Raw genomic sequence first — 71,422 nt, 5'->3', positions numbered from 1 at the left:
TCAATCTCCATCACATTAATCTGCAATTTCTTATGGGACAAGCTATACTCTGGTGTATAAGGAGTATCACAGAAATAGCATAATCCTTTTGCTCTTCTTTCATTCATATAAGCAGGAGTTAAACTTCTGTTAATCCTGGGTTTTTGTCTCAACAAATCCATTGGTGCCTCAGCTAGTAGTGTAGGTTTGACCTAAACACTCTGTTTAGGGAAACTAGGAGCCTTATTGCTCTTGAGTGAAAATTGTAACAAGGATCTAGAATTCTGAGAAGCTTCATACAACTTTGCTAATGAAAATGCCTTCATTACTGACTGAGGTTGAAACATGTGCACCATCATTTGAACCTCCTGCTTCAATCCCCCAAGAAACAACTGAGTGTGTACTCTTCCGACAATTCCAACCTGGTGATAATCGCATCAAACTCTTCATGAAATTCAGCCACAGATTATTTTTGTCTCAAATTCATAAGCTCAACCATAGGGTCATCTCACACCTCCCCAAACCTGTCAATTAACAATTTCACATACGCACCCCACATTGGCAAAGAACTTGACCACAAAGACTTAACAAAAGCATGGTGCCATTGCAAAGCTCTTCCTTCGAAGTGCACTACTGCTAATTTGACCTTAACATCCTCAAGGATGCCATCAATCAAGAAATACGTTTCACACTGATAAACCCATTGTTTGACATTATCCCCATTAAAACGAGGGAAATCAATTCGGGATAAGTGTGTGCCATAAGAATAATAGGAGTTAGGTCGTTTCTCACATGAAGTGCCAATTCTAGATCGAGCCGAATCTTCTGACCCATCCAATGTATTTTTCATTAATTCTTCCATTGTGACCTTCAATGATTCATTCAAAGATTTCTGAATAGAACCAGGTAATTCCATCATCTTTGATTCAATCTTTGTGGACATTCTTGTTTCCAACCGTTCCTCCACCTCCCTCAACGAAGCTTGACTTCTTGTTGAATCTGCCATTACTGCGTGTAGCCAAGGAAGGACCCAATCTGATACCAATTGATAAGGATGAAAAAGAATTCTAGGAATTGTAAACGATTCGAAGAATTAGAGAGCAAAAATCAGGGGATTTCTATAGAAATGGAGGATCCCGAGTGTATATTATTCAAGAGAAGAAGAAGATACAAGAGAGAGTAATTGGGTTTTTTCTGAAAAATTAGTTAAACCCAAAACAGTTAAAACTTGCTATTTATAACTAACAATTTTAACTGTTATAACTACCACTCCCTTCATATATTTCCTATCACTATCACATATTTTGAGTGTGATATCCTATTAAATGTAAAATCACCTTTCAAAATAATTTCCCACAAACTAGATTCTATGGAAAACAGTAATCCAACACTGCCACAGCCTTCATTGAACAATGATCACATATCTCAAAAAATTTATGTCTCAAGTCAATTATATTATATCAAATAATACAAAATAATTTATTTTTTATTTTTATGATTTTTTTTAATTAATTGGCACTTTTTTATTGAACTAGTACACAATTGAACACAAAATATTAGAACAGACGATCTGACGTCAAGTTTCAACTGCATAAATTTTCTTTTTGGTTTCTCATCAACATCCACGCTCGTATATCCCACTATTTGTGTCAGACAAATTAAAACTCCAGTCATCAACCTCAATTATATAGTTCCTTCCAATGTTTTGCAAAATTGTCCTTAGATTACTAGTAAACAAGTTTTATATGTGAAGTTATGAAAATAACAAAACAATTCAAAATAACATGAATGATTAGGCATGAGAAGCTAACATCACTAAACATCTCCGAGATGCATAAATGCTGTAACTCTAATACCAGAAAGGGGTATGCAAGAAATTCACACTTAAAAGGGGTATGCAAGAAATTCACACTTAAAAGTTGCAAGTGGTAGAATATGATAATATATCCCAATTGTGACATCCACCTTGGGAGTTTGTTGTACTTGTTCAAAAAATCATGAACAGACAAAATTTTCTTGTATTAAAATAAACTCAAGATCGACAAGCTCTGCATTGTAGCTACAGCAAGACTCTGCAACATGTTAAAAGTCCTTCAGATTTGACTTGAGTCCCTCCCAAAAATAAAACGTCTTGTCCAGTCTGTTATTACTAATGCCCTTGTGCGCCAACTCACTTGCTTGCTGTTCAACCCATTAAATAAAGCCTTAACAACATGGTGATCATAATGGATTATAATCATGCATCTCTAAACACCTTAATTAAACGTTTATTCAATAAGCATTTTTTAAATAAGCTAAAAACTTTTTTCCATAGGCTTTTCTACCGAGCTTATCATAAACTCACAAGCTAGTTCTATAAATTATATTCATAAATTTAATTTCTCAATATGTTCTTGTAAGTCCAAATAAGCTTTGTACAAGTTCTTCTAAAGGCTCTATCAAGTCTGGCTGTTTTAAGAATTCTTCTAAAGGCTCTATCAAGTCTGGCTGTTTTAAGAATACAACTAAGAAAGTGAACAAATAGAGATTTGATTTCTCAAATCCTGTTTCGCATCAATGAAAGGATGACATGTCACAATTAAAAAAAAATTAAACATTTATGATTTTTCTATTTTTGCTTTATTGTCAATAGTGCGGGACAAGATATGAGACAACAGATTTTTATTTAATAGGAACACCATACCTTGCATAGACAGAATACCACAGCCATTGACTGCTCTGTCCAATTGAAACCCAATCCCCAGGAAGCTGTGCAGCTGTTTGTTCTCCTCCCAAAGGAGCAAACTGACCTAGATGCCTGTACCTGGAGGAACAGCCAACGATGTAATAATGAGGTATATCTTGACCAACTAATGAAAAACTTAGAGCCATTCATCACTATATCAAGTATCATGTATTAATGATTAAAAGCAAAAAACTAGTAAGGTAACATGGTCATGTACCTAAAGGGTTTGAACCTATGGCGCCCTTCTCCCCTGAACCTGAGAGGACCCTCTGGATTTTTTTCACAGTCTTCCATCCGGTTAAAACACTTGGCCAGGTAGGTGCCTTGTTGAGATGCAACCTGATAAGTAGTTTTAAAGTTATATCACAGAGGAGACATCAGGTAGGTACCATTAAAGAGAATTCAGCAGGCAAATAATACAACATGACAGTACCTGCGCGGTAGCAGGAAGAAATTTCATCTGAGAATCCACTTTAGAAAGTAAGGTTTTGAGTTCTTCAATGTTTAGTTCAATAGATTCTTTTTGAACATCTCCCTTGGATTCCTTCAACAGATCAGCAATGTTGCGCATTTGATTACTCTTAAGATATAGTCCCACCTGTGGGTATCTATCACAGATATCTTCCAACGCAGCTTGGAATTCTTTGATCGTAAGTGTTCCTGAGTTGTCTGTGTCAGCCATCTTAAAGATTGCAGAAATATCTTCCTATAATGTCAAATCCCAATTTCCAAATTAATAGGAAGAAAGGTAACATATAAAAATCAAATAAGTGTCATGCTTCATCCATGTCGCAAGCGGTCAATACATGTATCTTTACAATACTTTCAAGGCAAAATACTGGCGAGCACAAAGTTATTAAGCAATATGTGCATTCTGCCGAAAATGTCTAATGATGGAGATTTCATCAGAAGAAGATAAATGTATTATTCTAATGAAAGACAACAAAGAAACTGCAAATATAAAGAGACTATTAAGTCTATCCATAAAAATGGAATAGCCTAAGTGTCACACTCAATACTCATACACATGTGTAAGAACATGCATGCTACTATGAAATTAAGAATGTTCAGTATTTTATTAAATGAAGAATGGAGAAATAGTATTAGGTACCATGACTTTTCGCTGGTTTATCGTAGCACAATCACCAAGGGCATAAACATTGTCCGTTCCCTCTACTCTCAACCATTCATCAGTAGCAACTGCACGCCTGTTAATCTGTTCAGAATAGTGAATGCCAAATGAATCATATATAAATGTAAAATTTCTTGGCTGAATAACGAATGCAAACAAAGAAACATGATATGGAATTGTGAATTGAGACAAAAATAATTTCAATTTTCCCAAAACACACCTGGCCAATTTGTGTCATGAAATCTTTAATAAATGGACGAGTGCCAATGCCAGTTGACCAGACAGCCATTCCATATGGAATTGTAGCAATTTCTCCTCCATTTTTCAGTGATTTAGTAGAAATTTCTTTCTCAGATACCTTCACAACCATGGATCCTGTTTTCACATCAATACCATCCCTTCTGAACTTGTCTTCAGCAAAAGCAGTGATTCTTTTGTCAAACCTGAAAATTGAACATGAGAGGCACATTAATCTTGAGTTCTTTACAATAAGGTATAGATGGTGCCTATCAAAAAAAGGTATAGATGGTTAGATTAGGCATTTAGGCTTTTACTTCACCACCAATCCTCTTCAATAACTGCCTCATTAGTAAGTCCTCGTAGTTGTCTTTTGCATTTCAGCTTTCTACTCTATTTTCCATGTGCAGGTGAGATTGAGAGAAACGTTAATATGCATTTCACTTTAGAGGAGCCCTACCTTTGCTTAAAAGCATCTAACCTTCAAGTTTTAATAATTGTTAGCTTGACACCCTAGAGCTTACTTTGTACTGGTTGTTATTTTCTTGGTGTCTAATATTTGCATAATAGATTAATTATAGTTCCTTCTCTTGATTAGTGATGAAATATATCATTAAGGTTTTCACGTTACTAAAAAAGGAGAAGTTCATAGTAAAGCTCTAAGCATCAAAACCATAATCTCACACATGAAATCCATGTATGAATCAATTGCTTCCGAATGCCTACTCATAAACACAAATAGTAGACACTAAAGCATCATTGATTAATTTTCTAATAAGAACAAAGGTATAACGGGACGTTCACACTCACATGCTCAAGATATGATCTCCAGCCTCCAGAAGCGTAATTTTAACTAAATCTTTTATACCAGGATATAACTTGACCAGATCCTCGTTAACAAAGTCATGAAGTGAGGCTGCAAACTCCACTCCAGTTGGACCACCTCCAACAATAGCGAAATGAAGAACCCTCTTCCTCTCTTCTTCACTTAAACCAGGCAAACTTGCTTTCTCAAAGCAGTCAATAACTGTTCTTCTAATCTTCTGCGCATCTTCAACTTCCTGCACGGTGCATATGGATGTCCATGAGATAACTAAAAGCCAAAAAAAACACATGCATAAACAGAATCCAGTCACATCTAAGTCCTCATTAGATTTTTTTTAATGTTGTGCTGTAAACCATAAATGTATGCTAAAATGATGCACACAATGATAAAGAATTTACCTTCAGGAAATGACAATTCTCCACCACCCCAGGAGTATTGAATGTGTTGACATTTGCTCCAACAGCTATGATAAGGTAGTCATAGTCCACAACAAATTCCTTTTCGTTCTCGCTTATATTAGTCCGGCAGTAAACTTTCCTGTTCGCTGCGTCAATCTTGAGACATTCAGCTTCAGTGAATTGAAAGTCCCCCTTTTTCTGCAAAGACAAAACAAATAAAGGGGTTAGTTATATGTACTAAACTTTTATACTGACAATCTAATTACCAGAATATATACCTCTTAACAGTAATGGTCAGCACACCAATGTATCCTACTGTTTCTAGCAACGTACAATCTCACAAGTGAGGAGTGTCATTACTTGAAATGTGTTTGGACAACATACCTTTTCAATTGGATATGGCTTCGACTATTCCTCAAGCCCGCCAATCAGTTATAACCAAACTCTTTTTTTGGCAATGAAATAAACTATTTCTTGAAGGATTATCTTGGTACAACAATGAAGTCAAAACTGTCTCCCCTTCCTTAAGGGTAACTTCTATTATATCGGTACTGAGTTTTTATTTTAAAGAGTTGTTGCTTAATTTTTATCAAGCATATAAAATTGTATAGACAGGGCTAATAATGGAAATGAAAACATATAGCCCAAAATTTAACCATTAGTGAATGGTTTTCTAAAACTGGATTAACAAAATCATATGATGGCACAGTAAGGAATTAGTAAAAACTTGCTTGTTTTGATGATTACCTTCCTAAAAATATTGCGAACCGGTTCAACAATGCTGCGGGCCTCGATTGTGCCACAAGTAACGCTGGGAAGCAAAGGAGTGAATGTAAAGTAGTTGCGAGGTGACACCACGTGAACATCATATTTTGGGTTGTTTAGATTCTTCAAGAAACTTGTTCCAGCCCAGCCAGTTCCAAGTACCACCACCTTCTTCTTCTCTGTCACCAATGCTGCTTCAGATGCAGCAACAGCATCACCATATGCCAAAAGCCCGCCACCACTGCATCAACCAAAGTCCTCATCTCTTCATTTATACACATCACCACACATATGACAAGGATTTTTGCATATAAATAACCAATTCACATATCAATTTTACATCAGAAATGGCATGCAAATAACCAATGTCCTGTATAGTACGGATAAGTCTCACTCTTTACTCTCTTCTGTTTGATAGTCTTTTCATTTATATTTACTTTTGTAGTTTTATATCTGCATACAAATGTAAATATTAATATTTTATTATGTAATGAGTCGAGTAGGAGCATCTCTGTTACTTGAGAGAGAAGTATTATTTTTCTACTTAGTTTACGGATAAAATGTCAATACAAGTATAAATAGGAAGATATAATCATCATCTTATCTTATTTTTTTGCCTTATTTTGTACAATATGTTCTCTCTATTACTATAGAAGAGTCAGGCTCTCATGAGTGATGCTGCCTTTTGAAAGATTATTTTTCTTTTATAATTTTATATATTATATCATACTCATATCTTAGGTTGAAATTGGCACTAAAATACGCATATAAATCATGCTTAGGAGGAGGAAGGGATCCCAATCTATTCATATAAATTTGTCAAACCAGACAAATAATTATCTCTTACCTATAATTAAATGCTATTTTCTTGGCTCATAACAATTAAAAAAAAGATGGGTTCAAACATCAAGTAACAATGAAAAAATATTAAGTATTTAAATTATAACTAGGAAAATAAGTTATGAAGTAACATTTGTTAAAAAATCATTAGTTGTAATTAAGATGAGTCAGTTCATTATATTGGGTTACAAAATAAGTGATTTAATTACTATTGATAATTTATACGACTTTTAATATTGATGATGAATATGAGCTTAATGAGTGAATAATTAAACAGTTTGACCTATAGGGGGTAATGAGAACTGTTAACACATAAAAAATAGTTATGTTCTTCAACATACCAAATTACATATAGTTTTAGCTCTCCTCATCATAAAGAAAAAGAAGTCCCAAAAGGAATTAAAGATTTAGTTAAGGAAAATCATCGTACCAAAACTCTCTCTTAGAAGGTATGTCAAATAAGTAGATATGAGAACATGGATTCAGATATAACTTTATATCATTGTTTTATATTATGTGTGAGATTCAAGATCTAAGATTCAAGATACTAAGATTGATATTTCACTGATCATCAAGAATTATTTAACAACATTTACTTCCAACAATATCAATATATCATAATCATTTCTTAGCTTGAAATTTTTAGAGTTTCTGTGTCTCCGTACTTGGGTCTTATAGATGCTTCCTGAGCGCCCTCAATGATTTTAACTCTGATAAAATGATCTTACAAAAAGATAAGGTCTAAGCCTGAAAATATAACTTCACAAAAACATTTTTGTATTCTTTTCTATAAAAGAATCATCTTTCTTTAGAAAAAGGGGTAAAGAAGCGGCGAGGTAATTCGTTGCCCATTTAACAATCGATTATGCGTTGAATCGGTGATGAGCATAGACACCCACATACATACGTACGTATATATATATATATATATATGTGTATTATGCGGTAATCGGCATAAACGGTAAATACTCTCTTGCATATGAGTCGAAATTTAAAGTTGTGTAAATAACTTCCAAAATTATTAAATGGTGTATCTATGAGTAATAAATTTATGGACTAAAAGAGAAATATAAAAATAGTAAAAAAATAAGAATATACAATAACAATTAAGCTTAGTATAATATCGTGTTGGTTTATTAAGCTTCGTTAGATCTCAGAATTACCAAAAAATATAGGATTTAATTTCTTCTTGTAAAGAATACTTATTGGGAATGACAACCACGAATCTCGAAATAAATTGGTTTCTTATTAAAAGTTGAAAGAATGCCTTAATACCAAAAAAAAATTAAGCTTAGTATGGTTCTGACATTAACAAGTTTTAATTACATGAAAGTACTTCATAATATTATATTGTGAATGATATGTTTCCTTCCTCTCAAAACCTATTTTTTAAATATCATTTTACTAGAGTTAGAATCATTCAGGACAGTTAGGAAGAATATGGTTGAAAACATTTATAAATAAATATTGTATGAAACGTTTTTGAAATAAACCAAAAAACTAAGACAGAGAATGAAATGGAAGAAATTGGAAATGAGAGAGTAACATTTAAAATTTGGTGCATGAGAAGCAAATCTGTTACGTGTTATATAAGAAATCAAGTCTACGATTCTTAATAGATATTTGAAGTTTCTTAGATCTGCTCCATGAAGAATAAAAAAACAGAGCATGGTTTGATTCAGAAGACCAAATTAGCAAATGAAATCAGAGAATAATCATCAAAATTACGTAACAAAATTGAATGAAAATTAAATGGAAACTCGAATTTTAATGACAACATGTGGATCTACCATATGAGTAGAAATTCAGCATAAATGAAAATCATAAAACAAGCACGAAGAACAAAAGGAAATGAAAATTGAAGTTGGTGGCGCTGCGGTACCTTACGGTTACGGTGGTGCATAGCAGAAGAAGCTTGAAGTGAGAGTCATGGTTACGAAAAGCTGTAGAAACTCGTTGGAAGAAAGTGAAAGTGCGCATTTTTGTACGCCGCGATTATAGGAGGTAAGATCTGTGTCCAAATTTTCAGGAAAAGAGAGAGAGGAGAGAGAGTATAGGTGTATGACTACGAGGGTCTCAAATCTTCTCACACAAATGCAAAATAAATAGAGATGTGTGACAAGAAGATATTTTGTCGTCATTGGTGTCTTGAATGGAATACACATTTTATTTTATTGAGTGAGAAAATTATAAAATTGTAAAGTAATTTAATGTTATTTTATTAAGTAAGGTCTATTAAAGTACTATTTTTATTATTTTTTATTTTTAAAATTTTTCTTTTATTTATATGTTAACATATGGTTCATTTGTGACAGAAAATAAATCACTATTCAGTACACATAATATCCATCCTATATTTCTACGCAACATGGGGATGAATGATGCCTTCATGTTACTTTATATTTAGATATTTTTATTTATCATTCAATAATTTCAATAGTGTAATATTAATATACAATTATGTATTTTGTACTAAAAGTGAAGAGTTTAATTCTTATGAACAACACTTGTTGAAAAAGACAACAACATATCACTTTAATGATAAGTTTCTTATCCAAAAAAGTGAAAGAATATCATTGGTAATACAAAAAATATAAAGTCAGTATAAACATCTATGTATAAACTATATATTTTATTATTTATATTCATAAGTTAATAATAATTAAATATATATCAATGAACTTAAATAACTCTTGTACGGTGTTAATGTATATTTTTTTCTAATTATAAAATGTAAAATATACAATTTGTTTAAAAACGTATTAAATTAAACGATAATTATAATTAATAATGCCTATTTTGTATACATGTAGATTATAATCTTCTCATGTATCCATCATAACGATTATGATGTGATCATGAAGCATTTCTCATGGCAACTGCGTTTGTTTTAAGCTTTGAGGTGCTGGCTGTCATGGTTTGACTCATAATTCACACGAATAAACCTTTTATATGACTTTGTATACGCGTCCAAATATTTATATAGTAATACCTTTTTAGCCAAACTATAGAGTCGATGTGTTTAAGTGCATATTATAGATTCGTCTAGGAATGATACTTGTTGGAAGGGAATAGACATAAAACCTCGTATTAATTCCATAATAAAAAAAATGTGAGAAAATAGTACTAAAAAAACGTAAATAAAATCCGAGAAGGTAATAAGAAAGAAGAAAAGTAAGATTAGGTGGCCGGTGCTATAAAATTGGAGAATAGTCACGAGTTACGACCGACGAATTAGGAATTAAATAATAAGAAGGATTAGTGACAACTATTTTATGGGAACTTGGCTGCTGATCCCGTATATTTTGTGTATTAAATTGACTCGAATTTTTATGATGATTTTTTAGAAGAATGCTTAGTTGTTGGATCTAGATGCAAGAACAAGACGGTCTGTTCTCCCAGCATCCTCAACTTTTCTCACATGTCTTTTACGTGCACCAACAACTTGCCTTCAATTTTATCAGGTTGATTTTTTGTTTAAAAATTGTTGTTTTTAAAACAGGATTTTGCAGCATTTAGGCTCAAATCGGTACTTTTCTATCGACAATCGAACCCAATCACTCAATATTTCTTAGGCTTTTCAGAGTGAGATTTTAGAGGTTAATAGAATGAAATAGATGACTTTAGAAAACATTATCATTGTTTGGTAATTGAATGAAGGAGAGGATAAGGTTATAGAGGGCATCTCAAACCCTTCAAAATCCTCAATGCATCTATTTTTAAAGTCTGACTAACTCGAGTTTTTTTGGAGATAAAATATCAAAATAGTTAAATATTTTTAGTAATATTATATAATTATACATTGTTTTCCGTTTATCATTGTTAATTACATTTTTAAAGGAAAAATAAAAAAATATTATTATATCACCATTAGTTTATCCCCTCTCTTTTAACTTTTATACTCTCAAATAAATAAGCGCAGAATTTTCTTTCTTTTCCATTCATTTTCTCCCCTTCCTAACCTTTTGATTCATCTCATTCCCTTCCTCCTTCCCAACTATTGGATCTCTCTTCTTCCCTTTTTCCCCTAATTCCTAAATAAGGCCTTAGTATCCTTGAGTTGCATTCATGTACCGCATATTAGTTTGTCGTTTTTCTTTTGAATGTACCCAGAAAAAAATAGTATGCCACATAATACTTACCTAATTCCTTACAGATATTTTTTAAGAGTAACTTATAATAATATATTATGAATTTTGATAAAATATACAAACCACTTATAATGTTTAATATGAATACAATTCATTATTAATTTATACCCATGATTAGAATATCAATGTATTTACATTTTTATCCTTTAGGAAAGTGAGTACAATATTTCATATGGAAGAGATGAGAAGAATAAAATTAAATTACACTAATATTCTTGAGTTTTAATAAAATTACACAATTCATTACCTCTACATGAGAAATGAATGTGACATTTTAAATAAAGAATGATAATAAGTGTAGTTAAGTTAAACAAGTCCAAATACTATATGAGTCAATATATTTTCATTATTTTTGGTTCATTACAAAATACATCAATATTATAAAGAGATATTGTTTAAATCATTATTATACTATGTTATAACGAACAAAAAATAATGAAAATGTATTGAGTAATGTACTATTTGTACTTGTTTCCATACTATACCATATTTTGCTTAATTTAATTACAATTATCACCATGTTTGTTCAAAATGACACTTATTTATCATATAGGGGTAGTCAATGTAATATATGTATAAAAATTAAGGGAGTTTTATAGGTGTAAAAAATAGAAGAATGACTCATGTAAATTCAATTAAACTTAGGGGTATGAGTGCAATTTATTTTAAGCATAATTATTATTATTTTTGTAATATCACTATAATTTCACTCTTTTTTAATTATTCTATAGTAATGTGACAAACTATTTTTCTTTAATATCCAAAAGTAATTAGTCCTAATTGTAGTGAATTTGCCTTTTGGCAAGTCGAACTTTCCGGATGTAGTCATTTCCGGGAAGATATTTAATACCCTTGAGGTAGTTCCTAAGTTAAATGACGTCTATCTTGGAAAGTTAGGTTAGGCCATCCCCATTTAATTTTATTGTTAGTCTAACAATGATATAGGACGTCAAAAGATTACATTAATATATATGATTTAATATTATATGCTGAGTAAGCGTTTTTTATATTTTCAGTTAACTATTATTAATTCTCAAATAAAAGTAATATAAATCAATAATAAATGTTATATCGATCTTGTAAAAAATATTATATTAATTTTACATAATATAAAGATTTATATATAGTAAATATATCATTTACTATTCATTTTTATCATACTTTTTAAAAAGTCAATAATAATAAAAATAAATGATAGATAATTGACTAAAATTATATAAAACTTCTACAAATTTTGTTCCATTGATTTTTTCTCCAGGCATTTCATACTTCATCCTCCACTTTTTATTATCACATCATAGCACACTTCTCACTTGTATTTCTAAACGGCAGTATATTTATTGTGTGAAAATGTATATGACCTCATGTACTCCCTTCTCATTTATAAAAGAAAATATTAAGTTAGTGTGTATTAATTTAAGTTTTATTTTGTTGACTAATAAGACGAAAATATTATATTGTATGCAACAAGTTTTAGGACAATATATTTTGGTTCCTGAAAACACCATTTCCACTCAAACCTCTCACCTCCAACTCATTTCCCTCTCACTCAACCATTTCCATACTCACTTACACTTTTCCCCTCTCACTCATCATCAGCCTTTTCACTACTCCATACATAAGATGATGTTGATAGATTCCTCAAATACGTTGAAAACCAAAACAACAAAAAATAGAAAGAAAAAAATCACTTTTTAATTTTCCCATGAAACCACATCTTATGTCCTCTAATATTGTGTCATTTCATATATCATAAGATGTGATTGATCAGAAAATATTTAATAATTAAAATTTTAACTTAAATATATATTTTTAATCAATCATAATTCATGAGATGACAGAAAATATGAGACAGAAGACGTGCTTCGTCATACATATAGTCATACCAACAAATTTACGTATTTGACCTAGGCCATTTATGAAGAAACTTCTAAGTACACAAAGACCTGGGTCATCCATGAATATATAAGATATTTTGGGAATTTAACAAAATCAATGGGTGTGTAATTCGAGTGTGGGGTAAAAATGAAAACCCAATAGAAATTAAGAAAAGATCAGCCCAAGAAGGGTGAAGGAAATGGCCCAATTGAGATTAGGGTTTGTAGTAATAATATCAAAATTGAGCTTGGTGCAACAAGCCAACAATACTTGGACGTTGAGGCTGAAATAGACGTTAGTGTTTGTAACCCCTCTCCTCCAAATTTCTCTGTTCTCTCTCACATCAGCTTAATTTGAGCAGAAGGTACAATCAGGTATTTGTTCATCTAGCTTCTCCAATACGCCCACTTTTTAAATATTAATTGATTAAATTGATAATGTTTGCAAGTTGGTTTTTGGAAGAAAGAAATGCGCGTGAAGGCTTGAGTATGTTATGATTATTAAACTTTCCCTTTCCCTTTATTGTCGTCTAAAAACCAACTCGCAAACAATCCCGAGGAAATGCTAAATTATGCAATGTGTTATTTGTGTGAGACAGATGGGGAAGGTAACTTACAAGAGGCTGAAGGGAAGTCAGAGTTTCAGGCAACGACTCCTTCTCGCGACTCTGTCGTCAACTCCAATTCTCATAGAGGATATACGTACTGATGAGACTTGGCCTGGTCTTCACAAACATGAAATCTCGCTTCTCAGATTGTTTGAGACTGTCACTGATGATTGCCATGTTGAAATCAATGAAACTGGTTAGTCTTTTAATTCATTCATTTATTCTGTATACCTAGTTTGGTTCGAGTTTAATGTACTTGACTAATAAAAGGATTGGTTATGATTTCTGTGGGCAGGTACTAAGGTAAAGTACAAACCGGGAATTATTATGGGTGGAAGACAACATCGTCCACATGACTGTGGTGTTACTCGATCAATCGGTTATTTTTTGGAGCCACTCGTTGTTCTTGGTTTGTTTGCCAAGAAACCCCTTACCATTACCCTCAAAGGTACAATTATCATTCCTATGTGTTTGTGTTAAACAAATTTACCATATTCATTGTTTTACTTTAATCAGGGATCAACGGTATCAGGAAAAAATTACATTTAGTCTGACTTAATTACATATGAGTTACTGACACCCCTCTTGTTTTAGTTATTACACCAATTTCTCTTTTTAGATATATATGTTATCTTTATACTTGCTCTATCAAAGAATGAGACTTTACACATGCTTTTGTGTAACTGAGTGAAATTAAGTCAGAGCTCAAGAGAGCTCATTGTAATTCCTTTTGATATTGTAATCTAACTCGGACACACTAGGTTACTTAGTACTTATTACTGTGAACAGCCTTTTTGGGAATACCGGAGATTTACTGTTTCATATATCCCGAGCTTGTTTTTTGGATGGTTTGGTTAATAGAGGTTTTCATTGAATTAAAGTGATAGGATTGATGGTTGTGTACAATTTTTAAATCCTTTGGAATAGTGGAAGAACTCCAGGATTCCTTCCTACTCCCTAGTTTTACATCTCTCTATAATGAAATTTCTCCATCTATTATTACAACCAAAGGACTAAGAAAGTACATAAAAACTTCAAATCTATAATAAAATGACCCTAATAAAATGACCATTTAGAAGATATCATGATGATTTAAATTGAACTGTCTGTTATATTGTTGTAAGGGATCACAAATGATTCTAAGGATCCATCTGTGGACACCTTCAAGTCTACTGCTTTGCCCATATTAAAGCGTTTTGGAGTCCCTTCGGAAGGCCTGGAACTTAAAATAGAAAGCCGTGGAGTACCTCCAAATGGTGGTGGAGAAGTTATTTTGTCACTCCCTGTTGTTCAGAGTCTAACGGTAAGTTTAAGACTCTTTTAACTTTTTGTTTAAACTTACCTTGTTATTTAATGTGCTCCTCGCAGGCAGTGAATTGGATTGATGAGGGATTTGTTAAGAGAATTAGAGGAATTACATTTTCAACCAAAGTGTCTGCTCAGTTTGAAAATAGCATGATTAGGGCTGCTCGTGGAATCATCAATCCACTACTTTCAGATGTGCACATTTTTACCGATCATAGATCAGGTCCTCAGGCTGGAAAGTATGACTCCTCTCTTTCAGGAAATACTATTGAATGTTTAACTTTGGTTTTGTAAATGTATTTTGTAGAAATAATGTGAATCATAGTTCATTAAAATATGATTCCTCTTTGTTTACTGGTACAGCTCACCTGGATATGGAATTTCCTTGGTTACGGAGACTACTTCTGGTTGCTTCATCTCTACAGACACTACTGTTTCTCATACTAGGGATGAAGAAACATCTGGTCTTGCAGATGATGAGAAAAAAGGTCTGACGCCTCCAGAGGATGTTGGTCACGAAATTGCTAATGTTTTATTAGGGGAGATAGCTCAATCTGGGGTGGTAGATTCAACACATCAGGTTAGTATGTCAGCACTTTCAGCCCACTTTAATCTTTCACATTATAGATAATGGGGTGTTAAACAGATAGAAATTGAGTCAAGACCCTTATAGAACAGAAAAACCAGGATCATGGTAAAAGCTTATATTAGACATAGTAAGCAATGGTATAAATGCTTGTCTTTGGTTCTGAAATAGTTTGCAGCTTTCATTTTTATTTTCTCACATGATGGTTTGACGCAGTTTTGCATATGATGAAATTGCCTACATTTGCTGGAATTGAAGCATATCCTAATATCTTGTATGTTTCTGGTTTGTAGGGTTTGTTATTTCTTCTTTGCGCTTTATGTCCTCAAGATGTTTCCAAGGTCCGTGTTGGAAAACTTTCACCACATGGGGTTGAAACTCTCAGAAACATAAGGGATTTACTGAATTTGAAGTTCATTATCAAACCAGATCCAAACACAGAGTCAGTTTTCCTCAAGTGTGTTGGTTTTGGCATGAAGAACCTCTCTCGAAAGGTCTCTTAAATCTTGGTCCACAGTTAATATCCAACACAAGTATAACGACGGGTTGAAATTTCAAGCAACTGCTACCTTCAGCATCTGGAAAAAGAATGTAACTGCGGCTTCACTACATGATGACATGCCAATGCTTATGCTCTATCCAGTAAAAAACGGTGCAATTCTTCTCTAAAGCAAGTTTCAATTGTAACCAATTTTGTTAGCTATATATATTTTGATCTTTTCCCAGAAATGAGTGATCTTAAATTTGCCTTAACTGCTGCTATATTCAGTTAAATATATTGGAAAATCCCGTTTGTTTTTCTCTTGCTATGCGTTCCTATGCTATTCTAGAAACCCTACTTTACATGACAAACTATTTTACTAGAATTCTAATTATCAGATTGGTTATAAGAACCTCCAAAAAGATTGGTAGGGTATTGTGTAAAATGATACAAAATATTTTCAGTTGTTTAAAATTTTTGGAAACAACCGAAAGGTAAATTTATATTTCCTCTGTATTGTGTAATATATGATTTTTTAGCTTCATTACAATCCTGTCACTGGATCCTTGAAGGGGTTTAAAATTTAAAGACAACGGCACAACTTAATTTCACGTTTCAGCAACCTGTTAGTTGTTCAAAATATGAATAACTTGAATAGTTCTTTTGTGGGATTATATCTTTTATCCTACAGTGTGTCACTTCATGTGTCATGAGCTATAATTGGTCAGAAAAATAATTAATAATTAAACTTTTAATGTAAATATTTTTTTTTGGTACCAAACACATCTCATAACAGATGTTTTTGTTAGTGTTGAGATTTTCCAATATTTTTTGTGCATCCACAAAACAAGGGTATTACCAGCAAGCCTGTGTATGTGAGTTTGCTAATTGTTCACAACCCCCTTGATTATAGAATTAGTGAGCTGGTTTTCTGCTTTTATAATAGAGAGCATAATAAGGCGTTGAGGTCACATTGGGTAATTAGATAGACTAAAATGTCTAATTTTCAATTAGGAATGACACTTGTTGTGATGAGAATGATACACCTTGAAAAAAGGTTAGTTTCCTACTCATAAAATAAAGGAATATCTTTGGTTATACAAAAAAAATCATAATAAAGGTCTCAGCAGCCCAAACTGTATGTCCATCTCAAATTTTCTTTAAAACTCGGGCCAAGTTAACATGACTAGCATCATATTGAGTTTCATAATAACCCAGTTTTGAGATTCATAACAGTATTTTTTTAACAATTTCAAAGGTAGTCTTTTCTCTATTTGACACCTTCAACTCCCTCATGGGCTTTCTTCCATGCATGACTATGCTTTGTGACCATTGCTGGAATGCTCCATTACTTTTAAAGTCATATGCTGATTGTATTAGTAGGAAGAATTAAGGCTGGAAATACCGAATCAGAACTCATCTTGGTTCAGTTTGATATGAATTTGTTTATCTCGAAATTCAACTCGAGTTACTTTTTTTGCTCGAGTCTAGTTCGGTTAAAGTTTACTAACAGTTCGGCTCAACTCGAATTAGTTCATTTAGACAACTCAAATAATTAATTAATTTTTAAAAATAATGCACAAGTTTATATTTATATATAAAATAATGCATGAGTCATGATATAATAACAATCAACATAAAAAAATAGTTTATACTTGTGCCAACTCATGAATCTAATGAGCTGAAATGTATCCATCTCAAAGTTGGCTCATTTATTTAATGAGCTTAAGTTCGACTCATTTGGTTCATAAATCAAGTTTCTTAAACTGAATAATGACCCAAGTTTCGAACGAATATCGAATTGGTTTGGTTCATTGTCAACCCTAGAATTATCAAGTAGTTCATTAGTCTTTTCTGTGATAATCTTTTAAATATAATACATATATACTTGAAATAATTATAAGATATGTTAACCTGTATAACACGATTTTTCTGTAAAACAAACAATTAAATAATTCTAAGATAAGAAATATATCCTTAAAATAGACCTTTATTAATCAATACATAATTTTTAGAAGATCGTTGACATGTATAATTGTGTTACATTGGTGTAAAAATTCATTGTATAAGAATGTTTCCACCTCATAATCAACACCAATTATTCCACATCCATTTCCCAATTAATGGGAAAGAGGTGGTATACTCTGTTCATATCTGAAGAAGTTTTCATGATCCACCTTAGATTTCACACGAACCAACCTTTCAAAATTTCTATTGAAATACTTGCTCCCATAACTTTTAGCAATGTCTATGCTTGTTACATTACTAGGAGTATTTCCACCTATACCAATATCCCTATAGTTGAGGAATGCCTCTCTTGGTGTCTTTGAAACAAATGGGGTCATGAATTCAAAGAATGACCTTGAAATGTTTAAGTAATGATTCTTTGCTTCCACTCCAACTTCACCCCAATTTGTCAAATACTCAATCAAGAACAAGTTTCCTGCTCTATGAGGGAATGGAGTTTCTGATGATGAAATCTCATGCATTTTTCCACCATAAGGATTCCACTCCATCTTCAAATGCCCATCATATTGAACCAACAAATCCAATATAGATTTTAAAGCATCCTTTGGAATGGGTTTTTTCACATAATCTGACATGGTTTTGAAGCTGAATGATAAGGGCTCCTTTGGCACATCTAGTAAAGCCTCAATAGGAGTTCCAAGTGGAGCATTGTACCAATAAAGTGTGGAATTGACCCAAGGGATTTCGCTGCAATCACTTTGCTTCAAACCCAGTTCAGGGAATTGCTTATTTACCAAAGTTAAGAGTTTCTCAGTATTGCCCAAAAATAAGGCAATGAAAGTAACTTGTGCTGTCTTTTTAGTATTACCCTTTTGTGTAACATTGACCACTTCATGCACAGCTCTTAAGAATATATCTTGAGGTAGTTTTGTTGCAATTAGTTGCCACTTGTAAACAAGATCTATTGCACCTTCTTCTATTGTTTTCTTCACTTTGAAAACAGTCACTTTTGGAGTCACAGACACCAATTTAATCTTCCAAGAAAGAATGACACCAAAACTAGCACCACCACCTCCTCTTATAGCCCAAAAAAGATCTGCACCCATTGATTTTCTATCAAGGATATTACCATTGACATCAACAATTTTTGCATCAATGACATTATCCACAGAAATGCCATATTTTCTCATCAAGTTTCCATAGCCACCACCTGATATGTGTCCTCCAGCACCCAAAGTTGGACACACTCCTGCAGGGAATGCATGAACATTGCTTTTCTTTGCAATTTGATAATAAACTTGACCAATGGTTGCACCTGCTTCAACCCATGCAGATTCATTTTCTATGTCCACATCAATGGAACTAAGTGGAAACATGTCAAGTATAACAAATGGCACATCAGAAATATATGAAAGTCCTTCACTATCATGGCCACCACTTCTGATTCTGATTTGAATACCATTTTTCTTGGCACATAAAATAGTGGCTTGAACATGAGACTCATGCAGTGCAGTTACAATAGCTAGAGGTTTTGGTGCTTCTGAATATGAAAACCTTCCATTATGTGTGTGCATGTGCAAGATAGATAAGAATGAAGAGTTGCTTGGAGTGTAAATGGCTTCATGGACAGGTTTTGAGGATTTTGAATGGTTTGGAAGACAAGTTAGAAAATTTTGAAGGGGTGATGAATCTGAAGTTGCATGAAGAACTAAAAGCAGAATGGTTAGAATTGGGAGGAGAAAGGAAAATGGTTTTTGTGTATCCATGACTATGAATGTAACTTACAATGTAAATAACATGGTGAATTTATATATAGATGGATATTGTTGAAAACCATGCACATAGAAAGTTGTATTTGGCTAATAGAAATTTTCTGTTTTCATTGTTCAACGTTATTATAATTAGTAGCCTGTTTTTGGAGTCTCTAGTCAATTTTTCAGTTTTTATTTTTGGACATTCTTCTGACCATGCTAAAAAAGTATTGTTCCTTCTAGATGAGTGATTCTAATAACAGGAAAAACAACACATTTAGTAATACAATATATTTTATTTCCCAAAATTAATATAATATATTTTCATCTTTTGAGTAATGTAATTTTGTTATCTCTGTATAACATCAATACAAGTTATGAGTTTAGACTGATATAAATAGGTTGGGATAAAAGACTATTTATGTTATGTAAATCTAATGTAACAATGAGAAGAATAGTTAAATACTAATCCTAATTCTCTAATAATATATAGTAGTAGCCGTTCAACGCTCTCAGGGACGTAGGCACAATTAGCTCAACCTCGTTACCAAATCTCTTGTGTTATTATATTGTCTCTGTACTCTTTACTATTTGATTGTTCGCTTGTTTCTAACCCAATACATTATACATAAATACTAATGAGTAGAATTAGAATTGGTGGACGATGCGCTGACGGTATAAAAAACTTTACATTATCATTGCATAGATTTGAAACTCTATAAAATATTGTTCCATTTGAACGATCGACAAATACTTACTCGTACTCACGTTTTTTTATATTACTAAATATATGTTCTCATGAGTAAAGAACTAATTACTTTCAGGATATGTAGTTATTCCTCTCAACGAGTTTTACTCTCATAAATGAAACCCTTTCTACTCGTTCTCACATTAACACCTATTTGTGGGTATCTTATAAATAGTAAATGTCCAATGAGTGGCAAAAATATTTTTAAGATTAATTATATATTTTATAATAGTTAATATATATAAATAATTATTACATGGATAATATATATATATATATATATATATAATATATTCAATCACAAAAAAATATAAAATATCAAGGTAATAAACAATTTAATATACAAAATATGTAATTACATGAGACGATACTCGTTTACATCAATGAACTATTATCTGAGACTATATTATCAATTTTCTAATCAATCACTCCTCACCTATGTGATTATTACATTTAATTAGGTTTAATATTTAACTTAAACTGAAGGTTTAATATTATTCAATGTATTTTTTCATACTGTGTTTAAAAATGTAATTAATAAGTTTATTTATATAAAATTATCATAATATTTACCTAATTTGTCATTTACTATTTTCTTATAACCATTTCACTCATTAGCTCTCATAATTTGTGCAATCAATAAAGCAGGGAAAAAGTAATAATAATAATAATCAAAACATTTTCTTGATTTTGTGAAAAGACTCTAAAATAAAAAATAAAATGAGTAAATTATACTCAGGCTCCTTCAGTTTTAGTTAAATTATACAAAACACTCATTCTTTTTATATTTATACAAATCACCAATAATATATATATAAGTGACTTAATTGAGAACAATTCTTATATAAAAATGGTGAGAATAATAAATCTAGACCTTATACCAAATGATGGAGGGTTAGAACTAAAAGTTAGTTATTAATCACATGATAGTCATATGCATGTACCTTTTAATCTTGAACATTCAAATAAGATCAAAAGTTCATATTAAATATTTTCATTTATTATAATAGTGTATTGTTCTCATATGAGTCCTACCATATGTATGTGTAAGAAAAATTATTCATAATTTATCCAAATCTAAGAAAGTTATATCAATCCATTAAAGTTAATAAATTCAAATAGATATGACCCAATAGATAATTTTAATAATGATGGGTTTGAAACATCCATTTGATGTCCATGAATATATACATTAAGAAAATATTCAATTCATTCAAAAATAAATAATCACAAATACTATTTTTACTTTTTTTATTTTATTCATTATCTCAACTCTCACTTTATTATAGTGATTTTCACTCTAACTTTGATTTCTTATTTAATTGAGATGAATGATATGACATATGGATATGATTAATATTAAAAGTTTGTTCTTAAATATATAACATATATAAATATCATTTAAATTGTTTACATGTAGAACCTTAAATATCACATACATATAGAATATTGTAAAAATGATTTTTTAAAAAGTAAAAAACTTCTTTTTGAAGAATGTTTATTAAAAAACTTTAATTTTTTTGTGATTTTTAAAAAATGTGTTTTAAAAAATGAGTGTTGAAAGTGATTTTAAAAATGATTTATTGAAATGATAGTTTTTAAAAGGAAGATTGTATTCAAAAATGTATTTAATTATAATTAAAAAAATCAAATGAATTGCATATTCATCTATTCAATTAATTAAAATGAATTCATTGATGCATTAATTAATTGAAATTCATTCGATGAGTATGATATGTATAAAATTGAATAATTTAAAATATAAACTAGATAAATTGATTGATGACTTTTCATTCAACAAGTAGGATTAAAATCCATCCATTTGTTACCAATCATATATGTTGAGGGAGCATATCTGCTGTCCCACAAAGAGTGTCACTCTATGTGCCACAACTTATGATTGGTTGAAAAAATATATTTAAATTAAAATTTTAATAATTAATTATTTTTATGACCAATCATAATTAGTGGCAAATGAAGTGGTACACTATTGTGGGACAGCAGATGTCTACCCATATGTTGGAGTGACTATCACGCAAGAGCAATAAATATAATCTTTTATTGAAAAAAGTGTCAGAAATGTAATTAAATTAAACAAAATATAGTATATTGTGAAGACAAATTCAAATAGTATAAGAGTCAATATCTCTTCATTATTTTTGGCTCATTATAAAATAGTATAAGAGTGATCTAAACAATATCTCCTTATAAACATTGATGTATTTTATAAACAACAAAAAATAGTCAAAAACTTTGACTCTTATACTATTTAGACTTCTCTTTATAATATATCATATTTTTTAACTTACTCATATTTATCACATGTTTTTTTGTTAAAAATATTATATTTATCTCTTATATTGATAGTTAGTATAATGTATGTATATAAATAATAATAAACTTGGAGTGTGACTATAATTTATTCAAATAAAATTTATTTAGTTACTAATGAAACTTAGAACCCCACGAAAAAGCTTCCACTCCACATTCATGAAACCCATAAAAATTGTATATCCAGAGCCCACAACAACTTTCACACTTTCATTTAATATATAGAATTCACCTAACATTTTACCACATTCATAAATATATCCCTCAAAAGTTCTATACGTAGACCATACTCTTTACCGTACACACTTCTATCTTGAAAATTAAAATTTTAATATAAAAAAGAGATAAAGCACATAATAGAATAAAATGTTCTATATCTAAAGAACAAGCACATTTCTATTTCGATGGTGAAATATGCTACAAGTGCTTTGGGAGTGTGAATGAATGTGCGTTCATCTCATGGATGCTTATGCTTGGGATGATAACATGGTGAATGTGGGTAGTGCTATGTGTCCCATACCCATATTTATTTGTGAGTATTCATCCAGTACGTCATATCTAACAAATTTTTAAGGTTTTATTATATATTTTGTAGTAATATATATAAACTATTATTACATAAATAACAACATATGTATATAATAAATTTGTTACTATAGTTCAATCAGGAAAATTATTTATAACAATTACAATACTTTATACTTTATAAAGACAAAACTTGCTCAAAAACATATCACTAATTAAACTCGTGTGTTTTCTATATTCCAAATTTTCTCTCAACTCAACCTTTCATGGCCTAGCCAACATAACAATTTTCTAAATTCTGAAAAAATTTATTAACAATGGATATTCATGGATTCCATGATGTTGTTGTGGCTAGATTTTTTATTACATAACTTTTTGGAGTTGTCACTATGTTATTTTGTGATTAAAACATCAAAAATTCTTTTTATGCTCATTTTGAAGATAACTAGTCTTTTAAAATTATTAGAATATATTATTATTATTTTTTAAGAGAAAAAGATGTATACACAGTATAAGAGAATTTTACACTGTTACTATGTCATTCATCATTCATATTTAATCACCATTGACTTGTAAATAAAAATAATACAAATAAATGGTGAATGATGCACTGATTATGTATAAATCTGTATATTATCAGTACATAAATATTATACTCATTTTTTAAAAAGAAAAATATTTTTATTTTTATTTATTTGTGTGTCTAACTAGATTGGATTTTACTCTTATGTATTCGTATAAGCAATAGAAAAATCAAAACTAGTTAGTTCTTAGTAGAAAAAAATATTTGTTGGTTGATGTGTGTTAATTAATTTTGTGAACATAATCAACATAGCGTGAACGTCCAAAAAATAAATTGAGGAAAAAAAACAAATACTTACGACATTTCTTCGATACTTGATGTGGTTGTTATTTTTTATATATTTTAAATTAATTAAGAAGATATGTGTTTTTTTATATTTAGAAGCAAAAGTGGCATAGACAACCATCTAAAAGATGAGTTGAGAAAAAGATGTAAATACTTGTGACAATTCCTCTATCGTTAATATGATTGTATTTGGGTTCAAAATCTCTTCATATTTTACCTTTCCTATTTAGAAAATATTCATGTCTTTATTTTTTTAACTAAAATATTATGGTCAGTTGCTATCTTTTGACAAATATGTTTATTTCAATTTGCTATTACTTTTAAGAATTTTTTGTTGGTACTATTATGATGATCAATATATTTACTTTTTTATTTTTAGAAAATATTTATATGCTTTTATTTTGTACCTGTTAATCATTATTAAAAAATATATTTAATTTGTTATTTTTTTATAATTGTTTGTTATCAAAGGAGATAATTGCAATAACTATTATTTAGAAGATTTTTTATTTTTGAGGAAAAGGGGATATTATTTTTATTATAAAAATACATTCATTACTTATTACTAAAGAAACATTTTCTTAAAAACTACTATCACTATAATTATTCATTTCTATTATTAATTATTCAGTTACATTTTTGTTTTCATTACCAATTGTTATTATGCTTTTTGCCTTTTTGTTATTAAAAGTATTATTAGTATGGTACAGTTATAGAAGCTGTTGGAAACAAAATGAAAACAGGACAGAAGTTAAAAAATGTTTAGGAAAAAAATCGGGTATGGCACAAGTACTCGGAATGCATCAATATGGTGTTTAAAGGGATATCCATACATCCCAAAAAGATTAGTTCCTTAAAGGGATATCCATACATCTCAAAAGGATTAGTTCCTTAACAAAAAAAAGGTTGAAAGGATACCATGACAGCAATGTTATAAAAACCGGTTCGTGCCAGCCGGTTCAACTGATAAACCGGTATGATATATTAGTTATACCGGTTATGAAATCATACCAATTAAAACCGGCCAAAACTGGTCAAAAATGGTCATACGGGCCGGTTTTCAATTGAACTGTACCGGTCATACCAACCAATTTTTATTTAAAATTAATTTTTTTAATAAAATTGAGAAAATATTAATTTTTTATTGATTTTTCAACATTAATAATAATTAATAAATCATCGATTGAATCACTATATTATTATATCATTATTCTAATCGGTTAAATGACCAGTAGGGTATTAACTGGCTACAAAAAAGTACTTTGAATGCAGAGTTCAATATGGTTTTATCATGTGGTGGGACCGGAAATGACAGTTGGGTTTGCAAAAAATAATGTGGAGATTTGTGAAGTCTAGGGAACAAGTAGAGAAATTGGCACAGATCCGAGAGGCTTTTTACTATTTTATTGGAGTATAACTCCTTTCGGGTAATGGAGATAGAACATATGACTGAAATTTTATTAAACTATTTATTTATTTTTTATTCAAAAATAATATAAAATTATGATTGTCAAAGATTTTTTTATTGCTTGTCATAATCATATTCAACATTGGACTCTCCAGTACTAAAGAATATCTCTTCCATTTTTGTGTGTGTTTACATTGGTCTTATTTACCAGAATATATTTGTTGTCTCACTCACGTAACATTAATTATGATTGGTTAAAAAAATTACTTAAATTAAAATTATTAAATATTTTTTTTGACCAATCACACTTCTGACATATAGTATGACACAATCGTGGGACAACAATAGTCCCCTTATTTCCCATAGGGGATTTCAAAACAGGTTTGAAAAGTAAAAAAAAAAACTAATCTCATTAATCAAGTAATTAACTCAAATTCCAAACATTTTTATATCATTATTATTTAAATTTTAAATTTGAATATAACCATAAATTCAAATTTTCGAATTGAGTTTTTTTTGTTCCGGGACATCTAAAAAATGTCTGTTTCTGATAAAAATTACTCATTCGAATTACTCTTTTTTTGGGTAAAAATTACTCACCTTTCTTTTTCAACCTCCACCAAACAAACCCATGGGGGGGAAGGTAGCAGTAGCAAGGAACAATGGTGGTTCCACACAAGGGTTTCCCTACCCTGCCATAGGTGCCATCATTTGATATAATAACAGACGGATAAAGAGTTCATATGATATTTAACAGATAAAGTGCCTTTTATACAGATTGATAAACAATTCGTCCATTCAATATTGAGATAAAGATGAACAATCTGTCTATTCAATATTGAGATAAAGATGAACAATCTGTCTATTCAATATTGAGATAAAGATGAACAATCTGTCTATTCAATATTGATAGACAAAGAAACAATCCGTTGTTATCCAAAAATTCGTTATCCGTTTAAGGCAAAACACAAAAGCTTCAAGATGGAAAATGGCTTGAGAAAGAGAGGAACTTTAGAGTGCAGCACTGTGAAGGAAGAATTGATAGGGGAGACATCGTGTTCAATTGGGACAGAGTGGAAGGTGAGGGTCAAGTGGTGTTCTTGTGGTAGACATGGAGAGAGGGCGGGTGGGTCTCTTCGAACGTGAGAATAAGACTGTATACATTTACCCTACTCAAACTCGACTAGGTGGGGCCTCGTGTAGTGGGCAGTCTGTTTTAGTATGTTCCACCATTTTCCCCCCAATTCTACCAGTATTCTTTGTTGTATCAAATATTCATAGACCTCCTTAAATCTGAGATCTAAACATAGAACACGCCAATGCCAAGGATCGAAAAAATCAACTAATCGATAAAGAGCAGTAACAAGTATCTTCCCAGAAGAATGACAAGAAAAAAGTCCCCAAACGTACTTAGGAATTTACATTTGTATAAAATTATATACAAAATCTGATCCCTTCTTTTGTCAAAGAACAAGTAGACAGTGAACCATTTTGGTTGCAGGCTGCAAAAGAAACTTGTTTTTACCTGATTGGTACAACGGGCTGCCAAAGACATGAAGAATTTTAGTCCAAGTTTCCACTTTCAGGCTGATTATTGAGACTGCCATCGTCCTTCACGTCATTCTCCATTGTAGAATTATAACAGAAACTCCATACGGAGACACAGTTCTCATTAACTACAATAAACACAATCAAAATTATCAATGAAAACCCCTAGAACTTGTGAAACAGATTTTAGTACCACAATACATCTACCCTCTCTAAATTTTTTGCTTCACTCCCCTGAAGTATGAAATATTGTTTAAAATATTGGAAGTTTTTCTGTTATCACTTCACCAGTTTACCTCAATGTAGTTTAGTTTTAATTTACAATGTTACCTTTTCAGTTAAATGAAATGAATGTTAACCTCTAGACATTTAATAACAAACATAAGGGGGTAAGTAAATTTTGTTTAAGTAGTGTAAGGTCATATGGTGTCCATGTTCTATACATTAAATTTAACTAAAAATAATGGTTTCACACTTAAAACCAAGCATCAAGGGCCCTAAGTGATTAAAAGAAACCTCGCCTTTCTGGGGCAAGCTGATAAAGGAAACACATTCAGTTTAAGTAAAAAAAATGGTTTTACACTTCAAGATAAACATCAACAGCATTAAATGATTAAAGGAAACCTTTGTGCCTTTATGAGGCAAGCTGAGTGAGAGCTCTATACTTCAGCAAGACAATTTATTTACCCCAAAAAAAAAGATCTAGCTTAGAACTGTTAAACTAATATAATATTCAGTGAACCAAAATACATTTGAAAAAAGGAATAGCAAACTAAAGAAAAAATAGTTCCACATCAAGATCATCGAAGTTACCATTCAAACTCAAATCTTCCTTGTCATCATCATCCGGAATGACAAATCTTCGATGGCCTGAGGAAGTCACAGCATGGGGCAAAAATGGATGGAACGAAAAGCCATTAACCGTGTCTGCACAAGAAACAGAATAAAAAATGCATATTAAGGTTATGAAAATAAAAGGATGTAGAGGGAGCACCCACTGCTAACTAGCTGATCATTTACTCATTATAATGAATTTCTCACTAAAACTAACTCATCTTCAATTAAGGAACTTCGAGGAGGGAAAAGACAGGTCCCCTCCTCCCAAATTCTAATGTCTATCTAATGTGTTAAGACATTAGATAGAGTAAAATAGCCAAAGTAAATACATGTCAAAATCTTCATTGACTGGGGACTTTAGGGGATTTTCTGCAAATCAGAGCAGAGGAAGAATGTAAGAAATGCAAAGATCAGTTTGTTTTTGTTTGCATTGTTGGTCCCAACGTTAGCTTTTACCTAACGCCTCTGAAGCACGGATTCGTCGAACACCCTCGCGTGTCGGAGTATCCGACATGGATACGCTCGGATTCGCGAAAGATACGTATCCGACTATCCCTAGAGTATCCAAAAATTAAAAAAACAAAATAAAATAAATAAATATCAAGACACGTATCAGATTCATTTTCAATAAAATGTAGGATAATATAGATTCGTTTTCAATAAAATAGGATAAGATACATTCATTTTCAATAAACACTAACTTATTTAAAGGCCACAAAGACTCATAACAACATACCGTCATACCGCATTTACCCTCTGATAGCTGGTCCACCATACCGACTCTCCGATCCATAACATCGCCATCAAGGAGGAGATAAAATTGATACTATTTCTGTTTCTAGGGCTAGACAATAAGCAATTTTATGAATTATTCTACTATATTTTCTAGTTTTGGTACTTGGAATTTTGGAGGACAGTGGTTTACAATTTCCATTATATTTTTTACTTTGGATATTTTGATTTACACTTATAATTTTATCATATTTTATGTGTTTTTTATTGTTTTATACACGTATCCTTGAACGTATTGTATCCTATATTTTAGAAAAAATATGTATTGACGTATCGAATACATATCGTATCTGACACACGTATTTGTATCCATGCTTCATAACCTAACACCATTAGAATATTATGTTAGACCGATTAAAATATTATATTTCAACACATGGCATGAGGAGAGAGAGAAAAATGATTTTTTAATCAGATTAACGGAATAACGTAACAGCCTAAGATAAAGGCTATTGTTAGGACTAACAATGCAAACATAAATAAACTTGAGGGATCAAAGTGAGGCGATAAAAGTTAAAGGACAACGTGAGACAAACAATTAACTTACCAGACAAAAATAACATTTTTGCCTAAAGAAAACTAATAGATCTGATAAAGGTGACAAATTAAAAAATAAATATGACATCAGAGCCAAGATTAAATTAAGTTATAACCAGCAGAATCTTTTTCAGAGTATGAGACTTCAGTACCTAATGCAGCCTGGAAACCTGACACCCACTGCCCAGTTTGAAGATCATATAGATGCACGAAACCATCCTGAATCCAAAAAATAATTATTTAGAAATATAATCTATATATAAACCACCCATCATTGCTAGATAATATGAATCGTCAAGGCAGAAAATACCTGGCCACCTGTACCAAGATGCTGTCCAGAAGGATCAATGTCAAAAAGTATCCGCTGATTGGTGTTTTCCGATGCTCTGTATAACCTAGTAACATGGTGTGTACATGGAATAAAAAGTAAATAAATTTCTAAAACAATGTAGTTGGAGTTGGTCAACCAAGGTTTCATATGAATGTCAATCTTATTGCATGAAGGTTGAACCCATATAATAGCAAACAGCAACCTAACAATTCACAAAAGCAGGTAATGACTTTAGTGCATGTATCAGCAGTTAGCAAGTAGTGGCAAATTGGCTTTGGATTTTATGTGTTCTACTTGGTAGCAGTAACCCAAAGTATTTGAACTCTTTTGACATGCATATTATGTGCTCCATCTGAATGTCAAAATTTAATACACTTATGACAAATTCAATCAGGAATTCCAGTCCTTTATTTTCTTTCCAGGCTGTACTTTAGATTATGTTGCACTTTCGCTGTTCTCTTGAATCATAACTTTGCTTCTGTTCCATTCATTGGATAATTTTTTCTTGATTTCACATGAAATATTCATAGATAAAGTGATAAATCACAGTCAAATGAAATGAGAGAACAGTACTTGTAGATGCAATCAACAGTGTTACGCAAATCCCAGCACATTATATAAGGATCCTACAAGAAATATTAATGTTAGAAATTTGCTAATATCATTATCATAATGCAAGCAACATTTACATACAACCGTGAAGAAAGAAAACTACATCAGAGATATTAATATTATGCTTGAACTTAAAGTAACAGCTGTAACAAGAATATGATCAATAGAGCTGCCATAATCATGTTAGAGGGAGGAAATAAGCAAATGTTACCTTGCGGCCTCCTGTATATAAATAATTTCCGTCTCTGGAGAATTGGACCTAAAGGAGGAGAAGTTTAGGCTCTTCTATTCATATTAGAATGAGAATAAACTATTTACCAGTAAATGTAATGCTGACTTACATGTGTAACCCCGCCTTCTTGTCCATGCAAAACATACAAGAGCTCCATGTTATCTTCCCTATAAATAGCAGTTGTTTGGCTGTAAGAACCCAGAGCTAGCATTCCATTATGAGTTGGAGAAAAAGCTATTGAAGATATAACACCTGCATTAATATAAACTGAATCATATTCATCCATTTGTGTAAAAGCCCTTTCTCAAACATATTGATTTAGAACCACTATTAACCAACAAAAAACCTCTATTTAGTAACCCCGGTTAGAAAACTTACCAGTTTGGCCTTCTTTTTTATCTTTTACAGTTGAATACAATTCAAAATCTCTACCAGGGCGATGTAAATCAAACATCCGAATACATTTATTGTATCCAGCAAATATCCTACAACACAAAAAAAAGGTTAGGTTCTTCATCATCTATTAAAAGCTTTTGCAAATCAAGTCAGCACATTCTTTATCAATCCAATCAGATAGCAAACTAAAAAATATACCACATTCAAAATAAGGAAAGATCAGATGATGCTTAGAAATAATGAAACGTCATCCAAAATTTAATATTGTAAGTTAACTGAATTTATACTTATTTTTCCAAAAAACCATTATGAACATAATAACCTAAGAGATAGTGTGCTTAAATGCCCCGAAAGAAAGTTTCTGAAAGATAGAGGGGAGAAAAACCATGACCCATGAGTATGAAATTCATGTTTATCACAGAAACACTTCACTCTGTAACTAGAAAATGCCAATAATAATAGTCCTTGAAAAGAAACATGTTGCTTACTTAGTCCCAGCAGGATTAAAAGCAACAGAAAAGGCAGCAGTAATTTCATCCATAGCGTCATATGCTCGATATGTGCAACGTAGCTACAAGTTTCATTAAAAGCAATGGTCATAAACTACAATAGTAGTACAGAAACCACAATGTATTCAAAGCTGCCAATAACGTTAGCACAAGGGAGTAAAATTAAAGTGCCATGTGCTACAAAACTGAAATCCATGTTACGAAACAACTTATCAGTAATAACAAAAGTACCTCGCCTGATGTAGCATCCCATAGATGTATTGGATGGTCACGAGTAGTAGTGGCAAAGACATTGGTCACTGGATCTGAAATGTGATCAAACTATCATGTCAAATATTTATAAACACAGACAGACAAACAAACAACCATTATTATCAATTACCAAAGTATATATTTGAAGAACAGGAGAAAATATTTAGTCTATATAAAAGAAAAAAGTAAATGTAGCATGAGAACCTGAGGCAGACATGTAAGGATACCAACAGAAATCATGTATAGATTCTCCTTCATTCATGACTAGATTAGCAGCATATGAATCTGCAGCCAACAACCAAAACAGTGAAATTGCAACTTCGAATTTGCAGTTGCAAGCAAAACATATTCACTTGCTGATAATAGAATAGATCATCATTATTATTTTGCCAGAGACACTCAGCATTTGGAAGTCACATTGGACTCTAATTGATCATAGTCCAGATAGGAAGACCATTAAGGGGTAATTTTCTCCCACCGCCTATTCTTTCCATTCACAAACTCGAACCCGAGATTTTGCTACAGGATGTGTTTAGGAGTTGATTTTTGGAGGGTTTTAGAAAGAAATTAAAAGGAAGACATATGTTTCACTTTTAAATTAAAGTTATATAATATTTTCATAAATAAATAAGGAATGATAAGGTATATTTCATGACATTCTATCACTTTACTTTTAAAAATATTGTAAAACTCTTTTAATTTAAAATTGAAAAAAAAAATTGTCTCCCATTTTCCTTTCTCTCCAAAAACAAACTCCCAAACAAACCCTAAGGTTTATAAGGTTTTAAAACTGATCCCCGACTACAATTGAGACTGCAACATTATGGTTTTTGAGTAGACAGCTACCACACCGCCGCATTGGCCAGATTCCCCCAGAATAATCAGCAAACCTTATGGTTTTAGGAGTGCCCGACTCCCCAGCCACAAGCAGAATTTAAAACCTCGGGAGAAACTAAGCTCTAACCACTAAAACTAGCCGACATTGGTACAACAAAACATAGCTGCAGTCATTAGTATGTTTACCATTTCAAAGTCCAAAATCATGAAGTAAATATAATAGATGCGAGCAGTGAACTTACCATCATCTGAAACATCTACAGGAACATCACTCTCACTACCAGGTCTGTCAAATTCAAAAGCAAAGTAAACAATATGAAGTAATTAAATAACAAAGTTATATTACAATATAAGTTGAAAGAAAAAGATTTACAGTGAAAAGAGACGGAGAGTGTTATCATCGGATGTAGTAAGGAAGCAGGAACCATCAGGTGACCTAAAAAAAGAGAGGGAGAGAGAGTGAGAATGAGAATAAGAGTGTGAGAAAAATGAAAAAGTGAGTGCGTGGTACCATTTAACGGCTTTGAGGAAATTGTTAGGGTTGGAGGGATTGGTGAATTGGCGGTGGAAGTGGTAGGTTCTATGAGGAGGAACATCTAATGCAAGTGAAGGGAAAAAGTGCTCATTGGAATTGGATTGAAGCTCCTCTTCTTCTTCTCCCATTGTCGACAATGCCAAACAAAAGGGTCACACCACTTTTGCTGTGTCAGCGCCAAAAGTTGGATTCAATTGGGTCTGGACTGTGGAATAAGGTAAAAACCCACTTCCCTACCGCTGGAATTTTTCTATGTTAAGGTTTTAGTTTTTTGAAGACAAAACTAGAGTACTATATTATTAAAATGTTCCTAGTATTAACAATCATGGTATTTAGCTGGATATTTGTTGTTCCGAAACATTATATCATTCTATATGTTATGATTTGTGATTGATCAGAACAAGAATTAATCATTAAATTTTTAACTTATATATTTTTCAATCAACTACTAATAGTGACACATATTTTATGTGACAGTGTTCTTTTATCTCCATGTTTTACTTGTCTAAATTAGGATAGACATAGACATGTTTTTTTTAAATAAGGCGTAAAATATCATAATTTGTCCGCCATAAATATGGGCAGGACAAGCTTACAAGCTGCCCTAAATAAAATTAGAAAATATATATATATGAATATATAAAAGTAAATACACTAATCTTACAAGATAGATAATGCATAATTTACATATAAATATGTAAATATATTCATCATAACAAATAATCATACAGAATGAACAATTCATAAAATGCAACTATATATATATATAATACAAAATCTATATGGTGCATAACTTGCATCAAAATGTAAAATATAAAAGGATTAATATATATATATATATATATAACATATAATACCACATACAAAATACAAATAAATATATATATATATATATATATATATATATATATTAAGAAAATGATAACATTTTTTCACATTTTATGCTTATATAACAATTGGAACACATTTTCTCATATTGACAAAATACATATACATTTATATATTTGATGTTCAATATTTTCTCTAATAGTGTAGTGGGCCGCCTGTTAGAAATATATGTCTGAATAAGGTATGTTGGACAAACATTTTACGACATATATGTATATCTTTTATACCCCAATAAATACAGTTAGGCGTGCTACATGGACTTTGCTCAAATTACCAAGAATAATAGTTCCATTGGTACATTATTTTGTAAAATTAGTAATAGAATTTCACATATCAATAAAATTAATTAAGATTTGTTAGTTTCCTTGATATTTGAAAGAAAAAATTGAAACATTACATTTTTTAACCACATTTAATACTTAAGAAATTTATAATTTATAGTTTTGAAACCAATGAGGTAAAAACTGTACCACCGGCTGGTTCAACTGAAAACCGGTAAACTGGACCCCTAACCGGTACGGTATAGATGTGGAACCGGCCAAGTATCAAAAAACGGTCAAAACCGGTGAATTGGTCGGTATTTGACTAAATTGGTCGGTTTATACACATTTTTTTTTAAAAAAAACTTAAAAACTCATTACAATGTGATCCATCTTTCCAACTCTTCTTTAACACTTCAAGGCACATGTTTCCAAGGCATACTTAGATTACACCTTTTGGTTTTTAACATTCGTGTGTAATTTCAATGACATTTGTGTAATATTGGAGTACTATCTGAAGATAGAATTTGGTAGAAAAATATAATATTGATATGAGACAACTTTGACTTATTGATGTTAAATGTTAAAACTCCAAATTTATTTGTTTTGTAGAGTTTATTTATATTTTGCGGTTGTTAAGTGATACTTTTAGATTAATATATGTTTTGTAATTTAGACTTTGAATTGTTACAGACTTAAAGTTGTTTGTTTATGTGAATTTTGAGTAGATTATAAATATTGATTATAAATTTGAGTATCTACCTATTTAAAATTTTTTGTTATATATATATATATACATATAAATATAAGTATGTATGTCTGGTTTAACCGGCATGCGGTTTAATTACTGAACAATCGGTTGAACCACTGTACCAGTACCTGACCGGTTTGATAACCGGTATAGTTTTAACAAGTTTGAAACCGATAAAATTTTAATTTAATACAATTAATTGGAAACTATTGAGTCATCTAATTAGTTTATGTTTAATAAATGACTAAAAAGGTATAAATAATTAAAGTATGCATACTCAATTAAATACATTTTCTATCCTTATAAATTATGGTTATCTTGAAATTCACCTGCAATTGTTTTTTGCTAGTCTCAAATTTTTTTGTTTTGGTTTTAGTTTCTAATGACAGGTTTGGATCAAAAGTGCTAACTTGTTCATATGAAGGTCACATCAACTTCACAATATCAACAATAACTAGCTACATGGACTAATTTAAAAAATAATCGTAATTTAGGAACTAAAGACAACAACAAAAAATATAAAAAAGTAATCCACTAACTAAGCTACCAGCATTCATAACTTCTCTAAGCTAGAAACCACTCTCTCATCCTCTATTCTATTGCACTCACCTAATCTTACCTCAATGAAAACCTCATCTCTATCATTCTTGGGCATCAACAACGATTGAGATTTACAGCCATCATTCACCACTTGTTATTGCTTTTGAACATGTGACTTCAGATCAGAATAAGAAGATAAAAGAAGTGGGGAAGAAGAAATGAATTTTGGTTTTAAAAGAGATTTTTTTAAAGCTTCTTAATTTTTTGTGATTCAAGTTCTTGTTGACATGACTTCCATCATGTGCTTTCACCATTTTTCATTCAAACTCAACATGGGGCCCAAAATCAAAATGGAAAAAAAGCTAGGGACCTAAACAAAAAATTAAAATAAATAGACAAAATTCAAAATGGCAAATATTTAAGGGAAACAAAAACGTATTTGAGTAAAGTATTTAATAAATGTTAATTGAGAAGAAATAGCCACAATTTTTTAGTGTCTTATAATAAGATACAATGTTACTATGCCATTTCAAAAAGCAAGCCATCTATGGATAGAGATCATCTGTTCCGGATGGTATCTCATTCTTTATCCTAAATCAATCATATATTGACACATGAATAAAAAACAAAATTTAAAAGCAAAAAGTAATAAAGTAGCACTCTGATTTTTTTTGGTTTCCCACAGGCATCCTCGCAATGGAGGCAATCTTGTCCGAACTGGGAACATCCACAGGTACGTGGGGCTAACTGTCCTAGCGGACATTTTTTCCATCCACAAGACTTGAACCCGAGACCTTGATTAAGGGGAATCAAACATGTGTCACTTGAACCAACATCCGTTAGAAATTAACACTTTGATTGGTTTGGAACATGGAGTGAGACACGTTTAGGACAAATGATCTCTCAACCATTTATGTCGATGCCCAATGTAAGAAAGTTAAGTCCCACATGTGCTAGCTAAACTGATTATTCAAATCTCCAATAGACAAATTAGATAATAAAAAACAAATAATAGCTATTATTTATGATAAAATAATACATATGTTGACAGGAGTTTTCTAAGTATCAATACAATATCCATATCGAGTAAAAAGGCAAATTTAGTTAAAATCCTCCATGAGATGAGAGTACGCAATTTAGATGATAGGAAAGTAAAATAATGATAATGTAAGAATATTTTTTTATTTTCCCTTTAAAAATGTAATTAACAATAGGAAATGAACATGAAATGAACAATAATGTAATTATATAAATTTACTAAAAACATTTAGGTATTTTTATATTATCTCCAGAAAAACCTAAAATTGGACAAACTACGAAAATAGACACATGGTGGTTTTAAAGGGTTTCAGAAACTCTTCAAAACATTCTTATCTCCTTCATCCAACTCCCAAACAAGGAAGAGACTTTCCAAAATCAAACTCTCAAACACTACTAAGTATAAAACTGTTTTTCTGGCAGAATAAATGAATTTTGAACTCAACAATAATAACAATACAAATCCAAACTTGAACAAGAGGATGGGCTTTAAAAAATCACCACTAGGAGCTTCTGAAATATGAATCATTCTTGTATCTCGAGTACAACGGAAGATCAAGAGCTCTCTCAGCAAATTTGCGGTCTTCATGAATCTTGGCTATCAAGCTTTCAAGGGTGGGAAAATTGGCCTGTTAAGCATAACACCCAATTTTAGTGAAACTTGAAGAGCAGATGTAGGAAATGGCAAGAAAAAATAGCAGAAATGGTGTTATTCGGCATAGCAGAAATGGTGTTATTCGGCTATACCTCGGGACGAATGTAACCAACTATAACAAGTCGCAGTTCCTCCCCATAGAAATCCTCATCAAAATCATGAAGTAGCCATGGTTCCTACATTGGTGAAACATAGATCATAAGAAAATTCTGAGGCAAATAGTTATGGCTGGAGGTGTATATTGAAACACTTACAATAGTCTTTTCTTTGTTGTTGAAATATGGATTCCAACCAATGCTCATGACCATTTTAAAAACACCTCTTGCTGATAATCCAGCCCAACCAAAATAAACACCAGCAGGATGCTCTTGAAGGAGATCTGAATACCCCTCGGTCGACAAATTGGCTGGAAGATATAGTGTACTAATTACTATTAATTTCAATATAGTACAATCCTGATATATTAAAGGGAAAATTACAAAATCATGGTCTCAAGCTTATAACACAAGCAATCACAAAACACAATTGCTATAATTGCCTAAAACACCATAACAGCATTGACACCCATGTTTTTGTTATCTACTTCTCAGTTTCATGTCATAATGCACAAGCAATAAGTTGAAACAAACCTGTAGGTATCCCAAGTACCTTTGATCCACGACCAAATCCCTTGACGACAGGCCCAGCTATATGCCACCGATCTAGTGGCAAAGTTCCCTCCACCCCTGCAAAAATTTAGAATACTAGTTCAAAACTTCAGACAGAAGTGAAATGCCAATAAAAGACGAAAAGTATTCCTGAAGGTGTTTGGGGTTTACAATCTTCAAATGGAGGTAGACCCCAATTATTGAGTTGCAAATCAAGTAAGGAACTGATCACCTCATCTGCTGCAGTATAGAGATGCGACTGCTTTGGAAGTGATGGTACAGCAACCACTTCCATTCCAGCAGCCTTACCTGCAGTAACACCAAGTCTGAAGTAGCCAAGAATACACATGTTTAGAAATAAGATATGGAGAAAAGGAAGTATATGTGAAGAAAAGACTAGGATAAGAATCATTATTCCTTTATAGAAGTCTTGCAGGAAATAATCAGGCAGTCTTTACCATTGTAAAGTAAGCTATCTAAGATATTAACAACATAACAATCACTATAGAGCTGTTTTAATAATTGGACAGTGATTATTTTGTCTATAATGTAAAAAGAAGAGGCATGCACAACTTGAAAAGAGGCCCCAATGCACAAGCCTCTCACCTAGTTGGGTATGTGGAGGTAGATCAGTAGATGTATACAGCCTTACCTTCACAAGTGAAGAGGTTGTTTCATAGATTTGAACACATGACCTCCAAGTCACAAGTCAAACAACCTTACTGTTACATCAACATTCACTCTCTATACACAACTTAAAAGTGCTAGAAAAATAATTCTAAATTAATTATTTAATAATAAATTTGAAAGCCCTAGTTTTAGAGTATCAAAATTTGTTAGGTAGATTCATCGGATACAAATCTTCCACATAAAATTTAATAAACCATGACATAAATCAACTGTAAAGCAAGGATATCATTGGCAAAAGTTTAAATCGTGCAATGACTCCCTTTCTCTCTATCACTCACAGTCTCACACATACACTGTGCCCAATTACAAACTCAGCAATGACCCGAAATCTAATAAAAATGTGTTTCTCTTCCTTAAGAACTAACAAACACCCTTACAAATAAGGAACGTGTAATTCAGAATGACCAACCTATCCATACAATACACCATTCATTCCCAGCCTCTAGATAGCTACTTCAAAGCTAAACATCTAAATGGAATACAAACTCAAAATTGAGGGCGCTACGCTACAAAACCCAACCAGAAGTTCCAGAATCACTGGGGGAGAACATGGTTATAGATTCTACAGAAATAGACAAATAGTTAGAATTTATTTTTCTAGGAACGAGGAAAGGAAGGGAGGTTATTAAAGTTTACAAATATAATTGATGGGATGTTCAAGAATTTTAAAAAGTTGATTTTCAGAGAGGTGGGGAGATAAAGGATATAAAATCCAACAGAAAGTGTAACCATCAAAGAAGACTTAGAGCTGGAACAGGAAATCATATATCAAACAGAATCAGTACCAGAAGAAAAACAGGAACCAAGGAACTTACGGAGAGTCTTCAATGACGAGACAGCTGGAAGGCTCCACACTTAACCTCCTAGCAGCTTCAAGGAATCTGACATGATAAAGCACAACAACAAAATTAAAAGGAAAAATATTTCTTACATATTAGACAAGTAATGCTCAGTAATCAAAGACTAAGGCTAAGCAACACTATATTGCATCTCACATTTCTGGGGAAGGTTTCCCTGTTCTGACTTCATCTCCACCAATTATGACAGAGAAAGAGTTCTTCCATCCTAAGAGCAAAGAAAATAAAAGAAGAAACAAGTCCATACTTAAGTTAACACACACAAACAAAGAAAAAAGGAGCACGGAAAGTTTAAGGTTCCTGAAATAAATCAACCATCATGATAAGATAATTTGGCTTCAATGCTTTCCCTTGGAGAGTTTGATGCCAGGGCCATTGGAACTCCATGACTCTTCAAATGTTTTATCAACCGATTGGCACCAGGAAGTGCTTTAATGTTGCACTGCCTGAAATGAGAATAGAGAAAACTTAAAAAGTTCCCTCACACAAGTTCAATTTATCAACCAACTACCAGTATCTATTAGGGACAAAGAAAATGTAATCAATTGTATATCCAGTACAAAATTTAAAACACAATGGTTTTTAAATTAAATAATGAATTTAAAACTGAGGGTGAGCATCGGCACAATGGTAAGGTTGCTTGCCTTCTGACGTGGACCTCTTTGCTTGCAAGGGTAACGCTGCATAAATCTACCCTCATCGGAACCCGCTAGGTGAGACTCTCATACACTGGGCCGACATTTTAATGAATTTACGAATTTATATATTAATATATGAATTGGTATATATTTTAACAAATTTCCAAGGTGAAGAGGATTAGTTGGTGAATCTAATATGAACCTGCCTTAATTAATTATGAACCAAGTACTATTGAATTCCACCCAAACATAGTGTAAGTTATTTTCTTAGTCTTCTTCTACCTCTATCTCTACACACATATAAAAAATGGTAAAGAAGAATGATATGATATGATATGATGTGAGAGATAATTACTGTTCATAGAACAAAGGGGAAATTTGAGAAATAAATTCAGTAGTTGAGCAAGGAAGACCATAATCTTGAACAACAGCAGCAGCAGATTCAAATGGTGTTTTCCCTAATACTTTAAGAGTTTCTCTTCCATCCCATTCTTTTCCATACTTACTTAACATAACCTTTAAAACCTTCCCTACAACGCCATCTGTCATAAAATCAAATAATTCATTTTAATAATGTAGGTATGATATGGTTTGAATTGAAGAATGGAAATGAGAAATGAGAAAAGTGGAGTTACCTGTGTTAAGTAGGGTTCCATCCAAATCAAGGATCACGCAACTAATCAGCTTCGTCGTCATAGGGATATATGAAACAAATTGGAGGAAGAAAATTGAGAGAGAGAGAGAGAGAGAGGAGAAGGTAAATAGGTGAAGTTCTTAAGAAGTCGTTACGCAGTGGTGATTAGGCAATATCAAGTTTCGTGATCTTTTTCCTTTTCATGGACGGATAATGATATGTATAATTTAATATTACAAGGGTCCAACTTTTAACCCAAATCCTGAGTTTAAGAGTTTTTATACGGTTAATATAATAAATGAAGAAAGATGATATATTAGTTTAAGATCAAAATCTATGCACGTAAAAAAAAATTATATTGTCAGTATATTAATCATTATTAATTTATATATTTTTGTTTGAAAGTCAATAATAATTAATAATCAATAATAAATAATTTATTGATAATGTAAAAAACACTTACTTTCATTGTATTCTTATTTAATCCTATTAGTTATATATAAATTTTTACTTTGATGTTGTATAGAATTTACACTTTTAATCTTTATCTCAATAAACTATTTTACATGGTTGGTATATATATAAAATCTATCCCAAATTATTCTAACCACAAATAGAATTGATAAAAATACCTGGCTCACATATACTTGTGACCTACCCATAATGGAATAAAAATTTATGACTTACCCGGAGGATCATGATACTTGCCAATGAGTATGTCTGTAATTGTAAATTTATTTTCAATTAAATATTATATATATTATAATTGTACAGTACTTTAAAATTATTTTATTTCATTATTATTTTATTTATTAATGAATTTTAATGATTGAACTATAATACTAAATTTATCAGATACATATATTATTATTCATATGATAATTATATATTAGTGTGTCTGTGCCAGTCGACCCATATTCTTATTTTTTGATATAAGTGTATAAATATAAAAATGAAACATATAAATTCAATAGAAAATGTAAATTTAAGAATATAAGATGTAATGATTAATATGATATACACATAACTTTTATAAATTTCTGGCATCTAATAATCATTATTGAGTTGTTGGATTTTTTTTTCATGTGCTATTGTTTTATTTTTGGGTTGAGAAAGAGAGAAGATAAAAAATGTGTGGATGAGTAATAATGTATTAATGAAAAACTAAAAACAAAATGTGGAAGTTTCCATTTATTAAATATAAAAATGGAATTTAAAAATTATATCATACATGGTAGTTATTACTTGTTTTGACTTTATTAATAATTAGTGTGTACAGATACTTCATGTCTCATGATGTATTTTTTATATTATATGGTGATACTTGATTGGACAAGGAGGAGAGGACTTCTTGGAACAAGAATCCTTATTCATGGCTCATGATGTATTTATTATTTCTCTTTATACTGCATTTCGGTCATGTTTTAGCCAATGTGGTGATGTGGTTTTGCACATGCTAGTTCCTTTGTAAGACGAGGCACAAACCAACTTCAGGAAGCTAGAGAGTATCAAAAGAGCTCAAGGAAATGGACATGTTATGCAATAATTCTTGGTATTGTCCTTGTCATTGTTCTCCTATTTCCTCTCTTGACATCTCTTCTACCTCACTTGTTAAGATGAAGAAATGGTATTACCCGAAAGCAGTGTTTTTTTCCCACCCTCGACTCCTTTGATTAGATTTTGCATTCTGGAATCAACAAGTTTATACTTAGGACAGGACACACATGAGCAATGCTAAATGGGAGTTGATTACTCTCTTTATAATGAGGCATTTCATTAAGAATGCACGATCTCTCCAGCCATATACCCTTCTTCAACATAAGGGATGAGCCAAACTCCTCCCTAAACCCTAAACTTTACATTCAACCAAAAAACAATAACATTTTTATCCTCTTAACTTATACTGATGTTACATTTTTACCCTTAAAAATATACTAAAAACTGACAGTCCTTGCTAATAATGGAGAGGAGTCTAACTCCTAAAGGATATATAGGATAGAACAATTTTGTTCATTTTTTTCTTACTTGACAACATTGTAATAATAGTAGGCTGATAGTTTTGAACCCGATACATTCAAAAAAAATCAGCTTCCTTCTTTACAAGAATTACAGCATAACATGTCCATTTTCAAACATTGCTTAATCATCTTGTTGTAAATTACACCTTCAATACCATGTATTAACCATTGCTATTCAAACATTCATTTCCAAAACATTGCAGCCATCATTGCTTAATCATCTTGGTGTAAATTACACACCTACATAGATTGTTTCTAATACAATCTTGCTAGCTAACAGCAATTTAAATCACTGATAAAAAAGGGACAAAAAGTAAATATTTATGAAGTCTATTAGTCAAATTTGGCTGTAGATGTTATTTAGATTTGAATACTTGGTAACAACTTAACACAGATTTTTAAGTAACCTTGGACATCTTTGAAGCCTATATTTTTAAAATGATCAAGCCAATCACTGCATAACCATGTGATTTATATAGGTTTTGATGATTAGCCCAAGTCCTAGACATTAAAAAAAGCCATTTCTACGCCATTCAAAATTAACTATCTAGAGGACCTTTGCTACATCTAGGTACTGGTTAGGAATGTAGGGTTGATATCTATCTTATACAGATAAGAAAACCAAAGCTCAAAGCTCGTTCACACTATAAACCAAAAGCATCCATTATAAGCATAAACCTACAATTCGTATATATGCACCCTTAAAATTTTACAGGCTTAAGCTGTCACCAAATGGAAAATTCTTCTTCCATAAACAATATCAGTAAACAAAAAGGAAAAAATAAGGACAATCCAATTTAGTTTATACAAGCACCCCTCACTCAATCATGTACCAGCATTGGGCAGGGCTGCCATAAAGGAATTGTAAGAAGATTCAAGGTCAAAGTGAAGCAGCTGCCCCTATCTTCGATAAGCTTGCAATCCATTCCTTCATTTTTGCAAGATCATCAACTTATTGAGCGAACCATAAACATCCGAGAGCAGCGGGTGCACCTGATCCACAGCTACCATGTTAAGTTTCAAGGAATCCATTGATGTAATAAAATTTTGCACACACTCCGCTACAATGGAGGTTGGGGTGGATGTATCGGCAGCAGCAGCCACACGGTGGTGCTCGACATTGGCAGGCACACCAAAAATCACAAGGCAGTTAATTCCGACTAGGCACTCTATCTTATAAGTGTCTGCAAATCGTTCGATGCTAGCCACCATTTCTTTGAGTGTTGAAGCTATTGTTTTGAAATGAGGTATTAGCTTCTGGCACTCAAAATCATACTCATGTGGTGAGATTATCTCTCTAACATAAGCTTTCTCAAGTCTCTCAGTGGCAAAGCTGTCATGCATTTCTCTCTACCGCTTCTCATTCCACAGCTTAACCTCCATACTAATTGACATAGGTAAATGACTACAATCTAAGCAGGTATAAAATTACACAATACTTTCTATAATGGTGGAGGATTGGAGAAGAGACCGGGACACGCGCAAAAGATAAGGATTCCTTCTTCACTGAAGAAAATGCATAGCATAACCAAAAAACACAGTCAGAAAATCATGCTAGGATTATGATATAAACAACAGCACAAAGGTATCTTAAGATGAATAGTACATTGCATCACACATCAAAATGCAAAAAATAAAAAGTTAAAGACTCCAAAGCTGACCCAAAACAATAAAAATTCAAAAAATCTAAACTTTATATCAGACAAACAACTAAACATCGAGAATGCATTCTGGGTTTCTCTAATTTTCTTCCAGATTGAAAAATACAGGGAAAAATGGTTAACAAGAAAACTTGGGAGTTGTGGGTTTGGAGACATGCCTTAAATTTTCATGGCAACAAAACACGATGGAGAACAAACAAATAAAGAGGATGAAAAGGCAATGGCAAATTCTAGTTCAGAAATGAAAAGAACAGAGTTAAGCTTTATGAATGATTATGCAAATAGAGATAGAGAGAGGAGGGCTTACAGGAGGGATTGAATGAAGAAATGGTGTGAGAGGGTTTGATTTGTAGAGCAAGAAATTGAAGCGTGAAATGCGATCAGGTGTGGTACGATGCATTGTATGGGGAAAAGAGAAAGGCGGGGCAGGGTTGCGTTGCGTGTGAGCTCACACATATTATTATTGCTGCTTACGGCATCGACGTGTAGCAGTTGCATGTCGTCTAAGGTATTTTTTCAATGTAAACTCACATATGAAGAAAGAGGACCGATGCACTACAAAATACTAAATATATTTCAATTAAAATTTAATTATTAAATAAGGTTAGATATTAAGATAATGATCTATTGTCTTAAAATATGTCCCAAAGCTTATTCCGAACTAATCATATTATGTCTTGTCAGTCAAAAAAATTTAATATTCATGACTTTATCAATTTTTACTTCATTATGATTAGTTAGAGACAGAGTTGAGGATAAGTTTAGGGACAGCAGATCCCCATCCTAGACATTAATGGGAATAGCCTTTGAATTGGTATTGTGGGAACCGAACCGGTCTAGACAGTATAACTTTTGAGCAAATCTGAAAATGATTTTAGTTTGTAGTATTAACCAAATCATAGATTTGACCACTTTGAATTAGGGAAACTCCGATTAAAACGTGTTAAACCTAATTAAATCCAATTAAATTGAGAACTGAATCAAACAATTTAGTTGAAATTTAAAAAATGGAATATTACTCTAATATTTTGTTTTACTCTAATAAAAAAAGAACTTAAAAGCTGTTAATTCATTAATTATTAATTATAAAAAAATATGCATTTATATATAATTATGTATTTATAAATAAAAATTATTAATTATAAATGAAATCAACTAGTCTGATCAGAAATTTTAACTGTTTAAATTGTTTAAATATAATACATGATATCTTCCACTTTAATGTTCGGCTGAGGTTTCATAACATTGCTTTGAACCTGAACCCAACTATAAATCAAATTAAATATAATGTATGACTCTTTTAAATAAAATATTTTTTATTCCTATAAATATGCAATTTGACATATGAAATGATATATGTATATATTTTGTTAATCATCTATTATGTACACAATTGACAATTGAGTAGACACACGTACAAATATGATGAATAAGTAGTCATGAAACAGATTGGGTTGAGTCATGTATGCCTTTTACTCAATCCTAAATATTGTCATGATCTATTTTTTGAACCTCTCAGTTCAAGACTAGATGAAACCCGACCATATTCAGAGTCGACCATGATTGGACCAACCCGGATGAACGGATAGGGTCCTCCTCATCCCAACTACTCCCCTTAAAAAAATAGAAAAATGAATATTTTGGCATGTTGTTAAATATTTTTTAAATGTTTATCAATATTTCACTTAACATATTTTCCATAAAAATTATTTAATGTTATTGCTGAGTATATTCAGTATTAATTATTATAGTTTAGTCCATAATTATTAGTTATTATAATTTGGATCTAGCAGTAAAGTCATCAACGTTGTTATCTTTGAGCTCTTTAATATAAATATTCACCATTTAATCATAATATAATACAAAGATGAGACCATGTTATTCTAATGAGACAATCTGATTATAACAAGCTTGTTACATCTGAATATATGAAAATCAAAGTACATGCATGTAGGAAATCATGAGGAACATTTCATATTATTCAACAACTACAGTTATTTGTTTGGCATTTGTTATTCTTGTAAGACATTATTGAGCAATCTCCTTAAATGAGTACGGATTCTCTTCATTAATGGAGAGACAAGTGTTACACAATAATACACAAAAAACGACATGTAATAATACTTCTATTATTTTGTTTATCGTGAAATTACATTTTTACCATTAAAAATATGAGTAAAAACAATCAATTATCTCTCCATTAATGGAGAAGACATGTTCCCGTTAAATGACCAACTTTATATTTTCATTGCCATGAGAAACGACCATCTTTTTGTTCTTTCTAACGTAAGAGATCTTTGAACCTAACCTTACCTAATTAGTTTGAACTAGCTTCATTATTTTTCTCTGAGGTCTACATTTTCGGCAGTTCATACCCTATTTTAGGATGAATCCTAGCTACCTCCACTCATCTTTAATGAATATGAATTTGGGGCCTCAACTTCAACTGTTCAATCGTTAATTATTTTGATGATTACACAGTTATGATTAAGACTGTTGTGCATTATTGCTTAGTGACAAGACACTACAAACTTGAATTATTTGGATTAGTAGGTTGCAACTAAGCTAATTTAATGCTAGATTTGGAAAGAAGGTAAAGAAATACACATAAAATAGAAATCAAAATCATCTTCAATGCATGTCTTCAATTCTGGCTGTGTGCATGAGGGAAAAAACTGTCACTCTTCAATAATTTCTGTCTCAATATATTTAAATATGAACAGGGAATATATTTTGATGCATGTCATTGTTTAAAATAATCAAGAGGCCAGGGGAAGAGATGCCAAATCACAAAAGTATCCATTAATTCCTTCTCTCAAATCTAGGATAACGAAAAAAATACTTTATTTGATATAAGTAAAGAAAAACATTATCAATCTTAGTCATATAAAACGGGCTTCGCTCATGGACAAGGACATAAAACTTGATATTGGCTAGATTTTATTATCTAATGGACAGAACTTCCGTGTAAAATGCCTTAGTCATATATATGCAAGGATGTATAAGTGGGATAGAGATTATTGGTACTAAATAATGTCTTATTCTCTATTACGGTTCTCTCTGTTAATGAAAATGCAAATGTCATACAAAATGCAACATATAATAACACTTTTATCATTTTGTTTATCATGAAAGCACATTTTTAACATTAAAAATATGAGTAAAAACAATAATTTGTCTCTCTATTAATGGAGATGGTCCTTATTCCTATTTCGGACTAATCAAAATGTTACTTTTTATTACTTTTAATTTTTAAAATTCTTCTTTTAATTCATATGAAAATATCTTGTTGACCAAATACAAAGAATGAAATAATATTGAGAATATGTGATTCACTATTGAAAAGAATGTTGACAATATATCTGGCTAGCTAGTGGGTGGTGTGAATACACATAAATGGAGTTGTTGAGGCCCAAAATTTTAAAGGAGCACTAGAACTCATTAGGGTAGCTCACATTTTTCTCTCTAGATATGCTACACTTTCATGGTTTTGTATATTTTTATGATTTAATATATATGTTGAAAATGTAAATGATTTTTACATTGTTCACAAATTATCTAATTGTTTTATTAATTATATTCACTCTCAAACAAAAGTAATATAAATCAATAGTAGATGATGTGCTGACAATGTAAAAAAAATACTATCAATATATAGATTTTAAACTCTTATTATAATAATGCTATATAAATATATTAAATTTGGACTAGATAGTTTTCTAACCACTTTAATTCTTTATAAAACAAAAAGTTATTCATTAAATAAAAAGTTGGTCCAATTGAACCGGCCAGTTGGTCCTACTTTCACTTTGATACAGTTGAATTTAACTTGAATAGCAGGCTTAACCAAAAAAAACACTTCTCATTCTTGAAGTGGAAATGCAAAAGCGCAAAACTATCTCATCCCTGAAGTGGAAATGCAAAACCATTCTCATTCTTGAAGCTAAGTGGAAATGGAGAGTTGGCCCATAGAAACACACTTTCCCCAACTATTTACGTTTATTGACTCTTATGAGTTTGATAGTAATATTTACTTGATTTTAATATCTATGTAATGATAGTGTGAAAATTTATACACAATCCATATATTAGTTACTATTTATTTGTATTACTTTTATTTAAGAATTAATAATAATTAAAAATGAATGATAAATAATTCATCCACAATATAAAAAAGTATTACTATACATTTTCCCCCTCAGATAATAAATCAAGTTACACATGTTATTAATCATTATATTTAACATGAGTAAGTTTAATGGAAAAGAAGTAAAGAACTAATCATTCTTTTTACCATTTTTCTTTCAATATTATTTTTTTGGTTTTCCACCCATCTTCACATTGGAACAATCATGTCCGAACCTGAAACATCTACAAATATGTGGGATTAATTCTTTCAGCATGTATTTTTTCTATCCATAAGACTTGAACCCAAGATCTTGCTTAAGGAAAATCAAACATGTATCACTTGAATCAACACATGTTGGTTCTTTCAATATATTTGAAGACACTGTGCTACTTTTTTATTTAAAAAAAATGAGAATTTGTATTAGGAATTGTTTAAATGTATTTTAATGTGTATCCTAAGATACATTTTATAAGCTTAAAATTATAAATTTGTAATAGAATTTGCAAACATACATTTATTGATATACATAAGTTTTATATAAATGTAAATTTTCTTGTCAAGTAACTTAAATTTTATATAGTTATTGTTTAAAAACAAATAGAAATACTTTTAAACTTAAAAAGTAAAAGATAATGAAACATAAAAATGTGAAATAAATTATGAAAAATTCATTTGCCAAATTAAAAAAAAATCATGATAAGAATAAAAAGTTGTTTGGGTTTAAAAAATGTAGAGAACTGAAAGTGGCTTTATTCAAGGGTTTTGTTCGTAACCTCTGATATACGTTGAAATTTGCAAAATTAATGGCGTTTGCACAAATCTAGGACCCAACTTCTCAATGGGGATTGTGTATTTTAGGAAATTGAGTTCTTTGCACTGATCAAACATTCATGCAATAATTTCGTCCATGTTAATGTGCCCAGTAATCTAGTTTGATTGGAATTGTTTCCATTTCAGATTTCAGATTCCGAAGTGTTTGTTGGTATTGTTAAATTTGTGTTAGTGATATGGGTGAATGGCATAATCTAATGTGGAATGTGATACTGCTCATTCTTCTGCTGTTGATTCCAGTGCCAGCAGTTCTTAGTTGGGGAAAGGAGGGTCACTATGCAACTTGTAAAATAACACAGGTAGCCACTACTTTTCACTTTTTCATTTTTGTGTGGCCCAAAGTTGTGAAATTTTAAGTTTATCATTTAATTCTGGATTCATATTTTGATTCACTTTAGGTCCCCCGTTTAGGTTTAAGTTTTTTCCTCACAAAAAAGTGATTTTTTGATTAAAAACCACTTCCAGCACTTGAGAATTTGCTTTGGCTGCGCTTTTGCAATGAAGTAGAAGCTGGAAAAAAGGAACTTTTTTAGAAACTGTATTTCTAGCTTCTCATAAAATCACCTTTTCCAAATCCACTTTTGTGTTATTACCTTTTTAAGTCAAAATATCAAGCCCTTAGTGTTTGCACAAGTACTCTTGAGGGCTGAGCCTATTGGTATCCCATATGTTTCAGTTTCATATGAAGTGAAAAGTATGACAAGAACAATAAATATGATTTATCGATAATTAGATGAAGGGTCGATTTAAATTTGAGTATGGAATGGACTATGGATTAGGTAGTCTAAAGGGGTTGAGTTTCATGATATAAGTTTATACAGAGATTGCTGTATGTGCTTATTGCTGATCATAAAGATTTTTGGATTTTTCAAGGAGTATCTCAGTGAAGATGCTCTATTTGCAGTGAAACAACTGCTTCCAGATTCTGCTGAAGGTGACCTTGCTGCAGTTTGCGCTTGGGCGGACGAGGTTCGCCACAATTACCACTTCCGCTGGAGTAGTGCTTTGCATTATATTGATACACCAGATTTCAAGTGTAATTATGAATATTGCAGTAAGTTTTGGCTTTTCAGTACAGTATGCATGAAAGTGTTTTACCAACTATATTGCATATTTAGACTGCTCAATGGCCATGCAATTCATAAATTACTAACCGTGCCATGATTCTTATAGGAGACTGTCATGATTCTTATGGACATAAACATAGATGCGTAACTGGAGCAATATACAACTATACAATGCAACTCAAGTCAGCTTATGCGAACTCTGCATCTGTATTAAGCTGTAAGCATTTGACAGATTTAGATTCTTGAATTACTCATTCCATAGGATGATAGGCCCTTTAATTTATTATTCTTTATCAATTACAGACAATTTGACAGAGGCACTTATGTTCTTGTCACATTTTGTTGGGGATGTTCATCAGGTTTGTTCTTCCTGCTTCCTTGTTCAAAATATAATGAACAACATAATATATACTTGTTTTAGAAAGTACATATGATTTGGTATTCTTTGTCCTTGATTTGAATGAATGGCATCCTGAGTTTGAGTTTCCTTATTGGTTAGTGATAGGAGTTCCACATTGAGTGAAAAGTAAGCTCAATGTGGTACTTAAGTCACGATGCTCTCCCACCTAATGGATTAGTCTTTCGGATTGGGCTCTCCTCATATTCTTAACTCCTAATAATTGGTACTTTCATTGAGCCTAGTCCAAAAGAATAGTCCAATAGGTGAGAGAGCCTCATGACTTAATTGCCACATTAAGCTTACTTTTTCATTCAATGTGGGACTCCTAATAGTTGGTAAGTTGGGGGGTGCACATCTACTATCCCACACTTAGTATCACTCCATGTGCCATAACCTTGTGATTGGTCAGAAAATTACTTAAAAATTAAATTTTAACTTACATATTTTTTTTTCAACCAATCACAAGGTCATGGCATATGGAGTGGCACTAAGCGTGGGACAGCAGATTTGCACCCGTAAGTTGGGAAACGAGAGCTCGTCCAAAAGACTAGTTCACTAGGTAAGCGAGTCTCATGACTTAATTACCATATTAAGATTACTTTTTCATTCAACGTGGGACTCCTAAGTCCTAACAGTTGGTAAGTTGGGAAGCGAGAGCTCGGAACTTTAAAAAAAGGATTGGTGGGAATGGGTTATGATACTATTCTATATGTACAGTGTAAAAATTACAATGACATGGCTCACTATCTTTTTAAAATTGTTTCTCCTCCTCCAAACTTGTGTTTTAAATGATCTCATCCCATTTTCTGGTGCAGCCTCTGCATGTTGGTTTCACTGGAGACCTGGGCGGAAACTCAATAACAGTTCGTTGGTACAGGAGGAAAACAAATCTTCATCATGTATGTGTTAAGAATCAAGATTGTATGCTAGTTTGTGAAGGCGGTTTCCATTTTGCAACCTAACTATCTTTTATTAGCCATTTCCTTCCATTCTTTATGGAGTCTGTGATTGAGTGGGAATGTGTTTTTTTTCCTTTATATCTTGTGTTTTATTAGACTCAATTAACTCAGCTTCCTAAAACACTTCTTACCTGCATTGGATCTCCATATGATATTTTATTTCATATGCTGTTGCTTTATTGATTGTGGCTGAGAAAGAGGTTAGATGGGCAAGGCAGTGGTTGTGGATCTCCATCCTCTGCCTACAATACATTCCTATTGTATCCTCACCTGCTATAGCTATGCATTTGTAGCTAAAGATTCACCCATTTTTGAAATACGTCCTTGCCAAAAATGGATTAAATTGATGAAGTTCAGTAATGTTGGTTTTCGTCCAGGTGTGGGATGACATGATTATTGATTCTGCTCTGAAAACATTCTATGATTCAGATCTTTCAATTATGATACAAGCTATTAAGAGGAATATTACTGTAAGTTTTTTTTCTTGCTTTATGCATTTATTCAAATGGTGCAGATACCCAGCACAGATAAAGTGATGTTTTTCACTTGTTAAGGACTCCAAAGTTGGAAGTTTTGCATTAAAAGGTAGATTTTTTTCAACTCCCATTGTATGAATACACCCAATAGATTGATTATTAATACTTTCTGCAGGAAACTTGGTCAAATGATGTACCAGTCTGGGAACATTGTGCACACAACTACACAGTTTGTCCAGATGGGTATATGCATTATACATTTCCTGTCCAACTTTCTTTATCATTGTACTCAACTTTTGTCTGATTGCATACCGAGGATGTAACTAGTCACACTTTTTTGCTTGGCAATCAATATTTTCATCTATAATGACAGATTTTTGTATTAATTTGTTGGCTTTGCTATCATGATTCTATCCCATGAGAAAACACAGTGAATTGATAAATTGAAATTACCTATCTTAATCATAGTACTTTTTCACTTGCAAAATGTTTGCTTGATTATTTGACAGCCATGGGCTCCCCTTGATCTGTCATATTAGCATATTACTAGTAATTACAAAACTTAGATAATTGATATAAAGAAATTACATCTCTTGACTTGATTGGTGACAACTCAGGTATGCATCTGAAAGCATTAGCCTAGCGTGCAAGTTTGCATACAAGAATGCCACACCAGGAAGCACTTTGAAAGGTATTTCCTACTTTATCATCTATCAATATTTTTTTCAGGAACTCTATATCCTTTAGCTAGAGATTTCTAATTTCTTCGTCGTCATCTTTTTATGGGATTTTTCTTTCTTTTCTGAGCCTCTGTGATTCTTAGCTTCAAAGGAGTTTCCTTGATTGATTTGAAAAGAAACTGATTTTCTCTTGAGCGAGTCTGTTTCTTTCTATGTTATTGGATGTTTGATGATTGCCACCCTTGCACAATTTTGTAACCAGCATAAGAACCCTCTTTGAAGTATGGCCTCTCATAATTTATTATACTATTTTGTCATGTAGATGAGTACTTCCTTTCTCGTCTGCCTGTTGTGGAGAAAAGGCTGGCTCAAGGTGGTGTTCGACTTGCAGCTATCCTCAACCGTATTTTTACTTCTAAGGCCCCAATTGCCCAATCTTCAATATAAAATAATCTGACGAACATTTATGTATAGTTTACTCTTCTAATGTAAAGAAACACAATTGTAGTTCTTAACTTCTTTGTTTGCCTGTTCATTGAGCTAGAAATATTGCATACACAGATTATTCATATACCTCACAGAGATTTAGGTAGCATGTGATAGACATGCTAGCATAGAACTGAAGAAAATATGAGTTCTATTATGTATTTGGTGCATTCAGTGAACAAAATAAGACAAAAGACCACATTATTAAGTATACAATTTGGTTTCAATGAAAGTGGGAATCAAAGAGACTAACTAGTATAGAATATCATGTTCTATTCTGTTTCATCTTCTATGTACCAAATTTTACTTTAATTCTGACTACTCATTTTTTAGTCTTTTTTTCTTCCTTTATCTAATTGTGTTTACTTCATCTTGATTTTGTACCCACTAGAGTTTAATAATTGATACATTTTTACTTGTCATTTTACATGAACCTGACATTCTTTGACTATTCTATATTTTGTGGTCATTGTTCCTCAAATGTCTGCATTTTTACATAGTCATTGAGCCGTGTATATGATAATATAATATGCTTGTTTTGGACTAGGCACGAGAAATTACCTCACAATCTTCTTTCACATAACCTTATTCAATATTCTGCTGTCTTTCTACAAAAGGATATATGAGTAATTGTATCCTCATCCATTAATTAATACTTTCACATCATACCTAGTATTTTAGAAAAATGCTATATGAAAAATGAATTTGAAATCAGCCATGATGTAAGGGCATTGTTATGGGTAATTTATAAATATGTGTATGTGGTCTTTTAAGTCACGATGCTTCCTATGACCTAATGAATCTTCAAACTTGACTCATCAAAACTTTTTATCCTCAATGGTTGCCTCCTTATTCTATTGGTTAGGTTGCCCAAAGAAGCAAGTCACCCACCCTATACCGTGTTTGCTTCTCAGACCAAACTGCTCAAGCTTGAAATCTCGAGGATCTCTGATTAGTGACAAATTTAGAAATTTCAAGCTATGGGATATATATATATATATATATATATGGGATACTCAATCCTAACGAAATGTAAACCATATACAAAATCTTATGTTACAATAATAGTATTATGTTACAATAATAAGTTCTCAAAACATTAATTGGTTTTTAGTTTAAATATGTTTTCCATTCATGAAATATAATCAAATTTTATCGTAGTTTCCCATAATTTTTTTAGTTTTTATCACTATTTTAATTGATCATTTTAGTTTTTGTCTCTCTCATCGATGTGACACACCACAATCTACTCCATCACCAATTAGTATGACATGTGTCATTGATATAGAGTTAGTATTAACTTCATTATTAGAGAGATAAATACATCACAAAGATACAAATAATATAAAAAAGAAAATTATGACACTTTTATCATTCAGATAGAATAATATAACACTTTTTCAATCATGTAAGTGCAAAAATAACAACTTATTTATCATTATCTGTCCAATCAATATTAAAGATGATTCTCAAAATATCACTAAAATAAAACTAAAATTTTGAAATACAAAAGGACCAAAACCCAAAACAAATAATTCATAGGGACTGAAACCAAATTTCATATATTTTCAGGAATCAAAAATATATTTCAATGTTAATTTTCTAATTTTCCATATTACAAAAAAATATCTCTACATATAAATAACCATATAGTCATTTAACAAATTATGTCATATAATTTTGCATCTAATTTTCACTAATATAATATTAAAAAGCTAACTCCTAAAATTAATAGACCAATAAATATGAACATAAAGTAGAGGAAAAAATATATGGTATATAACTTTCTTAAAAATTTGTGGGGATATGCCCCCACTATGATCAAAGTGGGTAACCAACATATTGCTTGTAGACTTGTGATGCATATAGATAACCAAGATGTTGCTTTTAGCATTGATCACAAGTGTACCAGAAGTTAACACCACCTTCACTCAACTCTCTTAATACATAAAACTATTTCATTTTTTGTTAAATAATTGCACTTTGCACAACCTTTAATTTGGTGCTGCCTTTTATACCAGAATATACTCACCTTGCTTGTTCTTAACTATTGAGTATGCTTAAATAACTAGGTATTTAAATCTTACACTCAATGAAAACCCCTTAACGTGTTCTTTAAAAAACTCCTCCTGTTTTTTCTGTTTTTTGGGTACATCATGTTCCTTAATAAACTATATATATAATGTCTAACAAACTAATTCTTATAAAGGCTTATTTCATGTGTAATAATATTTCTGTCTTGTGACAACAAAACGTTCAAGGTGATTCGAACCGATAATAGCATTTATCTGAAGAGATGCATAGGCTTGGAGGTTTTTGGGGGTCTCTTTCATTTGGGTTTATTTTGTTCTTAAATGCTGTTTTCATCACTATACCTGGTGCCCTTTCTTGGAGCAAAGAGGGTCATACAATGACTTGCCAAATTGCACAGGTAAACTATAATTCATTCCTATGAAATATAGCTGGCACCCCCACCCACCTGAATAATAAAAATAAATATATGAATTCAATATTATGGCTCATTTGGTTTTCATAATTTTAAGGCTAACCAATTAACTATTAGATAGAAGCATTATAACTTGTTTTGGATAAATGTGACAATAAAAAGTATATACAATTGACATTTAATATTTGATTGGTAGGCACTTTTGGAGCCTCAAGCATCAGAAGCTGTTTCCCAATTGTTACCTGAATATGTTGAAGGTGACTTATCAGCTCTTTGTGTATGGCCTGACCAAATCAGGCACTGGTACAAATATAGATGGACAAGTCCACTTCATTTCATTGACACCCCTGATGATTCTTGTTCCTTTACTTATTCAAGTAAGCACTGGTTATATATTAACAAACCAATGAGTAAATGGTCAAATTAGTATGTGCAGAGTCTGCCACATTAGTCCTTTGAATGACCAAAAGTAGAAAATTGCTTTAAAAAAGTCAATAGTTTGCATTTAGTCATTCAAATTAGTCCTTAATTGTCAGCGCTATCACTAGCGGATGTCAGAGACCAATTTGAACGATATAATTTATACTATCGAAGAACTAATGTGACTGATCCTATATTTTTGAAGGACTAATTTGACCGTTTACTCTTAAGATAAGGTTCTTATCGAATTTTCAGCTATAAAACATTAGTGTAAAATTTGTTGCTGTTACCCTAGGGGACTGCCATGATCAGCATGGTGTGAAAGATATGTGTGTTGCTGGTGCTGTCAAAAACTTCACTTCTCAGCTTTTGCACTATAGAGAAGGGACTGCTGATAGAAGATGTAAGTGATCATGTTTTTAAATTCTTTTCCCTTTGGAGAATTTGAGCTTAGTTCATTACACAAGATTTGTTACACTATTGGTTCATACTTCATAACTAGATTTTCTTAACAGAATAACCAAACTTTATTACAATTCAATTAGTACATTTTTCTATTACTGAGTAAAATTTTCCCTTTAATTTTTATTTGTTGTCATCATTTTAATTCCTATAGTTTCTTCTAATTTTGCAGATAATATGACTGAGGCTTTATTGTTTTTGTCACACTTCATGGGAGATATACATCAGGTGTGTGGAAATTAAAATCTCTTCAAAGTCCATTTTTGCTATATTTTCTTACCAAGTGCTGAACTAAAAATGATTTTTGTTTCAGCCAATGCATGTTGGATTTACCACTGATGAAGGAGGAAACTCAATAGACCTGCGCTGGTTTAGGCACAAATCCAATCTGCATCATGTAAATTTGCACAGTTCATTTTTTCTATTATAACAATTCATCTTATTGATTTCAAATTTTGTAAAAAAGACAAAAAACTTTCTTTTAAAATTTGCATAATTTTTTCCATCAATTAATTAATGAAAATAATGCAACATTTTCATAATTGTCAAAGAAAACAAACAAACCATGATATATATTTCCAACTTCAATTTTCCAATTGGAAATCACTACTTCACTTAACAACTTATTTTGTATGCTTATCTTTAGGTGTGGGACAGGGAAATTATTCTCACGGCACTAGCAGATTATTATGACAAAGATGTGAGTCTACTCCTAAAAGACATTGAGAGGAACTATACTGATGTAAGATTCAATATATCACTAATTCTTACCTTTTATACAACAAATTCATTTTTAAGGCTTAATACAACTCTGTAAGGAAAATATAAGGGTTCATAAATCATAACCAAACTTCTAAAATAGGGAATAAAATCAAAATAGTGAAAAACTACAAGGAATAAAATTATATTCAATCATATGTAATGATATTTTACATCCTTGTTACATATGTTATACAGGGGACATGGTCAGATGATGTTTCATCTTGGCAACAATGTAATGATATCTCTGAATGTGTAAATAGGTGAACTCTCCCTCTCTTTATAATCTCTTTGTCTCTCACATTTAATGCTCAAATTCCTCACATCAGTTTTTTTTTGTTTTTTGAATGATGTAGTTGGGCCAAAGAGAGCATACAAATAGCTTGCAAATGGGGTTACAACGGAGTGAAATCGGGAGAAACTCTTGCAGGTACAATTAGTCACTAACATGAAAATGTGTAGTTTTTTACTTTTTAGCTCAAATGTGCATGGATCACAATATAATCCGTGGGTGTTCTCTCAAATTAGACCTGAATTTGATGGAGACTATCTATTGTAATTGAATTTGAGTTTATTTTTTCAATCTCATTTAAGTTTGGTATTAGTATCCGCCCTCAAACCAAAACCCTCCCCTTACACACATAGAAGGAGGATCTTCTGTCCCTAAAAAACCACGTCCCCATGTACCAAGTCAATCAAACGTTACCAACTAGCATAAAAAAGTTACTTTATCATTTTGTGATTTTTTTTAAGTAGATAACAATTTTCCATTGGATTGGGACACAATGAGATACAAAAAAGTGGGACAGGTGATCCCCATTCTACACATATATACATTAATAAGGTTATATAAAAGTTTTATTAAGCTGCCCTTATATATATATATATATATATATATGGGGTCAGGGAAATAACGTTAGGTATTAGGTTGTGAATGTCATTTATTTTTTGAATCCCAGATGGTTAGGGTTTGGATTTGGGCTTCCATTCCTACAAATAATACCGAAACTTATAATGATTTTATTGGAGAGAGTTGAGCATAATCATTATAATTAGTTGTAAGATTTATGAATTCATGACTTTAATTTGTGGTATGATGCTTTTACAGATGATTACTTTAACTCAAGAATGCCATATGTGATGAAACGAATTGCACAAGGTGGAATTCGCTTAGCAATGATCCTTAACCAAGTGTTCGGTGGCTCTGAAGAAGGATTTGCAACAGCAACATAAGCTATGCTTCATCTGATAGTCCTATAAAAATTACATTTTTAAATTTGTTAATAATAACCATAGGATCTGATCCATTTCTTCACAACATTTAGAATTTCGTCATTCCATTTATGACTAGTACCTAGCTTTTGGTTTTAATAATTTGTATGAAAAATTAAAGAATAAATTACACTCACACTCTTGCGTTTTAGCGAAATTATATAAACTACCTCCCACTTTTCTATACCTATACAAATAAATATATCTTTATTATTTTTTGTCACAAAATGCATCAACAATTCTAAAAATTAGGGATGTACTATATTTTGTTTAACTTAATTGCATTTATCACATTTTTTATTTAAAAATTACAATTATTTTTCATGTAAGGGTGGTCAATGTACTGAAAGACTAGGGGAGGTTTGTGTAGATGTAGAAAAATAACGAGTAAGGTGTATGATTTCACTAAAACTCAGCGATGTTAACGTAATTAACTCTAAATTAAAACTGATGCAAAATGTGTGCATATCCATGTATAGGTAAAAGTTACATGCAGTGTCATATGTTCTTGTTGTAGGATTTCTAACTTATAAATTTATAATGTAAACGTGGATTACTTCATCGACATGACGAACAAAAATAATCTATATCAAAATAATTTTATCCCTCTATATTCAACAAATCAAATATTATTATATATAATATTGTTATTTTTAAAAAATTAATTTAATATTTATTTGATACAAACTTTAGTGAAAAAGTAGATAGAAACTAGAATAATTAATGAAATGGTATGTGAAAGAATTTTCCCCATGGTATAGCAGGAGGAGGAAGGAAGAAGAAATAGTGAGTGAATGAAAAGAAAATCAAAGAAAGAAGAGAAACTTGAAGATGTTGAATGATGCACTTTTTATTATTGATTGAATTGAATTTACAAGCTTAAGCCTACTCAATATTTATACAAGAAGAACTATCAACAGAAAATTAATAGAATTAACAAACTTACTTAAAAAGGAAATAAAACTAATAACAGAATTTCAAAAATATGGCAAAAGAGGAAAGTTTCCTAAATCAATCATTTTCAATCTATTCTTCAATTGGTTGAATCTTTGGGCTCTTTGGGTTGGTAGAGTCTTCATTCTTCACAGACCCCCTCAAACTAGGCGCATGAATATCAATGATGCTGAGTTTGGCAAGATTCTTGAGGAATGGAGATGGAGATAATGATTTAGTAAAGATGTCAGCCAATTGAAGAGAAGTGTGGATGAGAAGAAGATGTATTGTGTTGTTAAGGACTCTTTCTCTAACAACATGGCAATCCACATCAATGTGCTTTGTTCTTTCATGAAAAATAGGATTTGCAGCTATGTGTAGGGCTGAGTTATTGTCACAGAAGATGCTAACAGGTCTAGAATGAGCCAATTGGAAATCACTACTTCACGTAACAACTTATTTTGTATGCTTATCTTTAGGTGTGGGACAGGGAAATTATTCTCACGGCACTAGCAGATTATTATGACAAAGATGTGAGTCTACTCCTAAAAGACATTGAGAGGAACTATACTGATGTAAGATTCAATATATCACTAATTCTTACCTTTTATACAACAAATTCATTTTTAAGGCTTAATACAACTCTGTAAGGAAAATATAAGGGTTCATAAATCATAACCAAACTTCTAAAATAGGGAATAAAATCAAAATAGTGAAAAACTACAAGGAATAAAATTATATTCAATCATATGTAATGATATTTTACATCCTTGTTACATATGTTATACAGGGGACATGGTCAGATGATGTTTCATCTTGGCAACAATGTAATGATATCTCTGAATGTGTAAATAGGTGAACTCTCCCTCTCTTTATAATCTCTTTGTCTCTCACATTTAATGCTCAAATTCCTCACATCAGTTTTTTTTTGTTTTTTGAATGATGTAGTTGGGCCAAAGAGAGCATACAAATAGCTTGCAAATGGGGTTACAACGGAGTGAAATCGGGAGAAACTCTTGCAGGTACAATTAGTCACTAACATGAAAATGTGTAGTTTTTTACTTTTTAGCTCAAATGTGCATGGATCACAATATAATCCGTGGGTGTTCTCTCAAATTAGACCTGAATTTGATGGAGACTATCTACTGTGATTGAATTTGAGTTTATTTTTTCAATCTCATTTAAGTTTGGTATTAGTATCCGCCTCGAACCAGAACCCGCCCCTTATACACATATATACATTAATAAGGTTATATAAAAGTTTTATTAAGCTGCCCTTATATATTTATTTATATATATATGTGGGGTCAGGGAAATAACGTTAGGTATTAGGTCGTGAATGTTATTTATTTTTTGAATCCCGGATGGTTCGGGTTTGGATTTGGGCTTCCGTTCCTACAAATAATACCGAAACTTATAATGATTTTATTGGAGAGAGTTGAGCATAATCATTATAATTAGTTGTAAGATTTATGAATTCATGACTTTAATTTGTGGTATGATGCTTTTACAGATGATTACTTTAACTCAAGAATGCCATATGTGATGAAACGAATTGCACAAGGTGGAATTCGCTTAGCAATGATCCTTAACCAAGTGTTCGGTGGCTCTGAAGAAGGATTTGCAACAGCAACATAAGCTATGCTTCATCTGATAGTCCTATAAAAATTACATTTTTAAATTTGTTAATAATAACCATAGGATCTGATCCATTTCTTCACAACATTTAGAATTTCGTCATTCCATTTATGACTAGTACCTAGCTTTTGGTTTTAATAATTTGTAAGATAAATTAAAATGGATGCAAAATGTGTGCATCCATGTATAGGTAAAAGTTACATGCAGTGTCATATGTTCTTGTTGTAGGATTTCTCACTTATAAATTTAGAATGTAAACGTGGATTACTTCATCAACATGACCAACAAAAATAATCTATATCAAAATAATTTTATCCCTCTATATTCAACAAATCAAATATTATCATATATAATATTGTTATTTTTAAAAAATTAATTTAATATTTATTTGATACAAACTTTAATGAAAAAGTAGATAGAAGCTAGAATAATGAATGAAATGGTATAAAGAAAAAAAACAATGTATGATCTTAATATATCATTAATCAGCAAACAAATTAGGAGATTTGTACAACTCTTTAGTTCATCAATACATGAAGTGATATAGGAGACACTGTGAAACAATCCCATCATAATCCCAAACTTCACTTGGCCCCTCTTTTGAATCAAACGGCTACAAATCCTATTGGAGTTGGACAAGTTACTAGTGTTGATCAGAGCCCTTCTCGTTATTGCCACCACAACCTATAGTTTCCTTCGAGTAAATCTTCTGTCTTAATGTGTATCATTCTATATATTCTTTCAATTTCATTGATCAAATAATATAAAATCAATATAAATTTAACTCTTGTTTTATTTGTTGACTAATAAGAAATAAATGGTACATATATATAGTGGTACAAACTTAGGATAAATTTTGGGATAGAAGATAATCTAGCCTTTACTTTCTAGCTTAACTTCAAGTCTTGCATTGTAATAGTATACAAGAGTTTTGCTTTGAAACATTTATACATAAGCTAAAAATTGAATTATACTTACAAGAACGCCCCTTCTTTTTTTTAATAAGATTGTAGCACATTTTTAATTAAGTTTTAGTAAGAAAGCTCTCATGGGGTTATGATTTTGATTTGAATCATTGGGCATTTGTTGACGATTTTGACCTTGATTTCTTACCCTGCTGCTTACCCTTTCTTTATTATTATTATGCGTGTTAAACTGTTAGTGTTAAATTGTTAATGTTGGGTCAAACCTCTTTGTTGTATTCTATTATTGGCCAATATTTCATGCTTCACCTTGTTTGTGAAAAAAAAACGTTAAATTTCATGACTAGCAAAGACTAAGATATTTGTTTTTTCTTTAAGTTGAAGTTCAGCTACCGAACATTACCATTTTTTAATGAATGCACTACTATAATTTTGAATACATTCAATCGTGGCTCCTACCAGTCCCAGGTGCAACCCACCAGCTTCTGATAACTATGTGTACATATCCAAACATCATTGATCCTTAAAGTTCTTAGTTTATTGCTACTTGTCTCTCTAAACTGAACCAGCTTTAAGATTCTTTAGATGGTGTACCTTTGGAAATATATCAAAGGACCAGTTCAAGTGTTATATGTTTTATTAGTAATGTTTTAGATAAAAATCTTGTAAATTTTAGCGAGTCCTACAAATGATTGTCTCCAAATGAGTATACACAAAACAACTCATTGTGATATTGTATTTAGTTTGTGATTGTACATGGGCAATACCCTTATAGATCAAGTAAATTAACTTTTGTTAGGCTGCTAAGTAGAATTGAAAATGATATACGTAATAGATTTATTGATTGTTTTGTATATTTGAAGAAAAATTGCAGTGCACAGAATCTCTTAAACGGGAAGTCCTTCATACAATGTACTAGTACAAACGTAATATTCAAAGACATTGGTATTACAAACAAAAAAGACATTTGTTTAATCATGTCGGATTCTGTCGAGGGAAGAATACATTCGGATAATAATAATAACAATAAGTAAATTATACTGATCCCAGATTTTTAATGAAATTATACAAACTACCCCTTATTTTTTACACCTACAAAAATCTTCCTTAATTTGTATACTTTCATTACACTGATTACCCCTGCATAAAAAATAAGTGTAATCTTTTAAACAAAAAATGTGATAAATGCAATTAAGTTAAACAAAACATAATATATTGTGGAGACAAGTCGAAATAATATATGAGTCAATATTTCTTTATTATTTTTGGTTCGTTACACTATATTATAAGAGCTATTTAAACAATATTTCTTTAGAATTGTTGATGCATTTTGTAACCAAAAATAATAAAGATACATTGATTTGTATATTACTTAAACTTGTCTACACAATATATCTATTTTGTTTAACTTAATTGCATTTATCACATTTTTTGTTTAAAAGATTACACTTATTTCTTATGCAGATGTTACCAGTGTAATGAAAGTATAAAAACAATGGAGATTTGTGTAGGTGTAGAAAAGTGAATGATAATTTATATAATTTTACTAAAACTTAGGGGATGTCAATATAATTTAATCTAATAATAAAACTACTATGAACAACACAGTTCATATACCCACTTTTCCTCTTAATTATTGTCTATTATTTTAAGACAACTTGTTACATTCTTGCTTTGCAATTAGCCAATCATACACTTAATTTGAATGACCAGTGTCAGACTCATCTTTATTATTGGAAATGATACTTATAGTTTTTAGTGTATTTTAAAGATAACAATGTAATAACAATTAAAGTAAAAGATAAAAATGTTATTATCTTTTAATTTTTTCATGTATTTTTTATTAATTGGCCTATCCAATAATGGAGAGGAGTCTAGCTCCACAGTTTTACACTTTGATATGACCATTCTCCTAGCTTAAGGAAAGGAAAAAATCATAGTAATCAGAATTCTCTTTGCAATAATTTAATGTTGTTATTGATTGTCATGAATAATTACTAAATAGTCCATGTCAATTTAAAATTATCTAACAGTTAATCACCCTCGCTCTCAGATGAATAATACTGACTCAAGTCTCACTTTTTATTGTGTATCGTTACCCAATTCTGAAGTAAATTAGGTAGGTGCAGATGAACTATATGGCATGTCAAATTGCACTGAAAATTGTAAATTAGTGCTACACTGTCTTATATTTGTCTGAAAAATGTAATAATCGAAATATTAATAAAAGTGTAAAATTGTGCTCTGCGAGTAAAGGAGAAATACGTTATCCCAGAGATATGAATATCATGTTGCCTAATAATATTTAAACAAAAATAATAAAAGTTTAAATATAAATTGTATTTTTAATGGATATTACTTATTTATCGTGATGGGAGCCATTACTAAGATATGTGGTTAAAATTTTTTTAAACTTTATTTATTTATTTTTATTTAAAAATAATATAAAATTATGAGTGTTTGAAAGAATATTTTGACATGTGTCATAATCTTATTTAGTATTGGATTTTTGAGAGAATCGCATCCAGGTGATGGAAGCAAATTTCTATTCCAGCATTACAAATATTTGTGTCTCAAATCATGTCCTCAATCCGGAAAGCTCTAAACATGAAACATCATATTCTTGTCTAATATTTTGTTGCCTATTACATTCGTTTTTATTTTTCTTACCACTTAACACTTATACCAGAAATCAGAAAAATAAACATGTGACAAACACTTGTAAAACTTGGCACTTTCATAACAGCGCGCTTAACCAGAAAGCACGATATCATCATTCCTATTTTAGGTGTCCAAATAGTGTCTCAATCTAATTAATAATTGTAATGTAATTAAAAGGAATAATCATAAAAGTAAAATAACTTTTGTATATTAGTTGTTGGAATATGATTGATTTGACATGAGGATATGAACTTGTTGGGACATATGATTCTAGTTAGGAAACCTTTCTATTCACTTGATAATAACTTTTTTCTTTTTAATAAATCTTATAAGCTATTCTTTGGAACTTAATTTGAGGCTACAATTCATCCAAAGTTGCAAATCCAACAAAAAACTTGAACTGGGTAGAAAGTAAATAATAGCAAAAGACTAGATTCATTATCAAGGAAACAAGATCATTTACACGAACAGAAAAAGAAAGGAATGAAAATAAACAAAACCCAATTTGTACAAACTAAAACTGATCAAAAACTTTCTTAGCCAACTACACCACACCCTCAAACTAAGTTGTGAAACTAATGAAACTATCTAACTCTACTACGAGAGAAGATTGAAGCCACAGAGTTGGCTAGCCCCACCACTATTCCAACCTTAACTTGTCCCCTCTTTGGAATTGGACGCCCTGAACATCTTCTTGTGAAATTTTCATTCATCATTCCACTAGCTCTTGCACCTGCCATATCTTAATAGGGTATGTTTTTCTTTGCCTGAGTGAAGAGAACAAGAATATAAGAGAGAAGTGTTTCTCTTAGATTGGATCCTATGTTTGATAAATGCTATGTGTTGTGTTGTTTTGGTGAGTGTTGTTGAGCTTTGAGGTTTGTTTATATATGAGTGAGGTTTCCAAAAAGGCCCTTGTTTATGGATAAATTTTCATGGATTGTCATTGGTTTTAGACTAGCTAGTTTGACCGTTTTGACCTTGTCTTTTCTTGCTGCCGCAGTTCTAGGACAAACAGTGTGTACTGTATACGGGAAGAGTGGACAACATATTCTCTTGTTCCATACTCCAAAGTTTGGTTTCCTTTGTTAAGTTGCAACAATTATTTTGAAATATTGGTCTAATAATGTAAGACTTTATTAAATCTTTAGGATAATAAAAAAATTAAAAAATTGAAAGGAAGCAACAGAGCAACTATGCATCTCTAAAGAAATTAACTTTTTAGCTAAAAAGTAAAATTTTATTTGGTAGTACAAAAAAATAATTATGATTATTACAGTAATTTAGTTTGTTCATGAAAAATCTCAAATTTCAGATTGGGTGTGACATGTCATAACTAGCACTCATAGCAGTGCCAATAAGGCATTACATTAGGGCCCCACCCCCACATTTTCCTGCCCTTCAAAATCGGTTGGTCCCATTGACGTTGAAGTGAATTTATTTCAAGGTCTTGACTGTTGACTTAAAAAGTTAGAATGGTTCATTGCCTATAGACATTTGACATCGCCTTCGGAGGAAATGATGAAATAAATTGGTCCCATTTAAGGTACTCTGCACTATCCCCAAGTTGTGCATTAAAAAGGTGAAATGTGAGATTAAAACACGTTTGGTCGTGACATTTAAAAGGAACAATGACTAAGACACTCATTGTAACAAATAAATCATTATAATTGAAACAAAAAATTCATTGAATCATGCACAAAGTTTCTTTTTTTTTTCATTGGTCGGCTCTGTGAGTAGCAGCCGTATGACATGCCCCACACCAGGATCATGATTTTTTATCCAATTTTATATAGTTAATTATTTCTTTTATGATCAACTTTGCGATCAAACAAACATCTATTATCTTAAACTATTTCTCAAATTTTATTTATATCAATGACATTGAATTCCAAATTCGATATGAAACTTTTTTGTATTTCTACATTTATTTTATTCAATCAAAACACTCTCAATTAATTTTTTTTCATATTTATAATATAATCTTCTACTATATAATATGTAAAATCTCGAAAACAAAAAAATAATTAATGTTTAAAATTTTAACTAACACGTTATGTTTTTATTTATGTGGTATGTGATTTGGATAATAGATTTCTATTAAAATAATCTCAACCCTTTGCATACAATTATGGCTCACAAGTTTAGCTAAAAGATGAACTCTCAATTATATATATATATATATATAGATAACTTTAATTGAGCATCCAGCGGTATTGTTTTTTGTGCCAAGTTGCATATTATTCACGTGGAGAATCTAATTGATTTTGGATGAAGCAAGGTCTCAATGTGACAAACCTCACATTAAAGTAGGACAGCTCTACTTCCCACTATCTTATATTAATCTTATTCAAGTTAATCACTTATTAATGCTTTAATCCGCTTTTAAAAGCAATATCTTTGATCTGACAACTCAACATGTCAATACAAAATTAGATATGCAGATTTAGTGCTTTTGGGGTCACTATTAATAAATAGATTTGTCGAAGCAGTAAGCCACCAAATTATTGGAGGAGAAGTTGCCATAATTAATTACATCGTTTAATTTCCATTGCATATAGACATGCTTTAATTTAACCGTACTGCTGAGTCTCACTCTGATAGTGATAATAATAATAGTTCAACTGAATTTTTTGTATACTGAATTTTTTGTATCATTTAAAGAACAGTTAGTGGAATGCATCACTTTTAAGGCATGTAAATTGAACCTGCATAGCAAAGTGGAAAAGTTATTCCCCGGAATCTATGTTTAACAGGAGCCAAGATTAATTGTGTGTACAATTAAGCTAGCTCAAATCCAATAGGACATTGAGTTACATAGTTTTTGTGCGAAGAATATTTTATGTTGGTTCCTTATAAGTTTATAAGGCTGCCACCTATAAATAGTTATACAAATTCAATGGGGATATCACTCATAATCACATCTAATCAAAGATGGCTAATTTTATAATTTCTCTATGATAGGTGAATGACCAATCCTTTATGCTCCATGTGGTTGAGGGAAGAAAATAAGGAGAGAAATATGTGAGAAAAAAGTGAAAAGAAAGAAAGAGAAGAGAAAGATGTGAGAAATAGAGTAAAATTTAGTGTTGTATGGTTGTATAGAAAAAGAAGATAAATGAATGATTAAACTTCCATAATGGAGATTATCTGTCTCACTTTTGGTGTCTCATTTATATATCAATCTAATTAAAAAGTGACACATAAGTAAAAAGAAAAATCATACAAAAAAAAATATTTTTTTATATTATCTAGTGGAATGTGATTAGCTTAGAATATAGAGACAAAAATATTTTGGAATAAGTGATCTTTGTCCAAACTCCTCCATTCTTCCTCTCCCATTTTCTCTTCACTTGTGAGAAGAAGAAAATTTGGTGGGCTCCACCTCATTTTTATTCTCTCTTCTCAAACTCTCTCCCCAACCAAAGGAGAGAAAGAGAACCCTTCTCTCCAATTTCTCTTCTCTCATTTTCTTTCTCCTCCATTTTCTCTTCTCTCATTCTCTTTCTCCTCCATTTTCTCTCTACCAAAGGAAGACTTAGGGATCTTGAATTGCATATTTCGCACACATATAATAAAACAAAGATATAAACACTTATTTGAATTCATATTCTCATGTTTACTTCTTTTGGTATGTGTTAAATATTTACGGAACGACAAGTGCACCGTATCGTCCAAGTAATAAAATCCGGTAAAATATCGGGATATCATCCTTAGGGAGCAAACTAGATTTTCACTAATTCCTACAAGAATGAATTGAGTATATATTTACAATGGTGTTTTTATAAAATTTTGTGTTTAATTGTAAAAAATTATAAATTGAACGAAAAGCAAGTAAAATAAATTGGGATCGAAATGCATCGTTCTTTCCCAATGATATCCATGGATTCAATTTCAAGTGAATTGTGAAGTTACTAATTCAGATGCACATATCATTCAATCCATTGAGTGTAAAATCCTTAGATAATCGCTCAAATACCAATTCCTTGGATATTTGACCGATTAGCTAGCATTATATGTAAAAGCAATTCATGCACCATTCTCCATTCCTAGAGCAATGATGTATGAAGGAAGATGATCCAGGTTCGGTGTCAAGTTTAACTTCCCAATTAAACTTGAACCCAAGAACAAGAAATAAGTAGCAAATTAAATTCATGCATTAAGAACGGGATGAACTTCCAAAAATCAAATTACAATTACAATGGAATCGAATCCAGACATATAAAGGTTAGAAGATTACATTTCGAATCCCACAACAATATCTAATCACTCCTTCTCGCTATTACAATACTTGAATCATGAAATTATACAAGGAATAATGCGCAGTAGAATCGTTTCCACGATTTCTATCCTAATCTCCCTGTTTCTCTCTCTATTTTCGTGCAAAAAATCTTCTGAAAAGTGAATGGGATCCCTTCCTGACTTCTGAAATCGCCAATATCAGTTCCAACTTCCAAACCCTCACCCAAGCTAGAGATTCTTGTTTGGACGAGTAAATAAGAGGCTCTCAGACTTGAGCACCTCGCTTGAGCGGGGCATCCCTCACTTGGGCGAAGATCCCTCGCTTGGGCGAGGATCAGGCAAGACATCAGTGACTTTTTAACTCCACTTGTCGCTTGGGCGAGGGACAACAGTGATTTGTGGTGATTTTTCTCCTATTTGTGGCTTGGGCAACCCTCTCCTCGCTTGGGCGAGGCTTGCAGTGCTCAAAAGTATCAATCTTCTACTTTTTCTCCTTTTTTTCTTAAATCTTATCCCGAAACAACATAAACACATAAAATTTCCTACACAGAACAAGATTACTAAGTTATTAGGAATCTTACACAGTTACGACATAAATGTGCACTAAATTCCCCAAAAGCATATGAATTTCCTTAACAATTTGGCACTTAACAAACTCCCCCCAACCTAGAATCTTGCTTGTCCTCAAGCAAAGTAACAAAGTGCAATTCAGCTCAACATATCTGGTTTTTCAAAAATATTCATTCATCCAACCATGGTATGGCTAGAATCATTCACTTGCTGTTCACAAAGACCCGTTTCATGATCAATCATAGTGGACCAAGTTCCAACTAATAACAGAATGCAAATGCGGTTTAATTTCAAACAGAATAACAAGAATAACTACTCAGTTCAAATAAAGGAACTCTCTCGATCTCACAAGTCATGTCTTTCACTCATCTCTTTGTTGGACCCCAAACAATTTGACTTTGCCTTTCAGTTCAATCAACCATGTACGCAAGTTCAATCATGGATCTTAAGGACTTCATCAGGGTTGTAATGAGGCCTGACTACAAATAATATTGGTTTTTCTAAGATTCAAAGAGGAAGGTAGACCATTAGTGCATACTTACCTTTTCTTTTCATGTTTCCTTTCCAATTTCTTTGTATCATGTTCTTTCCTATCAACCATTGGATTCTCCTTCTTCAACTGACTCTTTACTTTTGAGTCTCTACTTTCTCGCATGACTTATTTTTCACTTATTTCTTTCTTTCTATTGCTTCATGCTTTACCATTTAACACATGGTTGAATAATGATCCTTTTTTATTTCACTACCCTCATAAACACAAACTTCATTTCATATTGCCCAACATGACTCATATGCACTAATGATCTCTCTCCATGGGTATGGGGATTGATACATTTTGATGTGGTTTTGGTGCATAATCTTCACACAAAAAACTTTTCAGCTCAAAGGGGCTAAAAAAAATCAGGTTCATGATTCATCTGGGTATGCTTTCTGGCTGTAGTTCAACTATCCTAAACTAAGCCTTAATCATTTCCATGCTTTTTCCTACTTAATGACAATAAAAAATCAGGCAAAGTTCATTGGTGAAATCCAGCAAAGGCACTTATCTGTGTTTGGGTATACTCTCTCACTTGGTTATATGTTTTATCCTTTGACTAATTGCTAATTATTCAACCTATTCAGTCTGTGTCTAATTCAACATACTCATCCCGAAATAGTCAAACTTCAGAACCTTAATCATTCACAATCACAGAATCTTATCCTAAAATTTAATTCACATGTTTCTAGCACAACACAATTGGACAACAGTAAACACACAATTAACTAGACTTAGTTTCATTGAGTACACATTTTATCACCAAACTTGAAAACAAACAACATACATAAATAAAACATAACAATTACTCTTACAACCTAAACATACAATCTAAACAGTAGTCCTAAACAATCCTACACATGCATCTTAAACATTCATCCTAAATTACAAAACAGAAATAACAAATCCTAAATTACAAAAACAGAAATAATAGAACAAATAATAGAGGAACTAGTTTCATTCAGTTCACAAATGCTCATAAGAGCAGATATTCAACATCTTCAACATGACCATCATCATTAGCAACATCACCAGCAAACTTAGTTCCATATGTAGCAGGTCCAACAACTCCTAACCCCTCTGGAAAGGTAGGCCTGACCCTAGACCAAGGAAACTGCTGAGTAAAAGTGTCTGTGGATCCCCAGAATTGGTTCCCCGGACTCAAGTGCTGGAAAACAGTAAACAACCCTTGCTGCTAGAACACATGTCCTTGTCACAACATCTCATTTTGGAGCTCCAAATGCTTCATATGCAGTGTTAGCATGTGAAGCTGCTCCTGAGTGGAGAACTCCTGATATAGTGTTGAGTGTGGAATTGGTTGTGGTTGTA

General features: G+C 31.6%; 8 protein-coding genes and 1 pseudogene across 10 annotated transcripts; 4 read left to right on the top strand and 5 right to left on the bottom strand.

Moving 5' to 3' along the window:
* Positions 1-1,878: 1,878 nt before the first annotated feature.
* LOC109338635 (external alternative NAD(P)H-ubiquinone oxidoreductase B2, mitochondrial-like) lies at positions 1,879-8,981 on the bottom strand. The gene is made up of 10 exons (XM_019575908.1): positions 8,785-8,981; positions 6,045-6,303; positions 5,298-5,495; positions 4,884-5,134; positions 4,057-4,279; positions 3,816-3,920; positions 3,138-3,410; positions 2,922-3,043; positions 2,663-2,782; positions 1,879-2,160 (listed from the first exon to the last, which is right to left on the bottom strand). The coding sequence occupies exons 1-10, from the start codon at positions 8,880-8,882 to the stop codon at positions 2,073-2,075; spliced, it is 1,737 nt and encodes a 578-aa protein (XP_019431453.1). The 5' UTR covers positions 8,883-8,981; the 3' UTR covers positions 1,879-2,072.
* A 4,213-nt stretch (positions 8,982-13,194) lies between these two features.
* LOC109338639 (probable RNA 3'-terminal phosphate cyclase-like protein) lies at positions 13,195-16,230 on the top strand. Its single transcript, XM_019575912.1, has 7 exons — positions 13,195-13,305; positions 13,530-13,734; positions 13,834-13,986; positions 14,663-14,841; positions 14,907-15,082; positions 15,207-15,423; positions 15,723-16,230. Exons 2-7 carry the CDS (start codon positions 13,530-13,532, stop codon positions 15,930-15,932), a joined length of 1,140 nt encoding a protein of 379 aa, XP_019431457.1. The 5' UTR covers positions 13,195-13,305; the 3' UTR covers positions 15,933-16,230.
* Positions 16,231-17,891: 1,661 nt separating this feature from the next.
* On the bottom strand, positions 17,892-19,644 carry LOC109338634 (berberine bridge enzyme-like 17). Its single transcript, XM_019575907.1, has one exon. It carries the CDS (start codon positions 19,642-19,644, stop codon positions 18,031-18,033), a length of 1,614 nt encoding a protein of 537 aa, XP_019431452.1. The 3' UTR covers positions 17,892-18,030.
* Positions 19,645-26,749: 7,105 nt separating this feature from the next.
* On the bottom strand, positions 26,750-33,188 carry LOC109338630 (telomerase Cajal body protein 1). Of its 2 annotated transcripts, XM_019575903.1 has the most exons (15): positions 32,904-33,188; positions 32,766-32,828; positions 32,631-32,678; positions 32,520-32,521; positions 31,760-31,840; positions 31,535-31,608; positions 31,283-31,365; positions 30,777-30,883; positions 30,508-30,650; positions 30,378-30,425; positions 30,128-30,180; positions 29,534-29,618; positions 29,376-29,442; positions 27,871-27,984; positions 26,750-27,185 (listed from the first exon to the last, which is right to left on the bottom strand). In XM_019575903.1, the coding sequence occupies exons 1-15, from the start codon at positions 33,053-33,055 to the stop codon at positions 27,073-27,075; spliced, it is 1,233 nt and encodes a 410-aa protein (XP_019431448.1). In that variant the 5' UTR covers positions 33,056-33,188; the 3' UTR covers positions 26,750-27,072. The 2 variants fall into 2 exon arrangements, with proteins under 2 accessions (XP_019431448.1, XP_019431449.1); XM_019575904.1 differs by lacking the exon at positions 32,520-32,521 and having other exon boundaries at positions 32,635-32,678.
* Positions 33,189-36,825: 3,637 nt separating this feature from the next.
* On the bottom strand, positions 36,826-40,704 carry LOC109338631 (bifunctional riboflavin kinase/FMN phosphatase-like). The gene is made up of 10 exons (XM_019575905.1): positions 40,527-40,704; positions 40,247-40,433; positions 39,569-39,699; positions 39,392-39,461; positions 39,212-39,277; positions 37,878-38,032; positions 37,689-37,784; positions 37,314-37,465; positions 37,152-37,235; positions 36,826-37,033 (listed from the first exon to the last, which is right to left on the bottom strand). Exons 1-10 carry the CDS (start codon positions 40,585-40,587, stop codon positions 36,908-36,910), a joined length of 1,128 nt encoding a protein of 375 aa, XP_019431450.1. The 5' UTR covers positions 40,588-40,704; the 3' UTR covers positions 36,826-36,907.
* A 2,467-nt stretch (positions 40,705-43,171) lies between these two features.
* Positions 43,172-44,671, bottom strand: LOC109338632 (annotated as a pseudogene).
* A 4,378-nt stretch (positions 44,672-49,049) lies between these two features.
* LOC109338638 (endonuclease 4-like) lies at positions 49,050-53,445 on the top strand. Its single transcript, XM_019575911.1, has 9 exons — positions 49,050-49,463; positions 50,038-50,218; positions 50,338-50,448; positions 50,535-50,590; positions 51,447-51,530; positions 51,968-52,060; positions 52,242-52,309; positions 52,684-52,757; positions 53,069-53,445. Exons 1-9 carry the CDS (start codon positions 49,341-49,343, stop codon positions 53,191-53,193), a joined length of 915 nt encoding a protein of 304 aa, XP_019431456.1. The 5' UTR covers positions 49,050-49,340; the 3' UTR covers positions 53,194-53,445.
* Positions 53,446-55,434: 1,989 nt separating this feature from the next.
* On the top strand, positions 55,435-58,680 carry LOC109338636 (endonuclease 1-like). Of its 2 annotated transcripts, XM_019575910.1 has the most exons (10): positions 55,435-55,663; positions 55,875-56,055; positions 56,394-56,501; positions 56,733-56,788; positions 56,874-56,957; positions 57,207-57,302; positions 57,518-57,582; positions 57,676-57,749; positions 58,428-58,552; positions 58,592-58,680. In XM_019575910.1, the coding sequence occupies exons 1-9, from the start codon at positions 55,529-55,531 to the stop codon at positions 58,550-58,552; spliced, it is 924 nt and encodes a 307-aa protein (XP_019431455.1). In that variant the 5' UTR covers positions 55,435-55,528; the 3' UTR covers positions 58,592-58,680. The 2 variants fall into 2 exon arrangements, with proteins under 2 accessions (XP_019431455.1, XP_019431454.1); XM_019575909.1 differs by lacking the exon at positions 58,592-58,680 and having other exon boundaries at positions 58,428-58,557.
* Positions 58,681-59,708: 1,028 nt separating this feature from the next.
* On the top strand, positions 59,709-61,434 carry LOC109338633 (endonuclease 1-like). Its single transcript, XM_019575906.1, has 5 exons — positions 59,709-59,762; positions 60,004-60,099; positions 60,315-60,379; positions 60,473-60,546; positions 61,038-61,434. Exons 1-5 carry the CDS (start codon positions 59,709-59,711, stop codon positions 61,160-61,162), a joined length of 414 nt encoding a protein of 137 aa, XP_019431451.1. The 3' UTR covers positions 61,163-61,434.
* The last annotated feature ends 9,988 nt before the right edge of the window (positions 61,435-71,422 follow it).

This window comes from Lupinus angustifolius, unplaced genomic scaffold (assembly GCF_001865875.1).
Source record: "Lupinus angustifolius cultivar Tanjil unplaced genomic scaffold, LupAngTanjil_v1.0 Scaffold_32_58, whole genome shotgun sequence".
Lineage (NCBI taxonomy): Eukaryota > Viridiplantae > Streptophyta > Magnoliopsida > Fabales > Fabaceae > Lupinus > Lupinus angustifolius.
Note: the sequence above shows the minus strand (reverse complement) of the source record. Positions and strands in the feature narration are given on the sequence as shown.

Bases quoted from the DNA above. Each gene is read 5' to 3' on its own strand.
- LOC109338635 (XM_019575908.1), bottom strand. From the start codon at position 8,882: ATGCGCACTTTCACTTTCTTCCAACGAGTTTCTACAGCTTTTCGTAAC. The intron at 3,411-3,815 runs GTACCTAATACT...TTGACATTATAG, and splicing joins TAAACCAGCGAAAAGTCATG to GAAGATATTTCTGCAATCTT. The intron at 3,044-3,137 runs GTACTGTCATGT...ACTACTTATCAG, and splicing joins TTCTTCCTGCTACCGCGCAG to GTTGCATCTCAACAAGGCAC.
- LOC109338639 (XM_019575912.1), top strand. From the start codon at position 13,530: ATGGGGAAGGTAACTTACAAGAGGCTGAAGGGAAGTCAGAGTTTCAGG. The intron at 15,083-15,206 runs GTATGACTCCTC...TTACTGGTACAG, and splicing joins TCAGGTCCTCAGGCTGGAAA to CTCACCTGGATATGGAATTT. The intron at 15,424-15,722 runs GTTAGTATGTCA...TCTGGTTTGTAG, and splicing joins TGGTAGATTCAACACATCAG to GGTTTGTTATTTCTTCTTTG.
- LOC109338634 (XM_019575907.1), bottom strand. From the start codon at position 19,644: ATGGATACACAAAAACCATTTTCCTTTCTCCTCCCAATTCTAACCATT.
- LOC109338630 (XM_019575903.1), bottom strand. From the start codon at position 33,055: ATGGGAGAAGAAGAAGAGGAGCTTCAATCCAATTCCAATGAGCACTTT. The intron at 29,443-29,533 runs GTATTTTCTGCC...TTTTGGATTCAG, and splicing joins ATCTTGGTACAGGTGGCCAG to GATGGTTTCGTGCATCTATA. The intron at 27,985-29,375 runs GTACTGAAGTCT...TTTCTTGTGCAG, and splicing joins AGGTTTCCAGGCTGCATTAG to ACACGGTTAATGGCTTTTCG.
- LOC109338631 (XM_019575905.1), bottom strand. From the start codon at position 40,587: ATGACGACGAAGCTGATTAGTTGCGTGATCCTTGATTTGGATGGAACC. The intron at 37,785-37,877 runs GTAAACCCCAAA...AAATTTTTGCAG, and splicing joins TCTACCTCCATTTGAAGATT to GGGTGGAGGGAACTTTGCCA. The intron at 37,236-37,313 runs GTAAGTGTTTCA...TCACCAATGTAG, and splicing joins ACAACAAAGAAAAGACTATT to GAACCATGGCTACTTCATGA.
- LOC109338638 (XM_019575911.1), top strand. From the start codon at position 49,341: ATGGGTGAATGGCATAATCTAATGTGGAATGTGATACTGCTCATTCTT. The intron at 50,449-50,534 runs GTAAGCATTTGA...TATCAATTACAG, and splicing joins CTCTGCATCTGTATTAAGCT to ACAATTTGACAGAGGCACTT. The intron at 52,758-53,068 runs GTATTTCCTACT...TTTGTCATGTAG, and splicing joins ACCAGGAAGCACTTTGAAAG to ATGAGTACTTCCTTTCTCGT.
- LOC109338636 (XM_019575910.1), top strand. From the start codon at position 55,529: ATGCATAGGCTTGGAGGTTTTTGGGGGTCTCTTTCATTTGGGTTTATT. The intron at 56,502-56,732 runs GTAAGTGATCAT...CTAATTTTGCAG, and splicing joins AGGGACTGCTGATAGAAGAT to ATAATATGACTGAGGCTTTA. The intron at 57,303-57,517 runs GTAAGATTCAAT...TATGTTATACAG, and splicing joins TTGAGAGGAACTATACTGAT to GGGACATGGTCAGATGATGT.
- LOC109338633 (XM_019575906.1), top strand. From the start codon at position 59,709: ATGATGCTGAGTTTGGCAAGATTCTTGAGGAATGGAGATGGAGATAAT. The intron at 59,763-60,003 runs GTAAAGATGTCA...GCTTATCTTTAG, and splicing joins GAGATGGAGATAATGATTTA to GTGTGGGACAGGGAAATTAT. The intron at 60,100-60,314 runs GTAAGATTCAAT...TATGTTATACAG, and splicing joins TTGAGAGGAACTATACTGAT to GGGACATGGTCAGATGATGT.